General features: G+C 44.7%; 2 protein-coding genes across 5 annotated transcripts; one reads left to right on the top strand and one right to left on the bottom strand.

The window, feature by feature from the left end:
• The first annotated feature begins 14,314 nt into the window (after nt 1-14,314).
• HNRNPF (heterogeneous nuclear ribonucleoprotein F) lies at nt 14,315-33,574 on the top strand. Of its 4 annotated transcripts, XM_036264907.1 has the most exons (6): nt 14,316-14,358; nt 14,664-14,732; nt 25,849-26,013; nt 26,820-26,956; nt 28,201-28,259; nt 31,496-33,574. In XM_036264907.1, the coding sequence occupies exon 6, from the start codon at nt 31,547-31,549 to the stop codon at nt 32,789-32,791; it is 1,245 nt and encodes a 414-aa protein (XP_036120800.1). In that variant the 5' UTR covers nt 14,316-14,358; nt 14,664-14,732; nt 25,849-26,013; nt 26,820-26,956; nt 28,201-28,259; nt 31,496-31,546; the 3' UTR covers nt 32,792-33,574. The 4 variants fall into 4 exon arrangements, with proteins under 4 accessions (XP_036120801.1, XP_036120800.1, XP_036120803.1 ...); XM_036264908.1 differs by lacking the exon at nt 25,849-26,013 and having other exon boundaries at nt 14,315-14,358; XM_036264910.1 differs by lacking the exons at nt 14,664-14,732; nt 25,849-26,013 and having other exon boundaries at nt 14,339-14,358.
• Nucleotides 33,575-45,925: 12,351 nt separating this feature from the next.
• Nucleotides 45,926-48,161, bottom strand: FXYD4 (FXYD domain containing ion transport regulator 4). The gene is made up of 7 exons (XM_036264855.1): nt 48,122-48,161; nt 47,503-47,535; nt 47,369-47,392; nt 46,598-46,672; nt 46,457-46,493; nt 46,091-46,164; nt 45,926-45,945 (listed from the first exon to the last, which is right to left on the bottom strand). Exons 1-7 carry the CDS (start codon nt 48,159-48,161, stop codon nt 45,926-45,928), a joined length of 303 nt encoding a protein of 100 aa, XP_036120748.1.
• Nucleotides 48,162-71,082: the final 22,921 nt, after the last annotated feature.

The following is a 71,082-nucleotide window of genomic DNA, read 5'->3' as shown; positions in this document are numbered from 1 at the left end:
ATGTCAATTGGTTATGCGTATATGCATATAAGTCCTTTGGTTTATCTCTTTCCAACCCCTCTCCCCTCTTCCCTTTGAGGTTTGTCAGTCTAACAACCAATTTGTACTTCTTAATCCCTTGTTGATAGATATGTATTTATTGCCATTTTATTGTTCATATGTTTTTTTTTCTTTATTGATTTTTAGAGAGAGAGAAAAGGAGAGGGAGAGAGAGATAGAAACATCGAACAGAAAGAATATCGAATGGCCATTTCCTGCATGCCCGCCATTGGGGATCAGGCCCACAACCTGCGCATGTGCCCTGACCAGGAATGGAACCAGTGACCTCTTTTTTTTTTTTTTTTTTTATCTGAGGACATTTTTCCATTTTTTTATTCAGATAGAGTGGGAGGGAGAGAGAGAGAGAGAGACATCGACGTGAAAGGGACACATCGAGTGGCTGCCTTCCACATGACCCAAACAGGGCCGGGGACAAACTGCAACCAAGGTATATGCCCTTATTGGGAACCGAACCCGGGTCTCTCTGGACCACAGGCCGACATTCTAACCACTGAGCCAAACCGGCAAGGGCAATTGTTTGTTTTTTTTTTTTTCTTTATTGATCTCCAGAGAAGGAGAGACAGAAACATCAATGAGAGAGAACATTAATTGGCCGCCTCCAGCATGCCCCCCCAACTGGGATCTGGCCCACAATGTGGGCATGTGCCCTGACCAGGAGTCGAACCGGCGACCTTTTGGTGCATGGGTCAACACTCAGCCACTGAGCCACACTGGCTGGGCTGTTTGTATTTTTTATCTTCTTCTTCAAGAAGACAGTTCAGCATTTTATATAATACTGATTTGGTGGTGATGAACTCCTTTAGCTTTTTCTTGTCTGAAAAACTCTACAAAATATCCATCGATTCTAAATGACAGCTTTTCAGAATAGAATAATCTTGGTTGTAGGTCCTTGCTTTTCATCACTTTGAATATTTCTTGCCACTTCCTTCTGGCCTTCAACGTTTCTTTTGAGAAATTGGCTGACATTCTTATGGGAGCTCCCTTGTAGATAACTGCTTTTCTCTTCCTGCTTTTAAGATTCTCTTTGTCTTCAACCTTTTGCCTTTTGATGATGAGATGTCTTGATGTGGGCCTCTTTGGGTTCATCTTGTTGGGGACTCTCTGTGCTTCCTGGACTTGTCCGTTTCTTTCACCAAGTTAGGGAAGTTTCTGTCATTACTTTTTCCAAATAGATTTTCAATTTCTTGCTCCTTATACTATTCTCACTTTTTTTTAATTCTTTTTTTTCCTTTTGCTCTTCTGATTGGGTATTTTTTGTTTGTTTTGTGTGTTTTTGTTTTGTTTTGCTTCCTTATATTCCAAATCAATGGTTTGCTTCTTGGCTTCACCTATTCTACTATTGATTCTCCACCAGCACATCCATCTGGGAGAAAGCTGTCTCTTCAGCTTTTGCCCTGATGCTAAACAACTCAGTTCTTCCCGGTATGTCTTTGGTGCCTTTCAAGCTGCCTCCCCTATGCTGGAGTCTGGAGGGAGTGATTCTGAGTAAGTCTATGTGCAGGCCCTTTACGAGGAACTGCCTGGAACTCCAGAAGCCTCAGCCTCCCTCAGGCTCAATTCCTGCTGGTTTTTACAGCCTGAATATGGGGACTTTTCTTCCTGGCACAGGAACCCTGAGCTGGATGACCTAATGTGGGACAGGGACCCCTCACTCCTCAGGGAGGACCTTCACAGCCATGTTATGTTTCCTGATTTTTTTATCTGACACGTGTGGGTGTGAGACCAGCCCATCCACACCTCCACCCCTCCTACCAGTCTCCATTTGCCTTCTTTAATTTCATAGTTGTAGGACTTCCATTCAGCTCAATTTCAGGCAGTTCTGAATGATGACTGTTCTGTAGTTTAGTTGTAATTTTGATGTGGTTGTGGGAGGAGACGAGTACCGCATTTACCTATGCCATCATCTTGAACAGAAGTCCCATCCCTAATTTAGAAGATTCAGATTACAGCCACTCTGTTCCAGTCTCAGATCCTATTCCCTTGTCTACCTTAGATCAGTCAGGCAGAGACTTTCATATGCTAGGTCAGTGGTCTCAACCTGTGGGTCATGACCCCTTTGGGGGTTGAACCACCCTTTCACAGGGGTCGCCTAAGACCATCGGAAAACACATATTTCAGATGGTCTTAGGAACTGAGACACCACTCCTCTATTTGTCTCTAGGCGGGTCCACCCACATGCAGATACGCCCACATACAACATGAGGAACTGTATTAAAGGGTCACAGCATTAGGAAAGTTGAGAACCACTGTGCTAGATAGATAGGGACCACAGCCCTTGTCAGCAGGAAGCAGCTACTGAAGACAAACCTTCTTGCCTCATCACCTCTGAAAGATTTCAGGGATGGAAGTCTCTAAGAGAGGAATTAGGCAGGAGAGTAAGAAGCCAGGAAAATCACTTGGCAAGTGGAATGGGGAAATTGGGACAGATAGCTGATTCAAACTGGCCACATCCAGCATCCTGACTCCCCTGCATCCTTCTCCCTTGCATGACCACTCTCTTAAGCATTAAGCCCTCAGAACAATGAGGTTCTGATCAGCATCAAATAATCTTAGAAACAAAGTGTCAAGTCTGGTTATCACAGAGAAAGATTTTTGGTCAAACTAGAGATAACACCTAGGCCTCAGTTGTATTTCAGTTCTAAGCCCAGAAAAGCAGCAAAACCAGATGAATCCATGCCATAGCTGACATCAGGACCAGATGCAATTATTAATGACCCTCTACCCTAGTACTGACCTATTGCTAGAGACTAAACCCTGAAAGGATGTGCCAGGAAAGCTGATGAATATCCTATTGAGATCCTCCCCTAAAGTTCCTGCCTTTAGAAAACAGATAAAACCCCTTAGGGTAAAGGACCCAGTGCTCTCTCCCTGGAGCACACCCATACCTCCCTCCTACCCCTTCTTTCCTCAGGTGTGTATTTTTGCTTTTCTTTATCCTAAGATCTAAAGGTTCCCAGGAGACTTCCAACCTGGGGAGCAGCTCATCCTGGGCTAACCCCCTAAACCTGTCTCCCAGGGCCCTTCTTTTGCCTTTGTAATGTTTTCTGACTCCACATAGCCCAGCTGGCTCAATTCTTTTGCCTCTGTGATTTTCTTTCTAAAAGGCCAAGGCAGCTCTCTTAGCAGCTTGCTCGAATCTCCCTTTCAAGTGTACTTTCACTTGGCTTTCTAAATAAACTTCCCATTGTGTTAGAGTTCTTGGCTCTAAATTCTTTCTTTGCTGAACTCAAGAACCAAGGTTGCTGAACAAAGAGGCAACATTACCAATAATAGAAGGGATGATGGATGTAAAGTAGGGGACTGCAAGAGCAAGTTGGAACTCACAAGTCAAAGCTGGAGCTGAAATTCATCTCAGTTTTCCTTGCCTCTGATCTTGGTAGTATTGGTGTTTAGTAGAAGACCCACTCTTGCTGAGTTAAAACACACAATTGGCCCAAGAGTTGGGAAGTTCAAGGAAGATCCAGGTAATGGTGGAGCAGTTGAAAGGTTGGCCCCTGCCATTCCAAGGAAGATAAGGGATGGCAGGTTCCACTCCCAAAATCTCACACAAGAATCTCCTGTAGCCCCCTCCTAGCTGGAAACACACAGGTAAGGGAATTCTGTGCAATGTCCTTCAGCTTGGCCAAGCTTCCACAGCATGGAGCGGCCACCTCTGGTTCATTTATAGCACCCCATGTGGCCTGCCTCTGGGGAGTCCTGACAAGAGCAAGAGTTCAGAAAGTTTTATTGATTCCTGATTTGAGGCTGTTTGTGATACAGAAAAGTTTTGGTTTCTTCTTCCTTGTACAGCAGTAAGCCCTATCCTTTTGTTTTTGTTTATTTGATTTTTCTGTCTCTTTCAATGCCACCCACATAAACCAAACTACTTTTACTCAACTAATCTTTAACTTACAAACCTTTTTTTTTCTGTTGTAGGTCAGAAACTTTCAGAGTCAACATTATTAAGATAGAGATCTTAAATTTGTTCCACTTTTCCAGGACAAAACTTGGAGTTTATTTTTTCATAGTGCTCAAAATATAAATGTTAGCAGGACACATTGCTGCTTAATAAATCTCAAATGATGAAAAAAGAGATCTTCTGAGAGAAATTTAAATAATGAAAATGTAGCTACTATTTCAAACCATTATGATTTGATTGGTGAGAGAACCTGGCACTGGGGTGCTTACATCATCCTGATATTCCCCCTGAGAACAAGCCCCTGTTGGGGAGCAGCCTCTCCTGCCTTCATTACTTCATGGCAGTTTGTGTTTCCCAAGGGCAAGTGAGCAAGGAGGCCAGGTGGGCCAAGGATTCCTTAGCCTCACTCCACATGAGAAAGAAGTGGTAGGACAGAAGTGTGAGCCCAGGCCACCGTTCTAGTCCTCCCTCTGAGAACATGAACTGTAGCAAGCACCTGTACTGTGGCTTTTGCTAGAAGGAAAGGGTTAGACAGGCTTAGGATTAGCTAATTAGAATGATTTCAGTGGACTCTGGGGTACAGGGGATATTCTTGGTTGTCTAATTGACCCTAGGGTAATTGGAGTGGGTGTATGGTGACCCAGAGTGTGAGAGCATGATATGGGCATTGTTTTGTGGTATGGACTTAATCGGATGTTCAGGAAGTAGAAATGACCAGCTTCTAGCCAGAGCCTCAAAACTGGATCAAGATAGCACACATCTACCCACACAAACTATATTACAGTAAGCAATATTCTAATTAAAATTTTTTATGTAAATTGACCACACATTTTATTACTTCTCTGATCCCCCAATTTTTTTTTTAATTTTTTTTTCTTTATCGATTTGAGAGAGAGAGAGGAAGGGAGAGGGAGAGATAGAAACATCGATGAGAGAGTACATCGATTGGCCGCTTCCTGCATGCCCCCCCACTGGGGATCAGGCCCACATCTGGGCATGTGCCCTGACCAGGAATTGAATTGGTGACATCTTCGTGCATGGGTTGATGCTCAACTACTGAGCCACACTGGCCGGACTGAACCCAAAATTTCAGTACTCCTCACTGACTGTGTATTATCTTCAAATTTGTCCTCAAATTATGAAATATTTTATCACTTAAAAAATATATTACCATAGTTTCTTAAGCACTTGAAAAGCACTTCAGGTTTATCTGAAATTTTCTTGTCCAAAAACAATGAAAAAAAAACACAAAAACAGTCAACTCAAAATGTCAGTATGTGCCCTGGCTAGTGTGGCTCATTTGGTTGGCGCATCATCCCATACACCAAAAGATGGTGGTTTCAGCCCTGACCTGTTGCTCAGTGGTTAGAGCATCAACCCATGGACTGAAGGGTCATGGGTTTGATTCCTGGTCAAGGGCATGTACCTGGGTTGCAGGTTTGATCCCCAGCCCTGGTTGGGATATGTGCGGGAGGTAATAATCGATGTGTCTTTCTCACATCAATGTTTCTGTCTCTCCCGCTTTCTCTAAAACAACAACAAAATAATCAATAAAAACGTATTTAAAAAAAAATTTTTTAAAGTGATGGGTTCAATTTCCAGTCAGGTCACATACCCAGGTTGTGGGTTCAATCCTTGGTCAGGTGTATACAGGACACAAGCAATCAATGTTTCTCTCTCACATCAATGTTTCTCTCTCTCACTCCCCCTCTCTAAAATAACATCAATATCTCTTATGTTTGTACAATATCTGTAACTTTCTGTATGTTTTCAATATTCTATAACTATTTATTTATTTATTTTTATCCTCACCTGAGGACACTTCTTGATATTTTGTTCAGATAAGAGTGGGAAGGAGAGAGAGAAAGAGAAACATCAACGTGAAAGGGACACACTGAGTGGTCACCACCTGCACTACCCAACCAGGGCCGGAGACAAACCACATCGGAGGTATGCGCCCTCAGTGGGAACCGAACCCAGGTCTCTCTGGACCACAGGCTGACGCTCTGACCACTGAACCAAACCGGCCAGGACCCATAACTTTTTAAATGAAAGTTACTAAAAGAAAGAGGCAGAAAGAAGCTGCAAGCTGCATTGCACCCAACACACTTTTTTCTTCCAGTTTTGTAATTGACATATAACAGCATATCTTAATCCAAATGAAGTTTTCTGACTCTTCTGAGGCCCCACAGAAGTGAAGGCATCTACATACTTTTGGTAGGAAAAACTTATGATCAGGCTAATGCTGACAATTCACAATAGAGAGAGCTAGATTTTAGCTCACTAACATTTGAGCCAGGACTTGTTGCAGTCCTGATCTGCCGAGGAAATGGTCAAAGTAAGGGCAGACACGCAATATGGCTCAGTCTCCAACTGCAGTCTTTTGCTGGGCAAAGAAACCAATTCAAACAAGTAACCATTAAGCTCAGGGGGTGCCATAACCACTCTTTGCCTATTTAACACAAAGTGCTGTCTGAAAGTACTGTAAAGTCCCTGAAAGAATTGCAAACCAGGAGTCCAGCCTTATGTGGTGGTGACTTACTTCTTGAATAAGCATTAGTACTGCTTCAAAGTTGCATTTTTCTTTTTTTTTTTTTTTTTATCCTCACCCGAGGACATTTTTCCATTTTTTGTTCAGATAGAGTGGGAGGGAGAGAGAGGAAGAGAGAGGGAAACATCGATGTGAAAGAGACACATCGAGTGGCTGCCACCCGCAGGGCCGGGGACAAACTGCAACCGAGGTACGTGCTCTTAGCGGGAACCGAACCCGGGTCTCTCTGGACCGCAGGCCGACGCTCTAACCACTGAGCCAAACCAGCCAGGGCCAAAGTTGCATTTTTCTATAGTGATCAAGAAAAATTAACTAAATGAGTCTGTGACTGCTGAACTTGACTGCATCCCACCTGGGTTATCTTATCCTTCATATCTACCTACTAGAGCACGTGGCCTCAAGGAGAAACATTATATTTGGATAGGACCTATACTGTAGCTGGCAAGTTCAATTTGCTTTCTCACTTCATCATTTCCTTCTCTCAGATGGGAAAGAGAGGGGTTGTGCGTCAGCCTGAAATAACTTTCTCCCCCTGGGTTCAAGAGTGTAGTAGTTAAGTCCAGACCCTACAACCAGAATGTCTCAGCCCCACACCCAGACCTGTCACCTACAAGCTGAGTGACCCTAAGAAAGTTATCTTAATGATTCTGTACCTCAGTTTCCTTCCACTAAGTGTGATGATAGTAATAACATCTACTGCTGGTTTGCTATGTTTAAATGTGATTAAGGATTTCTGGTCAAGATGGTGGCGCTGGTAAACGTTGTATCGTGTCCTCCCACAACCACATCAAAGTTACAACTAAACTACAGAACAACCATCATTCAAAACCGCCTGAAATCGAGCTGAATGGAAGTCCTACAACTATGGAATTAAAGAAGCAGCCACATGGAGACTGGTAGGAGGGGTGGAGGCAGACGGGCTGGTCCCAAACCCTTGTGTGGCGGATAAATATCAGGAGGACACCTCAGCTGGGAAGGTCCTCCCTGAGGACTGAGGGGTCCCTGTCCCACACCAGGCGCCCCACTCAAGTTTCCAGTGCCAGTAAGACAAATCCCCATAACTTCTGGCTGGAAAAACCAGTGGGAACTGAGGCTCAGGGAGTTTGAGGTGGCTGGAGCCCCAGGCAGCACCTCTTAAAGGGCCTGCGCACGGACTTATCAGACTCGCTCCCTCTAAGCTTGGAGGGGAGGTAGCTCAAGGGGCACCAGAGACACAGGGAAGAACTGAGCTGTTTGGCATTGGAGTGAGGGCTGGAGAGGGGGCTTTCTCCAGGACAAATTTGCTGTCAGAGGCCTTTGTTCCATTGGTGAGCCCTTCTCTGGGGCGGCAGACAGCCACCATGTCTGGGATTCCAGCAACCTGGCTCAACTGTTTACCCGGCCCTGGTGATTTCCTGAGGCCCTGCCCGACCCAACTTTCAGGCCCACCCAAGCTGTTGCCAGTTGCTTAACCATAGGATTGGCTTGTCTTGAATCCTGCTTCAGGTTTTCCTAAATTCTTTCAAACAAGCAGCATCTGGTCTCAGATAGCCCCATACCTCTCATTAAGTAATACATAGAAACAAGCACAGAGAGGCAGTCAAAATGAGGAGACAAAGAAACAGGTACCAAATGAAAGAACAGAAAAATCTCCAGGAAAAGAACTAAGTGAAATGGAGATAAGCAACTTTACAGATGCAGAGTTCAAAATACTGCTTATAAGGATGTTCAATAAACTTAGTGAGAACCTCAGCAAACTTAGTGGGCGCCTCAAGAGCATAAAAAAGGACCAGTCAGAAATGAAGGAAGCACTAACTGAAATAAAGAATAATTTACACAGATTCAATAGCAGAGTAGGTAAAGCCAAGAAGCAAACCATCAATTTGGAATATAAGGAAGCGAAAAACACCCAATCAGAATAGAAAAAAGAATCCAAAATAATGAGGATAGTGTAAGGAGCCTCAAGCAAGCCAACATTCGCATCTTGGGGGTGTCAGAAGGAGAAGAGAGAGAACAAGAAATCGAAAACCTATTTGAAACAATAATGGCAGAAAACCTCCCTACCTTGGTGAAGAAAACAGACATACAAGTCCAGGAAGCACAGAGAGTCCCAAACAAGATGAACCTCAAGAGGCCCACACCAAGACACATCATCATCAAAATGCAAAAGGGTCAAGACAAAGAGACAATCTTTTTTTTTTTTTTGGTGGTACGTGCCCCTAGCAGGAACTGAACCCGCGACTCTCTAGTCCACAGGTCGACGCTCAACTGCTGAGCCAAACTGGCCAGGACTTTTTTTTTTATCCTCACCCGAGGACATTTTATCATTTTTTGTTCAGATAGAGTGGGAAGGAGAGAGAAACATCGACATGAAAGGGACACATGGAATGGTTGCCACCCACACGACCCCAACCAGGGCTGGGGACAAACTGCAACGGAGGCACGTGCCCTTAGCAGGAACCGAACCTAGGTCTCTCTGGACTACAGGTCAACACTCCAACCACTGAGCCAAACCGGCCAGGGCACAAAGAGAGAATCTTAAAAGCAGCAAGAGAAAAGCAGTTAGTTACCTACAAGGGAGTTCCAATAAGACTGTTAGCTGGCCCTGGCCGGTTTGGCTCAGCGGTTGGAGCGTCGGCCTGCGGTACAGAGAGACCCGGGTTCGGTTCCCGCTAAGGGCATGTACCTCGGTTGCAGTTTGTCCCCGGCCCTGGTTGGTCGTGTGGGTGGCAGCCACTCGATGTTTCTCTCTCTCTCTCCCTCTCTCTCCCTCCCGCTCTATCTGAACAAAAAATGGAAAAATGTCCTCGGGTGAGGATAAAAAAAAAAAAAAAAAAAAAAAAGACTGTTAGCTGATTTCAAAAGAAACTTTGCAGACCAGAAGGGAGTGGCAAGAAATATTCAGAGTGATGAAAAGCAAGAACCTACAACCAAGGTTATTCTATCCTGCAAAGCTGTCATTTAGAATCGATGGCCATATTAAGAGTTTCTCAGACAATAAAAAGTTAAAGGAGTTCATCACAACCAAATCGTTATTATATAATGATGAGATGATGAAGGGTCTTTTTGAAGAAAAAGATAAAATATATGAACAAACAAAATGGCAATGAATACATATCTATAGACAATGGAATCTACAAACAAAATGAACAGGCAGAATGGAAACATTCTCATAGATACAGAGAACATTTTGTTGGTTGCCAGATGGGAGGTGGGTTGGGGAAATGGGTGAAAAAGGTGAAGGGATTAAGAAGTACAAATTGGTTGCTAGACTGACAAACCTCAAAGGAAAGAGGGGTTTGGAGGGTAGGAAGAAATAAACCAAAGAACTTATATGCATAACCAGTGGACACAGATAGTGGTGTGGGAAAAGGCAGGAGGGTGGCGGGAGTAGGGAGGAGGGGGTCAATGGGGGAAAAATGAGGAACATCTGTAATACATTCAACAATAAAGATAAAAAATAAAATTTTAAAAAATGTGATTAAGTATTCACAATAGTGCAAAGCACAGTGAAGGTGCAATGCATTAGCTATTGTTATCATTGCTTTGTGACAGATACTGTGATTTTAATTAAGATCCTTCACTGAGCTATGGTGATCCTGCCTATTCACTGACACTCTCCTAGGGAACAGGTCAAAGCTTAATGTGTAAGGTGATCTCTCATGGATTATCAACTGGAAATAAAATTTTTTTTATTATTGATTTTTTTTTTAGGGAGAGGATGAGAGAGACAGAAACACCAATGAGAGAGAACATCAATTGGCTGCCTCCTGCATGCCCCCCCCCCCCCACTGGGGATTTTGCCCACAACCTTGGCATGTGCCCAGACCGGGAATCAAACTGGTGATTTCTTGGTAAATGGATCAATGCTCAACCTCTGAGCCACACTGGCCGGGCTCAACTGGCAATTTTTATTTATTTATTTTTTATCCTCACCCGAGGACATTTTTTCCATTTTTTGTTCAGATAGAGTGGGAGGGAGAGAGAAGGAGAGAAACATCGATGTGAAAGGGACATACCGAGTGGTTGCCACCCGCACCACCCAACCAAGGCTGGGGACAAACTGCAATCGAGGTACGCACCCTTAGTGGGAACCGAATCCGGGTCTCTCAGGACCACAGACCAAACCAGCCAGGGCTCAACTGGCAATTTTTAATGGAGCCTAGACAATACAAACCTCTGCATCATTTGTTAGGGACTAGTGGTTTCTAGAGAGGAACTTATTTTAAACTTAAAATATTTATTTTAAGGTATTAAACTTGTGGTAATCTAACGACATAAATAACAGGGACTAAACAGGCAGGTCAATTTGTAAGAGGATATATCTTGGGGTAATCTTCATTTGTTGTGAATTTGTTTCTAAACCATAGACTTTAAAGGTGCAACTCTGTGCAAGTACTCTCAAGAATACCAAAATGGCCCGGCTGCTGTGGCTCAGTGGTTGAGCACTGACCCATGCACCAAGAGATTACTGGTTCGATTCCTGGTTAGGGCACATGCCCAGGTTGTGGGCCAGATCCCCAGTGGAGGACATGTAGGAGGCGGCCAATAGATGTTCTCTCTAATCGATGTTTCTCTCTCTCTCCCTCTTCCTTCTTCTCTCTCTAAAATCAATAAAGAAATATTATTTTTTTAAAATCTCTTGTTAGATTTGACCTTAGAGGAAATACTTTTGTGCACAGAAGTGAAAAGAAAGGGTGGAGTCCGCTTTGGCCCCACAGCTGAAGTGGACCAAATGTGGGCAAACATTCTCCAGTTGGTGAGATGGGCCAGACATTTGTGGAAAGACCAGGAATCTGTGGCAACAGTGACTGCTTCCAGTGCTCACTGTGGGAGAGGACTTTTATGTGACTGTTGGCACTTACCTCTAAAAACACTACAGTGCAGCCCAAGTGCCCATCAGTAGATGAGTGGATAAAAAAGCTGTGGTACATTTAAACAATGGAGTACTACTGGGTCATAAAAAGGAAATCTTACCTTTTGCAACATCACGGATGGTCCTGAAGAGCATTATGCTAAATGAAGTAAGATATGATTGTGATTTCACTCATATGTGGAATCTAGTGAACAAAACAAACTAATAAACAAAACAAAAACAGAATCATACAGAGAACAGACTGACAACTGTCAGAGGGAAGGGGGCTTGTGGGGCTGGGTGAAAAGGTGATGCCCTGGCTGGTTTGGCTCAGCAGTTGGAGTGTTGGCCTGTGGACCAGAGAGACCTGGGTTCAGTTCCCACTAAGGGCACATGCCTTGGTTGCAGTTTGTCCCTGGCCCCAGTTGGGGTTATGGGGGTGGCAGCCACTTGATGTGTCTCTCTCACATTGATGTTTCTCTCTCTCTCTTCCCTCCTCTCTCCCTCCTGCTCTATCTGAAGATAAATGCAAAAATGTCCTAGGGTGAGGGGAAAAAAAAGAAAAAAAGGTGAAAGGATTAAAAAAAACAAACTCAGACACAGCAAACAGTATGGTGATTGCCAGAGTAAAAGGGGGGTGGAGGGAGGTGGCAGAGTGTATAGGGGGGATAAATTGTGATGAAAGGAGACTTGACTTGGTGAACACACAATATACAGTTGATATATTATAGAACTGTACACCTGAAACATATATAACTTTAGTAACTAATGTCACCCTAATAAATTCAAGAAATAAAAGAAAACACAACAACATCAGTATGAATACCTGGGATAACTCCCTAGGACTAGGGGACAATTCATAATGAGGCCAAGCCCCTAGACTTTCTTTCTTTCTTTCCAGTGTATTTATTATTTTTTAGTTATTTTTTTTGTGTGTGTGTGTGTTTTTTTTTTTTTTTTGGTGGTACGTGTCCCTAGCAGGAACCAAACCCGGGACTCTCTGGTCCGCAGGCTGATGCTCAACCGCTAAGCCAAACTGGCCAGGGCCTATTTTTTAATTATTTTTATTATTTTTGTTACAGATGTTCCTCTTTTTCCCCCATTGACACCCTCCTCCTCATCTCCCCACCCCCATCCCAAGGTTTGTTGTCTATGTCTATTGGTTATTCATACATGCATATAAGTTCTGTGGTCTATTTCCCCCCTCTTCTGAGGTTTGTCAGTCTGTACCCTACTTCTATGTCTCTGGGTCTATTTAGTTCATCAGTTTGTTTTGTTCATTATATTCCACAAATAAGTGAGATCATGTGATATTTGTCTTTCTCTGCTTGGCTTGTTTTGCTTAGGATAATACTCTCCAGGTCCCTCCAGGTCTTCTCAAAAGATAAGAGATCTTTCTTTCTTACAGCTGCATAGTATTCCATTGTGTATATGTATATGTATCACAGCTTTTTTATCCACTCATCTACTGATGGACACTTGGGCTGTTTCCAGATCTTAGTTATTGCAAATAGTGCCGCTATGAACAGAGGGGTACATAATATTCTTTCTGTTTGGTGTTTCAGGCTTCTTAGGGTATATTCCTAGAAGTGGGATCATTGGGTCAAATGGCAGTTCCATTTTTAATTTTTTGAGGTAACACCACAGTGTTTTCCACAGTGGCTGCACCAGTCTGCATTCCCACCAGCAGTGTCCTAGAGTCCCCTTTTCGCCACACCCTCGCCAGCACTTGTTGTTTGATGATTTGTTGATAACGGCCATTCTGACAGGTGTGAGGTGATACCTCATTATTCTTTTTTTTTTTTGGCAAGCAACAGCAAAGTTTATTTGAAAAATAGACAGCCTCCCCACAGAGGGAAGAGAACCTAAGTGGGTTGCCCCAAGGCCCTAGTCTTTCACTCAAAGACTAAGAATTACGGCATCATTGATGATGGAGAGCTGTCAAACTTGATGGGATCATAGAGCCCATTTGGCTCAGAGGACCTCCTAATGAACTAAATAAATTATCTTCTTGGACCTGGTTTCACAGTCCCTAAACTGGGAAGCATTACTATTTTTTGGTATAATTTTAATGTTTGCTTCAGATTAGCGACTTGCATTTTCTCTCCAGAAACAAGACTTTTCTACTGCTCTGACAGTCACTGTGGGGTTTCTTAAAAATATCTGATTTTTGTAGGACCCATTTTCTGTAATTTTTCCTTTATTTGTCACCTTGTACACTTTACTCTTCCAATATTTTCCTTCTTAGAAACTTTTGACAATTTGTGCTCCACTACTATCCATGTCCAATCATAATCTGACTCTATTCCAAGCACTCTCTTAGTTTAACTGGTGATTTTAAAATAAGTTTCTGCTTAACTTGGGATTTTATCATCTTTATGAAGTGTCCAAAAAATGGTAATAATGACTAATTCTAGAACATATGGAAATCTGCTCCTCTGCCTCGAGCAGGGTAGTCATTTCCAGGCAGCTTGTTAGCTCAGGTGCTCTTTTACAGAAAAGCCTTCATTTCCCCTGAGGCTTCTGAGTCACCTTCAGAGGCTTTGGGGATTGTTTAGCCCAAGTGATAATCACATAAGCAACTTAATTCCTCCCTAAATCCTCCCACCAGAGCTGCCTTCATCTGTCTCCGGTGTTCTCAGTTCCCTTTCCTCCTCCGCAGGAAACGGCTCTCATTTTCTTTTCTCACGCTGGTCTTCAACCCAGGCGTCCTTTGGGCTCACCGTTTGGGGGCTCTCCTAGTCAGTATCTCCAAGGACTCAGGAGCGCCCCGAAGACACTTGCCTCTCGGGCCGGCTCGCCCCGGCTCGCTAATCCCCTCAGCGCCCCGCCCCTCCGCAGGCCCCGCCTCCCGTCCCCCGCTGCCCAATCCCCGATTCCGCTTCGCGCGCGACATAATGGCGCCCTCGTGGTCTCGTTACAGACGCCCGCCGTGGAGGCCCCGCCCCACTGCGGTCTTTGCGTCCTTCCGGTTCCGTCGTCGAAGTAGGAGTGAGTCGCGTCCTCCTGGAAAAGGTGGGGTTCCTTGGGGAAACCGACCAGGGGTTGCGCCGGCAGTCAGGAGTGGGGTGGGGGCGTGGGTTCTCGGGCTGTTGTTCTTGGGTGTTGGGGCGCAGGGCCGAGCAGGGGTCTGGCGCGCCGAGCGCAGCACCGGAGCGTACGCACAACGGGCGCGGGTTGTGGACTCGGGCCTGTCGCGCTCCTGACCTCCTGGAAGCCCCGCCCAGGGCGCGCTGCCAGGGGTTTCCATGGTGATGGTAAACAAGCCTCAACTGCCTCAGCTACAACTGCCAAGTCCCCCGCGTTCCACCCTCCTCTAGGTGCTCAGAGGGACGACCGAGGTGCCGGATGTGAAGTAGAGCGGGAGCGAGGACGACTCGGAGCCCGAGGTGAGGGGCGGGACGGGCGGAAGGTCCGAGGCCGCACACCCGGGACCGACCTGGGATAGGGCCCTCTGGGATGTGGGGGTGGCGCGACTGAGATTTGGGGTCGAGAGGCAGGATCTGAGGTCAAGGGCCGCACACCCGGGTACCGACCAGGGCCTAGGCCTCCTGCTGGTGGGAACCAAGGGGCTGAGATTCGGGGTCTTTGTAGGCGGGGGTCTGAGATCAAGGTACCCACTTGGGACTGAGCCCACTAGGGTGGTGGTGGCGGGGGTGGGGGCCTTGAGATTTGGGTTTGTGGGAGGTGGGCCTTATACTCGAGGACTAGAGTCTGGGATGAGGTTTGAGGTCCGGAGAGGCAGGGCCTCGCGCGGACCCCAGGAGGCGCAGAGCCCGAGCACCCCTGGCAGGAGTAGGGTGAGGGCGCCGGGTGACCGTCGGAGAGGGCGCTTATTTAAAAATGAAAGCGGTACTTCCACGTGGCTGGAAGCGCTGGGGAGGTGCCCGAGAGGGGTTGGGACAGACTCCTCCCCCTCCCTCGTTCCCGCCCGTCGGGCTCCACTTTCGGTCTTTGCGGCCTTTCTTCCTCTTTGTGCGGCGTGTGCGTCCCGAGCGCTGTCTGCCAGCCCGGACAGGTATTGTGTCTGCATTTTGGCTGACTCTGGTTCTCATTATCTTTCCCTGGTGGCCATACTTTGTCTGAGCAAGCTTGTTTGATCGGCCGTTTCTTTTTCCTTGCCTTTTACTTCTTTGCATCTTTGAATATATTTGCTGATTCTTGACTGCGCCTGAGAAACTTCTGGACGCTCTCGGCGCTCGCATTGCCCTCTGCCTCCTGTGCCCGGCGTGGTTCACTGAAGGTGGCATCAGTGGCCTGGGTGACGCCGGCCAATTCGCGGGGTCCCCACCCTGGTTTCTTTATAGAAACGGTTGGGCGGTCACAAGCCCAGCAGAGACAGAGACCCCCCCCCTTCCCCGGGCACCTGCGAGAGTGCCGCCCGGCGTCCGGTCGGTCCCGTCTCACGCAGGACGCCCTTCGCAGCAGTTTTCTTTTCTTGAAGGCCCGAGGACAAATGGACATGCTTCCCTCTCCTTTTCACAACTGTTCGCGGCGTGCCCTGGCCTCTTGCCTGTCACTGCAGGCCGAGTGCACAGCGGGAGAGGAGCCCGCGAGCGGCGTGCGCGCTGGGGAGGGCGGTGCGGGGCTTCCTGGAACCGCGCGGGTGGGCCCGGGTGGGGGTGGCGGGCGCAAGCGCCTGGGGGCACGGGCGGCCTTGGCGTGTCCCGAACCGAGTGGAGCTGGGAGAATTTTGAAAGTGCAAATAATCTTTTAATTCAAAACGTTATCGAAACTACCGAACTTAATGTAATTCTATTACTTTTTGTCACGTTTTAAAAAGTTAGTAACTGTTCGTTTCTGAACTCCCAGTAATGAAAATATCTTGGGTCTTCCGATTACGTAAACAAAAAGTTGTGTTAGGATCTATCAGTGAAAATTGGTGCTCTCAGTGGTACTTCCTAGACAAGATTTTTTTCATTTAAAAATAAGTGAATGTTGGGAGAGATTGCTCTATCATTAATGTTAGGCGAGTCCATCCTTTGCTTTGGGAATCTCGTGTTCCTGTATGCATATCTGTAGATTGATTATGTTTGTTATTTACATATTATGGTCTCCTTTTTATTTTATTTTTTGTTACTTTTTTAACTGACTAGTGGCTGGTTTTCACTTGTCTTGTTACAAAGCTCCCATTAAACAAAATATTGAAGTAAACATGTGAATTGACTTAAAGGGAAAAAAAAGATTAATGAAATAGAAGAGTTAGTCCTTGTTTATGGCCAAAACTGAAGGAGAGGTCCCTGGAGGGGCTGCAGAAGGGGGCGGTGGCTTCCACAGAGGTAACTTCCTGCCAACTTCCCTTCAGTCTTTGCTCTGGCACTCTTGTAAAATCACATTAATTGATCTTAACTGTGATGCACAGAGTTAGGTGTTTTACATTTTCTAATCACATGTTCATGATCAGGCTGTAAGGGGTGTATGAGGGCGGGTATTGCTATTTATCCCATTTTACAGGTGAGGAAATGGAAACCAGTAGACAAGAAGTCATTTGCCCAGTGACACAGCTGGGACAGAGTTAGATCTTTCTGACAAGAGACAGCCATCTGCTGCCAGGGCCTCTGCCCCCATCTGGTTATCCTGAACCCAGGATACTTGTGGAAGACAAAAGGCAGGGCAGAGGGAGAACCAAGATCAGCTTAAGACCAGCCTGCCTTATTTTATAGTACATCCCAGACATAAGATTTTTATCCATATTTCAGCTTGTATTTCTAAGGACCTTTAAAATATAACCGCAACACTCTCACACCTAAAGAATAATTTCTTGATCTGAACAAATGTCCAGTGTTCAGATGTACCTAATTGTTTAATAAATATTTTTATACAGTTGGTGGGTTTGAATTGGAATCCAAATAAAGTTGTACCTTATATTTGGTAGATTATCTCTCTCTCTTTTTTAAATCCTCACACGAGGATATATTTTCATTGATTTTAGAGAGGGGGAAGGAGGGAGGGAGAGAGACATCAATGTAAGAGCAAAACATCAATCGGCTGCCTCCTGCATGTCCCCTACCAGGGATTGAACCTGCAACCCAGGCAAAAAAGGGAATCAAACCAGCAACCTTTAGCTCCAACTAAACCAACTAACTGAGCCACACTGTCCAAGGCTGTATCTCTTAAATTATGCTTTAATCCAGAGCAGTGCTGTCCAATAGAAATAAAATGCAAGTCACATGTAATAATTTAGTTTAGCCTAATATATATCCAAAATATCATTTCATCAATTACATTTTAAAATATTTTTCATGCTTTTTTCAAACTAAGCTTTCAAAATCCAGTGTGTGCATTATTTACAGCACATCTCAATTTATACCAGCCAAGTTTCAAGTGTGATGAGTGACTGCCTTATTAGTGATGATCTAGATATAGGTTGTTCTCCATTCTTAAAAGATTATTCTTTGTTAAACAAATCAGGTTGTGTGTCATATAGAGTTCTTCCTCACACTTTGGGTTTTTCTGACTGCATTCCTGTGGTGGTGCTTGAATTTCTGTACTCTGCATTTTCTATAAAATGGTATTTACTTCTGAGAGCTGTTTTGATTCAGTTGAGATATCTTTGTGGATAGAATACTTCATTTGAGGTGCTGTGTACTTCTGCCAGAGGGCACACCTATCTGTCGGTGATGTTAGCAGCTGTCAATGATCGCTCCCTAGACCCACTGTTTTGTTAATATTTCCAAATTAGTTGATATTTTAAGCATTCCTTCCCATTTATTAGCAGGAATAATACTTCTACAGGAAGTAAATTTCTGTATTAATCATTTGATTACTCTTAAGATGTACTCTGTAAAGGGCTGGTTACTTTCTCCTTTTTTTTAGGTTTTTTTAAATTTATTGATTTTAGGGGGGTAGAGAGAGAAAAACATTGATTTATTCTACTTTTTCATGCATTCATTGGTTGATTCTTGTATGTGCCCTGACCAGGGATCAAGCCACAACCTTGGAGTAGTGGGAGGACACTCTAACCAACTGGTATACCCAGCCAGGGCAGAGCAGGTTACATTTTTTAATTTCTTCCTAATGTTGATTATCAATATCCAGCGTAATAAACTGAATCCTTAGCATGTACCAAAGACAGTGTTTCTGGCACCATCATTAATCTGTGGGTTTTAACATATAGCATATGTTTTAATCCACGGTAGGTTTTATTCTTTTTGCTCAAATTATCTTAATTTTTGGCCAGTGGGAGCCCTTCAAATTGGCTCTTGGCTTCCTTGATTTAAGGTATAACAGATACTTAATTAAGCAGATCCACCAGTTTATCAACTGGACCTCTAGTGAGGGGTAATTGGGTTGTTTCTAGTCTTTCTGTTAGAAATAGTGCTGCAGTGAATAGCTTTTGCAGGTGTCTTTCCCTTTTTTGACCATAGGGGTTGAACCATTTAATATTTACACAAACTGTATTTGAGAGTGCCTGTTTATTTACAGCTTAGCCAAGGAAATGTGTTAGCAAACTACTGTATTATTGCCAGTATGATAGGCCTTTTAAATGTCATTTTATTTAAAATTTTAGTTTATCTTATGGGTGAAGTTGAGCATCATCTTTTCATGTTTAAGCCCTTTTTGTGTGTTTGGATTGTCGGACATTTTGTGTCTTTTTAGAAGCTCTTTGTTAATAACACAGGAAATAAATTGCAAATATCATCCCCATTTTATCATTGGTATTTTTGCTTAACTTACAGAGAAATGTATCTATTTTCTTTTTAGTATTTAGAATATTTCTTTCTTTTTTGGCACATGCCCCTAGCGGGAACCGAACCAGGGATTCTGGTCCACAGGCCAACGTTCCAACTGCTGAGCCAAACCGGCCAGGGCTTTAGGATATTTCTTAGCACTTATCAAAAAAACATGATAAATTCTTAGTTAACTCATTTTGCCTTTATTAATATGTCAGTGACAAATTTCAGTTATTATTAACTTTGACATGAACTACAATTACATTTCTGGAATAAACCCAACTTGGTCATGATGTATTGCTTTGTGTATTGCTGGATTTGATTGGTTAATATTTATTTAGGATTTTTTTTTTTCCTTCTGACTTCATGAATGAAATTAGCCTGTGTAACTTGATAAACTAAATCTAAAAGTCTTGGAAATGGAAAATCAGTTCCAGGTTGATTATAGATCAAAATGTGAAAATGCAGATGCAAACAGAGCTTTGTAAGTTAAAAAGAAATGTGGCCTCTGGCTAGGAAAAAGTTTTCTTAAACAGGACCTAGAAAGTGATAATTAAGGGGTGGTAGGAGCCCTGGCCAGGTAGCTCAGTTGGTTATAGTCCCCATATGCCAAGGTTTGGGGTTCCATCCCCAGTCCGGGCACATACAAGAATCAATCAGTGAATGCATAAATAAGTGGAACAACAAATTAATGTTTCTCTCTCTTTCAAATCAATAGATTGAAAAAAAAATTTTTTTTAAGGAGGGGTGTGGGAATGAGAGACAAGAATGAAAAATTCCAAACTCCTTTTAGGTTTTCCTAACAGTATATATAAATTTTTCAAAAATCCTCACCTAATATGAATATTACAAATTCTTATCACGCTCTTATTTCGATGTAGTAGATTTTAATATATTTTGATTAACTTAATATACCCAAAATAATATTTCAACATGTAACCAATGTTTTAAAATTGATTTTACATTGTTTTAACCTTTGTACTTCAGTGTGCATTTTATATGTGGCTAATGGCTATCATATTTTTATTCTTTGTACCTAACTTGTTCTTTTTCCAAAGCAGGTTTTTTTCTAGACTTTAAATGTAGGGGTTTTACCAACATGTGCCTTTAAAATGTCTTTTGGGAACTACACAGTTTATTTTTAATTGATTTTGAGAGGGAAAAATGGAGAGATTGATTTGTTGTTCCACTTATTCATACATTCATTGATTGCTTCTTGTATGTGCTCCCACTGGGAATCAAACCTGCAACCTTGGCATGTGGGGATGATGCTCTAACCAACTGGGCTCCTTGGCCAGGGCCTACAGTTTATCCTAAGCTAGAAAAATTTCCTTCTATGCTCTAGCTGTTCTCTTGCCTCCATTTGTGTCTTTTTTTCCTGGAATTTCTGTTATTCATGTTATTTTTCCTGTTTCATGTTATATCTTATGTCCTCCAACTTTCATATCTTTTCCCTCGTACTGTTTCTATTTTCTTTGTTTAGAGATTTTTTTTTTTAATTGCCCTTGACCAGGAATCGAACCAGCAACCCTCCTGGTGCATGGGATAACATCTAGACAGTTGAGCCACACCAGCCAGGGAAAGATATGTCTTCATTTGGTTTTCTATGCCACTATCCTTTTTTCTTTTTTTTTTTATCCTCATCCGAGGACATTTTTCCATCCCCTGTTCAGGTAGAGTGGGAGGGAGAGGAACAGAGAGAGAGAGAGAGAGAGAAACATCGACGTGAAAGGGACACATCGAGTGGCTGCCACCTGCACTACCAACCAGGGCCAGGGACAAACTGCAACCGATGTATGCGCCCTTAGTGGGAACCGAACCCGGGTCTCTCTGGACCACAGGCCAACGCTCTAATCGCTGAGCCAAACCGCCAAGGGCTCCCTGCTACTATCCTTTCAGTTCATTACTAACTTTTAACTTTGAAGCTCAAGTTTTAGTCCTGGATAGTTTAATTCTGTTATTGAGTATATTAAAGTGCTCATTGTTTTTCTGTTAAAATATTTATGGTTTTCCCCAGCACTTTCTTGTTCTTTGGAAACTGTTGTTCTAAGCTGTTTTCCTACGTGTGGTCTTTTCTCCCCGTGCTGGAAGCCCCTCAAGTACATTGTCATGTTCCTTCCCTCTTCCTGGTTCTGTTCTCCACTCTCCCAGGATAGTGTGCTGTGGTCCCTGAACGTCCAAAACGGAGCACAAGGTGCTACAGCACTCTCCACTACTGTGGCAGCTGCATGGGACCTGACAAGGTGTCAACTCTCCACTGAGTTCCATGAAGCTCTAGGCCCTCTGAAGGGCACTTCCGTGAGGAGGCTTTGGGCATATTGTACTGCAGAGGTCTCTCTGGAGACCATAAATGTTAACCACAGCCCTCCTGAGGCTTTTAGCCCAGCTCCAGAATCTGGCCACCCCAGGGCTGCTTGCTTCAGGAGAGAGGGCTACAGGAAAGTTGAGGGGTGGTGGGTAAATTGGGATATTATCTTCTTAGCAATATCTTGTACTTTCTTTAGCAAAATTACACACACACACACACCCCACCCACCCACCCACACCCATTTCTTAGCTAGGGTAGAGTCATATTTCTTACTATGCAGGAGAGCACTAACAATTAATATGGGTGATGAAATTCCCCCCTCAACTGAGGACAGATTTTATCTTTAGCAAGGGAAGTCAGTGTTCCTTTTTATTGATTTGAGAGGGAGGGAGGGACATCGATGTCAGGGAGAAGCATCCATGGCTAGTCTCCTGTGTACACTCTGACATGTACCTTGACTGGGAATTGAACCTGTGACCTTTCGGTGTGCTGGATGATGCTCCAGCCAACTGAGCCACAGCTGGGCAGCAGTGTTTCCTTTTATGAAGAACACCTAGTATGTATTTTTTTTTCTCTGTTGTAACTTCAGAGCCACCTGCAAAATAAAATCAATAAAGATCAATGATTTTAACCCATGCGCTCCAAGAGGTGTGCCATAAGAATTTTTAAAACATGCAATACCTGACCATATTTAGTCAGAGGCACTGACCTCTTTTCCCTTAGATTGTCAAATAAAAAATGTCAGCAGCCTATACAACAATAGCTGTCCAGTGTGAACGAATCAAAATTATACCTATTTTTAAAATTGTTTGCGTGCCATGAGATGAAAAAGTTTGAAAATCACTGATATAGATCAATGTACAAAATACTTGAACTGTAGCTAGTCGAAATTGATATGGGTTGTAAGTGTAAATACAGGGCTTAAGACTTAGTATGAGCCCTGGCCGGTTTGCTCAGCGGTTAGAGCCTCGGCCTGCAGTCCAGAGAGACCCGGGTTCGGTTCCCGCTAAGGGCATGTACTGTGGTTGCAGTTTGTACCCGGCCCTGGTTGGGTCATACAGGTGGCAGCCACTCGGTGTGTCCCTTTCACGCCCATGTGTCTCTCTCTCTCTCTCCCTCTCTCTCTCCCTCTCCCCCTCCCTCTCCCCCTCCCCCTCCCTCCCTCCCTCCCTCTTTCTCCCTCCCATTCTGTCTGAATAAAAAATGAAAAAATGTCCTCGGGTGAGGATTTAAAAAAAAAGGCTTAGTATGAAAAAAGTAAAATATCTCTAATTTTCTTATATTGATTGTTTAAACAATACATTTAGGTTATATAAAGTTAAAAGTTTTGAAAATTAAAAATATAGAGATCAGTGGTTGCTTGTTCTGTTTAATAAAACTGTATCCCTTATGTTAATTTCAATGCAAGCATCATAGATATAATTTATCTGACATAGCATTATACTATTTTTGCCTTTTAGTTAACACAGCTTTTGAGAAATGAACACTGAGGAAAAACAAATGTTATTACCTAAGTGAGCTAAAGGGCCTAATAGTTAAATAGGAAACAACTTTCCTGTTGCTTACAGATCATGACATACCCCTTTGATGGGTAAAAATGTAGTAATATCAATAAACACTTAAAATATTAATAATGTATTTCATGATCTGTGCATGAGCCCTTTGGAAATTTACATATCCAAGTGTGTCATTGCATTTTTTTAAGAAGTTGGTCTAGACCTGCATCATATTCTCTAGTTCTGACAGCAAGAAATATTTAAAAGCCACTAAATTGGTACTTGATAAAATTCCTGGGTTGGAAGAGACTTTTGAGGTTTCCAATGTAATTTCTAGCAGAGCAGGAAAACATAACAGATAGGGTCTGGGTCCTGCTCATGTACTATACCATGAGATGGAATTGTTTCTTAGAACTAATCTGCTCAAGTGGAAAACACATGAACGGCAGAAAAATGGTATCTAAAATTCTCTCGTGGGTTTAATAAGAACTGAATATAAAGGTTAAAAGCATTTACCACAAAATAAAAATATCCTGGCAAAGAGTTGCATTTTAAAATTAAAATTTTTCCTGGCCAGTGTGGCTCAGTGTTTGAGCGTTGGACCCATGTACGCTGAGAGGTTGCCGGTTTGATTCCTGGTCAGGGCACATGCCCAGGTTGTGGGCTAAATCCCCAATAGGGGGACGTACAGGAAGCAGCCAATCCATGTTTCTCTCTCTCTTTCCCTTCCTCTCTCTCTAAAGTCAATAGAGAAAAATAAATAATTATCAGTCATTTGAACAGACATCAGGGAAAATAAGTAGGGTAATATATAAAATAATAATATGGTCTGACTTCTACTTTGAAACCTTAGCTATTGGGGCGGGCGGGGGGTTGGGAGGGGGTGTGGAATGGAGTTTCACATTCCTACCTCTGCATTGCTTCTGGTCTGTTTAAATGTCACTTCTTCAGAACCCCAATGTAAGTTAGTCGACTCTCACTTTCTAGTTTTTGGTCATTTCACAATTTATTGTCAGACATTTATTTCTTTGTTTTCTGTTTCTCACTTTCCATGGATGGCTAGATTTTGAATCTTATCACCCAGCTTCAATAATTACCAATTATGGATAGTCTTTCTCTACATTCCCCATCTACAGTACTTCACTCAGATAGTTTTGAAGCAGATCCCTGCTATCACACTATTTCATCCACAAATACTTCAAAGTGAATTTATAAAAATTAACTCCTTTATTTTTACTGTTCACTGTTCTGTGAACTTGTAAGTGCACAGTATTTCTGGGTTAATGGATGGCTCTAGTTTGGTTAATTTTATCTTCTGCACATCACTCAAACCTTTTCACATTTTTCAATTTCCACCACAATGTTTCTGTTGCAGGGTACCATCAATTCTTCCTAAAAAGTCCAAATACTGAACCAGACCTTCAGGGCTACGGAGGATCTCACTCTGCTTTCCTTCGTAGCTGAGCTTGTTGCAGGCGTTTTCAAGTGCCTTCTGTCTTAGCATAGTCCCTGGTGTATTCTGTACTTGTTGTTCCTTCACTGGCAGAAACCATTATCATGACTGATCAATTATTAACACTTGCCTTGCTGGTGTCACCAACCAGTTAAGCTAAGAAGACTCATCATGTAAAACGACTTGACTGCAACAAATACATTCAAATAAAATAAGTGAGCAGGGTTTAGATATTTTAATGGGTTCCAGTGGAATGAATTCAGAGAAGAAAATTTAGAAGTCCTTTCTATTATATATTCAGGAGTTCCTATCATATCAAAGTTAATTCTATGTATATCTCAACTCTATTGACTGGTTTTCCAGTTTACTGGAAAACCTCAAATAAAATATGGATATTATAAAACAAAACAAAGTAAGAGGAAATACAAGCCAGTCATAATTTACCAAGTATATACTTTGAAGAGGGCAGTCACAGTACCCCTTCCTGTGGAGATATTCTTTCCACAAATTTTTTCAGAATATTGTTTTACTTATCTAGAATGTGAGTTTTCAGTGTCTTTCTCACCTTCCATGGGATGGCTCGACTTTGAATCCTATCACCCAGCTTCAACAATTACCAATTATGGACAGTTATTCTTTACATCCCCCATCTACTTAGATAGTTTTAGGGCAAATCCCAGCCACCACACCCTTTCAACCACAAATACTTCAAAATGAAGCATTTCTAAACACTCCTTTGTTTTAAAATTAAACTACAATTCTATCATATCTAAAATAAATATAATATTTTGAATCAAGATCCAAATATATCCCATGCATTGTGAATCCTTGATAGATCTCTTAAATTTTTTAAAAATAAATACCTTCTTTGTTTTTTCAGTTGGAGCTAATTTGCTGAAGTGTTGGCTCATTTTCCTTTTTAGAGTTTCCTATAGTCTGACTTTGCAGACCACATCACCAAATAAATACTCGCCTAGTATCTTCCTCCTTCCCTATAAGTCCTGTAATTTGATAGTTATTTCTCGAAAGTAGATTCTTTAGATTTTTAATCAGATGTATGTCAAAATAAAGACCTTTTTAGACTTTTTAAAAAATGACTTGTTATAGTTTGTAATTCCTGATATAATTGTCACTGTCCCATTACTGCAATTGCCTTGTAATTGTTTTCCAGTGCGTTCATTTGAATAGGATTTAAAGATTCATAAAGTGTAATTGCTTGTTAAGTACATAAAGAATTGCATATTTAAAAATTAGTCTTTCAAAAACTATGCAAACTATTTAGGTGAGTCTGCTCAAATCTACAAAAAAGGTGCCGTAGGTACTGTATATCCATTAGCTCCCACTCTAAATTCTTCCTGCCTTCAGAGACGGTTTATTTTTATTATTTCTAATTTTACGGTGTCTCCTTCCACGTAACCTTGCCGCCCTGCCCTCCCCTCTGCTGGTACTCTGGACTTTTCCCCACACTGGCAGCTTTACTGAGAACTCAGAACAGTCTTCCTCGTTGCTTTTCTTTCCTCCTCCTCCCACTTCCTGCCTTGGCCAACCGCGCGGGCCGCGGGGCCGCACCTGCAGGACGCGTTTCCATTGGTGACATCTTGGCGGGCCCGTCGGTGGCACTTCCTCCTTTACACCCCGTGACCCACGTCCGGCTCGCCTCCCTCCCAGTCACGCGGCCTCTGCCTCCGGGACGCAGCCCCGCGCGCCGGCCTTCCGGACTCCGGACCCAGGCCAGTCGTGGTGAGCCGCCGCGAGCGGACGACCCCCGCCCGCCACTCCCCACCCCTGCGGTTGAGGCAGCTCTTTCCTACCTCCGACCCCCCAACTCTTCTCTTTCGCGGCCCCAGGAACTTTACCCCCACCCCCACCCCGCTCCAGGAAGTTCTCCGGCTCGGGAGCTCCGCCCCGGCCGCCGGCTCGCTGCGTGTCCGGGGAACTGTTAGCGGCCTCCCTAGGAAGCCCCCCTTATTCGGGAGCTCCGCCCCCTCCCCCTCCTCCACGAGGCCCGGGCTGCCTGGCGGGAGAAAACTCTTCCGCCACCTCACCAGCCCGAGAACTTCCTCCTGGCATTCCCGTAAGCCCTCGGGCCCGGGGCTCCCCTCCCACCGCCGGGCCCAGGAAGCCTTAGGCCTGTGCCCTCTTACCCCACCCCACCCCCGCGCGTCCCGATCAACAGCTCTCCGCCCGCTCCCCCCCCTTCCGTAGCTCGCCCCCCCTTCCGTAGCTCGCTCCCCCCCTTCCGTAGCTCGCTCCCCCTTCCGTAGCTCGCTCCGCCCCGGAAGCGGCCGTTGACCCCGCCCAGGTTCTGGATGGGTCGCCCTGGGGTCCGGCTTGACTCCCAGTGTGCCGAACGAGGCAGTCCGGGCACCAGGTGGAGGCGGGGCGTGCTCCTGTCCCTTGTTCCGGTGCCCCGTGGGCCCCAGGAGCTCTACGTCCGGGACCGCGGCTACGCTTCCCGCCGAAATCGCTCCGACGCGCCCCTGGCGGCTGGCTGCGCTCCAGCCTCGCGCTAACTTGTGCTCACAACCGGGCGGTTTCAATTTCAGGTTAATAACAGAAGGCGATGCACCTGGAGTTTCCCCAGAGCCCTCTCCGTTTTTAAGCGTCGGGTGGAATTGGGATCCTTGGGCTGTAAACCGCGCTCGCTTGATGAAAATAGAAATCGGCCCTGCTCCCCACAGCGGTAAGTCTTATAGCAAAAAATTGTCAACCATGTGACCCGAGACGACGTCTTCCGCGGGCTGAGATTTAGAAATAGAACTTTGTGAGTAATTAAGACGTACAGGGCAACCTGGATGTTCGTGCTGCCAGCTGCGGGTTAAAATTCTTTTAGAAATGAGGGCAGAAATGCTCTTCGTGTCTCACTGGAACACGACTGTGAAGGAGGAGGGCCGAGTTACTGTCCCTGAACCTTCGAGAAGATGGGAGGTGCGGTTTAAGCCGCCCTGTTTACTGCCAGATAAACCTAATCAGCCCTGGCCCGGGAGGGCGCACCCATTTTATCTTGATTGGAGCTGCTTGAACCCGAATTAAATCCCGTCTAACCAGTAGAGTGATGAGAAGCACATTCGGGAGAGCCTCGCGGGAGTTCAGGCAGCCTGTTAGAAATGCAGAATCTCGGGCCCAGATACAGCGGTTTAAACTGTAACAGTTTGCGTTTACACAGGGGTTTTCTCCCAAATACTGTCTCATGTATAACCACAGGAGGCTAGTAAGATAGGGCAAATGGAGAATATTAAGATAACGTGCTCAGCAAAATTAACTTGACTTTTCCCAGTCCTTTGTTTTACAAAACTAACGTCGTAGCTTGGTGTTCAGACTTACTCCCTGTACTTGAACACGTAATCTAGGCCTTATCACGTGGCTCTGGGCGATAGTAGTAATGATGTTTTTCCTGTTGAAAGCAAATTTCAACATGTCCTCCCCTTATGTTTCCTCGGTTAATTAAAAGGTTGTCAGGTAAAGTTACCGAGTAAAACTGGGAAAGTCTTGAGTTTCTCCACCATGCCACCCAGGAATGTTTGTAAATTACAAAACCCTGTTGAACGTTTTATAGCAAACTTTCTCTGTACTGCATCCCAGTGAGATAGGCTGCCCCTTACCTTCCTGCGGCACCTCCCGCCCCCTTGTATTTAAATTTTCTTAACTAGGATTCGAGTTTTCTGTATAGAAACTTGGGAACTGAGTTGTCTCCTCCTGGGAAGTGGGAGTTTCCTTAATCTTATCCTGCATTACCCCATGGAAAGGTAAATCCCTTCAATGGTCGAGGGCGGACCAGATGTGTACTTGAATTAGGGCAGCCCCTGTCCCTGCTTTCTTGGAGGAAGGAAGGCAACTCCCAGCCCAGCGACCACCTCTGGTTGATCTGGTGAGTGCTTGGGTACTGAGGCAAGGTGGCTATATTGCTTTCTTTTTTTTTTTTTTTAGGACAGTTGGTACCTCCCAGAAGTGTCTCCGACTGTTGGCATCTCCCCTTGTTCTTTAAGGTGAGCTATTTTAAGAAAATAGTTTCTCAATTTATACTTCTATTCAAGCAGAAAAGTCTTAGTAATGTGAAATTAAATTTTTTTCCCTAAGTACTGTAACTCTGCAAAGAATCTAAATGTAGAGGATTCTGAAAGCAAAAGTGAAAGTATCTTAGTTTTTTGTGGGTGTTTAATTGCATAATCAATTCTTATGAAATGCCTGTTCTTTTATGATTCCTGCATGTCTTTCTCAGCCTAACTGGGCTGCCATATTCTAGACTGAAATGTTGACCCTCCCCCACGTGGTCATCAGTTAATCCCTTGCTAATCTTCTGCCTGCTGTGCCAGCGGATGGGGCAACCGAACTGACAGTCTGTCCCTCAGGCTTCCAGTGCAGTTTTAAAGACTTTTTAAACAAATACAGCAAGCATACTATGTGAGTATAGAATCATAAAATTTAGTTTGTAGCAGTGAGCTCTTTTGGAATGGTGGCATATTTGAGCTGAGGCTTTAAGGATTAGTAGGATTTAGCGAGACAGAAGGTTGGGTGGAATATATTCGGAGAGAATTACCACGTGTGTGAAATCCAAGGGAGCAAAAAGCCTGGCACATTTCAGACATAGAAATAAACAGGAGAGTTTTAAATGGTGGGTTTATATAAGCCAGATAGTGTGTTGCGGGACAAAGTTACAAGGCCTTGGAACCCCTTAGCCCTGTGGTTTGTGTTCCAATGTTAGTGGAAAGCCACCGAGGACTTGGAATGGGAGAGTGACATCAAGTCACCTTAACAGAACTTCAGTTGCAAGCAGATTGGGTTTCCGTAAAGGCTAGCCATTATTCTTAGAGAAGTTTAAGAACCAGATCCAAGTGTCCTGGAATGGGCTGTTGGTATAAGGATTAGAAATATGAGGACAGTGCAAAAAGGAAATGACAATTTGATCATTGAGATCACAAAGGAATTATTGAGCTCATTTTTTGCCATGCAATCTGCTGGGACTGAAGATAGAACTATAAGAAGCCTTTATCATAGAAATCAAATCAAGAGTTACTGATAGGGCTTAGGGGTGTGGTTAGAGTGGAGAATGGGATCACCTGAGAGTAATGATGGATTTGAGGCAGAAGGCCTCAACTTTATTATATTGACTATTTAAATTATGATGAGTCAAAATATAATTTGTCCATAATTTGTTTTCCCTGATATTAGTACAGATAAATATTTGATAAATTTATTACCAATGTACTTTTAATTATCTTAATTACCTAATCATGTTTTAACTACTTTTATAAGAAAATTAATTTAGGAATTCTTTTTATATACTTGTCCATATTTTGTTCTACCCCATTCCATCAGGGATGCTTTTGTGATTCATTTGAGCTAAGGCTCTATTTTGTTTTTTCTACTAATATGCCCACATTTCTTGAAAAGGCATTTCTCTCACCATTGATTTTAATGGCTGCATCTATACTTGATGAGAAATGACATTTTCATGAAACATTTAATTTCCATATCCTTACATGTAATGATTTGAGTATTGATCACTAAAAATACATTTTTTGTTCTATCAATATTTTTGTGTCTCATGCATAATTTCTATCTGATGGTTTGATTCCTACTCTTTAGAAGAATGCCCTTCCAGTTGGATTTGACCTTTACTCTGTTTCAGCTTGCTCTCTGGGTGCCAGATGCTACATGTACTTGATGGCAACCTATGAGAAGGGCACGTCTCACTCCTCTTGTCTATGGTGTTTGGTTTTTTTCCCTCCTGGTCCTTCAACAAAACACAGCAGTAAATGTGTATTGTGTAATGTTGATACTTTTTAAAAATTAATTTTAGAGAGGGAAGGGAGAGAGAAAAACATTGATTTGTTGTTGCAGTTATTTATGCATTCATTATTGGTTGATTCTTGTATGTGCCCTGACTGGGGATCAAACCCACAACCTTGACATATTGGTACAATGCTCTAACCAACTGAGCTACCTGGCCAGGGTGATACTTTTATTTATATATGAACCTGAGAAGCTTATTTGATTTCTATATTTGAGGTGCACATAACTAATATTCTGTTGATGGGCTTGTCTGGATATTACTTCACCTTGCTATCTCACATGTGACTCATTTTGACTTGACAATCTAGAAAAAAAATGGTCCTTAGACTCTGGAAGCCATTGCTGTCCTGTGTCCTTGCAGCATTGTTTATAAAAAGAAAACTGATTCTCAGTGTCAAGTAAAATGTTATTCTATATTGTGGTTTAAACTAGTCTGTGTTCATCACTTGTTTTTACTTCTGTAGTGTCAAAAAATGTCATACAGGAGCTCTTACAAATGAACTAACAAATTGCGTCATGACAAATACCTGATATATTAAATATATAACAAGAAAATGCCCTTGTCTGATCTGACTGATAATTAGATTACTTTATGTTCGATGCACCAGGTTACATTATCCTCCTGCCTTTTACTTTAATGATGCAATAATACACCTTATCTGTTTCCTTCTATTCTGGGTTCTCTTTTTCTGAATGTTGCTTCAATTGATTCTGTTGTCTTTCCTTCTAGAACTTATAATAATTGATTGTTAGAATTTATAGAATTTGACATAATGATTGAAGCTTCTAGATCACTACTTTATTTTTCAAATTTTACTATAAATTCAAATTAATTTTTTAAAAGACTGATTTACATGCGCGTGCCCTCCACCCCCATTTGTCCTTTCTTGGATTGGTAACATGTACATTTTTTTTTTTTTTTGAAAGCTCTGGGGTTGAGCCCTGGCCAATTTGGCTCAGCTGTTGAGCGGCAACCTGCGGACCAGAGTCCCAGGTTTAGTTCCCACAAGGGGCACATACCACACACACACACAAAAAAGCCCTGACTGGTTTGGCTCAGCGGTTAGAGCGTCGGCCTGTGGTCCAGAGAGACCCAGGTTCAGTTCTCGCTAAGGGCATGTACCTCGGTTGCAGTTTGTCCCCGGCCCTGGTTGGGTGTGCGGGTGTCAGCCACTCGATGTGTCCCTTTCACGTTGATGTTTCTCTCTCCTCCTCTCTCCCTCCTGCTCTATCTGAACAAAAAATGAAGAAATGTCCTCGAGTGAGGATTAAAAAAAAAAGCTCTGGGATTGAATCTCAACTCAAATGTATTTGGTGTATTTCAACTTCTCTTGTCCTTTGTCTCTGTAAAGGGGAGAAAACTGTATTTATGCATGTTCTTGTTATACATATGAAAGGGAAAATTACATAGTTTTTGCTTTCTTTTCAGCCACAAAAAGCAGCAGCTAAGCTTGTTTGAAGCTTGCCCTGTCAAGTGTCCATGATGCTGGGCCCTGAAGGAGGTGAAGGCTTTGTGGTCAAGCTCCGTGGCCTGCCCTGGTCCTGCTCTATTGAGGATGTGCAGAATTTCCTCTCCGGCTGCATAATTCATGATGGGGCTGCAGGCATTCATTTCATCTACACTAGAGAAGGCAGGCAGAGTGGTGAGGCTTTTGTTGAACTTGAATCAGAAGATGATGTGAAAATGGCCCTTAAAAAAGACAGGGAAAGCATGGGACACCGGTACATTGAGGTGTTCAAGTCCCACAGAACCGAGATGGATTGGGTGTTGAAGCACAGTGGTCCAAACAGTGCTGACACTGCTAATGATGGCTTCGTGCGGCTTCGAGGACTCCCATTTGGATGCACCAAGGAGGAAATTGTTCAGTTCTTCTCAGGGTTGGAAATTGTGCCAAATGGGATCACATTGCCTGTGGACCCCGAGGGCAAGATTACAGGGGAAGCCTTTGTGCAGTTTGCCTCCCAGGAGTTAGCTGAGAAGGCTCTAGGGAAGCACAAGGAGAGAATAGGGCACAGGTATATCGAAGTGTTCAAGAGCAGTCAGGAAGAAGTTAGGACATACTCGGATCCCCCTCTGAAGTTCATGTCCGTACAGCGGCCAGGGCCCTATGATCGCCCAGGCACAGCCAGGAGGTATATTGGCATTGTCAAGCAGGCAGGCTTGGATAGGATGAGGTCTGGTGCTTATAGTGCAGGCTATGGGGGCTATGAGGAGTACAGTGGCCTCAGTGATGGCTATGGTTTTAGCGCAGACCTATTTGGAAGAGACCTCAGTTACTGTCTCTCTGGAGTGTATGACCACAGATATGGAGATGGCGAGTTCACTGTCCAGAGCACCACTGGACACTGTGTCCACATGAGGGGGCTGCCGTATAAAGCCACAGAGAACGACATTTACAACTTCTTCTCTCCTCTCAATCCTGTAAGAGTCCATATTGAGATTGGCCCTGATGGAAGAGTGACGGGCGAAGCTGATGTTGAGTTTGCTACTCATGAAGAAGCTGTGGCAGCCATGTCCAAAGACAGGGCCAACATGCAACATAGATACATAGAACTTTTCTTGAATTCCACCACAGGGGCTAGCAATGGGGCATATAGCAGCCAGATGATGCAAGGCATGGGGGTGTCAGCCCAGTCCACTTACAGTGGCCTTGAGAGCCCATCTGTGAGTGGGTGTTACGGAGCTAGCTACAGTGGCCAGAACAGCATGGCTGGATATGACTAATTTTGTAGAGCATTTGAGTTAATAAATTTTCATAGGCAGCCAACAAGCAGTTATTACTCTAGAAGAAGCTGTGGGGACCCATTCTACACCATGAGTTTGTGAAATCTGGATTAAAAAGTTACCTCTTCAGTGTTTTCTCATGCAAATTTTCTTCTGGCACGTGATATTGAGTAAACTAAAACTGTTTTCAGCTTTTTTCCAATATTTTGGCAGTGTGCTTCAGGAGGTTATGTTATCTGACTTCAAGCAGTAGTTTTAAGTACATCAAATGTGGATCTTTTACACCATATCACCATGAACACATTGGGGAGATGTGATTTTTGGGAAACTCAAGGTGCTAGATCCCTAATTCAAAGAAGAACATTTCTCATGTTTGTTCATTCTAGTTTATTTTCATTTAAAATCTTTTAGGTTAAGTTTAAGCTTTTTAAAAGTTAGTTTTGAAAATTGAGACACATTACTAATACTGTAGGAATTGGTGAGGCCTTGACTTAAAGCTTTCTTTACTGTGATTTCCTTTTGGGTGTATTTTGCTAAGTGAAATTTGTTAAAATTTTTGTTAACTAAACTTTTTTCTTAAAATAAAGACTTTTTCACAATGACTGGCATAGACTATCTACTCACCAAAAAGTAGCAAAACGACGACTGGGTGGTTGAAGAGAATTCATTTAAGTACTGTATTTCAGTGTGAATTTAAAAACAGTTTAGCGCATTCAATCTTACTTTCCTTATCTTTTTATAATTAGGCTAAATTAAAAGTCAGCTTTTAGAACTATTAACTATAATATATGGGTGGCAGAAGTGGTGGCTAGAAACACACCCCAGAAAGCAGGAAAATAGCAGCACACAGTCTCAGCCTCTCGTGCTCTGTACCTTAGCTCTGCTGGCCTCTCACTTTATGCTGGAGTCACATCCATTTCAAGTCATGTTTCAGGTTTTTAAAATATAAAGTGATTAAATATTCTGTTTTTTCATATTTAATGGTTATTTCCATAGGATGCACTCCAGGGTTAGCAATTATGGATTATTGCAGGATACATGCAATCTCAAGCTTTTAGGCCTATCTCCAAAATTGTTAGAAAATTGTCAGCCTAGCAGTGTAAAGTGGCATCCAAATTCCAGGCAGCTCTGCACATAGCATATTACCATCACACTTTAATTGTATTTATTTAGAGAGGAGGGGAACACTGCTTTGTTCCACCCCTCCCCTTCAACCCCACCGCCAAATCCTCACCCAAGGGTATTTTTTTCAGACAGAGTGGGAGGGAGGGGGAGAGAAACATGGATTGGTTGTCTTCTGCACAACCCCAACCAAGGCCAGGGATCAAATTGAAACCCAGGTACATGTCCATGACTAGAATCAAATTTGAGACTCTGGTCCACGGGCTTATGCTGTAACTGCTGAGCCAAACTGGCAGGGCAGTTTGTTACACTTACTTATGCATCATTGATTCTTGTATGTGCCCTGACGATATCGAGCCCGCCACCTTGGCATATGGAGACATTGCTAACCAACTGAGCAACCAGCCAGGGTGCATAGAGTTTATTTTTAAAAGAAAACAAACTTGGCTTGATACCTGCTATTGGTAGTTTTCCCAAGTTTATTTTCTCATTTGTCTTCAATGACCGCATGACAGGTCACATTTCCTAGTTTCACCACTTCAAGGATCATCCTGGTATCTTGATTTCAGAGAATATTTTACAGAGAAAATGTTCTGTTGGTTAAACTTCCAAGAATTTATTAAACATAAGTCTATATAGGTAAACTGGGGCTTCTTAGTTGGGTTTCACAGGCCCACATTCGGTCCTTCCCACTAGTATTTTGCTGACAGGGCCACAGCAGGTACCACATCACAGATGGAACTAGGAAGATCCAGAGAAGACTGGGGAATAGAATTCTAGAGAGGCAGAGACCATGCCCATTCCATGGACCCACCGTGCTCCAAGTTTCAGGCAACAGCCCACCATAGGGAAGCAAAGATCAGGCCTGTGAGGAAGACCCAGAGAAACCTGACAGCACTTGGGAGCATATGAAACCTTTGGCAGACTAGGATGCTGTAAGACCAAGATTGGCTAGGGTAGTAAAGTTTCAAGAAGTATAGTCACCTGTAAACACGCTAAATTGAGGGTCCAGCTACAAAATCCAGTAATGAGATGGGAGTATGGAGGGAATGTGCTAGAAGACCTAGCCCAAGGTAATCCTGAGCTCTGGGCCAACAGCAATGGCCCCTCCCTCTTACCAGGAGAAAGACTATCCAGAAGTCTCTCCTGATGTAGGTGGTTTATAAACTGATTTCTGCCCCCTTAAAGTCTCTTTCCAGAATAGGTTGGTAAATGAAATCGGATTGCCACCTGTTTCTCTATGGCCCACGAACTGGGTAAATTTGTTGGCAGGGAACCACAATTAAGAAAAGTATACTCCCTCCCCCAAAGTATTACTAGGCCGGCAGTATAAAATATTGTACTTATGTTTTGTCAAAAAATTGAAAGTCACATTTGCCCTGGCCTGCCTGCAAAATCTAAAATATTTAGCTCCTTAAAAGTTTGCTGACATTTTCTAGAAAAATGGTATCAGGACAGCATGGTACAGAAGGGAGAGTCAGTCACCACTACAGAAGGAAGCAAATATTTTACCAGAAAAGCTGCTTGGTATATGTGTGGACAAGACAGCACACAAGGGGGATCTTGATGCTGGACCAGAGGGTTTACTATAAAACAGTTAATGGGGAGCATCTCCTGTGATTTGGGATTTTAAATGAGCAATCTGTTGGAGTTGACCCTTGAAGCTTGGAGACATTGTCTATGGGAGGAAGAGATGCTGGTTGAAAAGGGATCAGAGGACCCAGGTGGGTATACTAGGAAAGATTTGGTATAAAGGTACAGAAAAAAGGCAAAAAAATGTTCCCTGGAAGGGCCCAAGGACACAATCACTGAATTGACATGGAATTTCCTGGTAACAGGCACCAACATTTTGAGAAGCTTGATGCAGCTTTCCTCAGCCTGGACTGGCAGTAGGAGAAGGGACAGGGTTCCAGAAGAGCAGAGGCCAGGGGAAGGCAATCATCAGATGTGAGGTTAGCATAATTGCCATACGGGGCAGCAAAGCCTGAAAAGGCAGTAAGTGGCCTTTGACCCTGCCGAATCTGTGGCAAAGGCTAATAGACCTCTGTGGTCCAGGGACCACATTCAGGCACAGCTATGAGGTCTAGCACCTTTTGCTCTTACTCTGGTTCTATGGACCAGAAAGCTTAGATGTCAAAGTTTAGATGTTCCTAGTATTTCCAGAACAGGGTCAGATCTCAGACCCAGAGACCAATTGAAGTGAAGGCCTGGCAGCATTGTAACAATTGTGTGGAGGAAGGAAATGACCTTGAGTGCTATTGGATATGGGGTCTGAGGTGATACCAGGGGACCCAAAATGCCATCACAGCCCCTCTTAGACTGAGCACAGGGAGGCCAGATGACATGGATTCCTGGGCCATACTCATCTCACTGTGGATCGAACAGGTTTGCAGACCCCTGAGGTTGATCTCTCCAACTGAATGAGTGAGAAGTAGGACCCTAAGCAACTAGAGCTCTCACACTGGGTCCCTGGCTTAAGGAAAGCCATACTGTAGGGAAGGCCAAAGGGAATTTCAAATGGTGCTCCTTATCCAAAACTGAGTAAGGAGAGGCTCTGCAATGTGTGTCTAAGTCCAAGGTTAGGGCTACGTTCAGACTAAAAAACTGAGCCCTGGCCGGTTTGGCTCAGCGGTTGCAGCGTCAGCCTGCGGACCAGAGAGTCCTGGGTTCAGTTCCCGTTAGGGGCACGTACCCCAAAAAAACAAAAACAAAAGACTAAAATGCCGAGCATAGGCCATTTTAATTTGCCTGCCTGGTCCCAGTAAACAACAAATGGATTCTGGCAGATAATAGACAACCAAGAACTTAACCAAATAGTTGCCACAGTCGACTCAGTGCTTAATGTGGTGTCTGCCAGTATAGATTAACAACTTGGGACACTTGGGAAGCCCTTGACCTGATAATTATCTTTTCTTCAATCAGCATCAAGCAGATTAAAAATCATTTTACCATCTCATAGCATGGCCATTAGAACACATTCCCTGTCTTTCTCCCAAGCTGTGGTAACTCCTGATCTCTGTTATAGTAGTGTCTAAAGAGACATTGATCACTGCACCATGATCAGCTATATTGACGACATGCTCATGGGACTTGGCGAGGAGGAAACAGGTCCTCTAGATGCCCTAGAAAGACACGGGTGCTAGAGGGAGGAAGAATTTGGGGCACTGCCACATCAGGGAAGTTTTTAGAATTTAATAGTCTTGGACAGGGATCTGCAAACTAGGTAGAGTCCATGGGCCAAATCTGGCCCACTGCCTGTTTTTGTAAATAATATTTTGTTGGTACACAGCCATGCCCACTTATTTATGTCTTGTCTAGGACTGATCTTGTGCTGCACTAGCAGAGGTGAATTTTATCAGAGACCACATGGCCCACAAAGCGTAACACATCCTAACGTATTTACTGTTTGAGCCTTTATAGGAAATGACTGCCTACTTCTGGCCTTGGGCAGAACTGAAACATTTCCTCCACTGTAAAGGCCAAGATGTTGGTTGGATCACTAAGAAAGAGACGTAATTTTTGGTAGGACATTTTGGATTTTGGAGAAAGTTTATTTTCTTTAATCCTCACCCTAGGATATGTTTATTGATTTTTATAGAGCAAGGAATGAGGAGAGAGAGAGGGAGACATGGATGTGAGAAACATCAATGTATGTCCTGACTGGGAATCAAACCCACAACCTTTTTGCATACAGGACAATACTCCAACCAACTGAACCACCTGGCCAGGGCTGGAGAAAGCTTATTGTATACTTGAAAATACTGCTCCTACTCATTAGGAGACCAGAGGCTGCTGGGGTTCTAGAAGCTGCCCTGCCATCTGCTACAAAGAATAGAACAGGCCCCCGTCCTCGACGTATCTGTTCATAAATGGTTCTGTGTGGTGTCTCTGACAAGTCTCAATAATCAGGCACAGCTTAGACCCTGAGTGTTGTGAATCGGTGCATGTCTTCTGCAGCAGGGAACTGTTTACTGTGCTGAGCCCGCTCTGCCCTGAGATCACGCTCGCACTCTGGACGTGGGCACATGCATCCATCTAAATTTCATCAATTTATTTCTAGGTACTTAATTTTTTAAAGTATTTCATTGGCTGAGAGTTTGTTGCTAGGACTAGAAATACTAGGATTAAAAAAATAAGGAAATGTTAAAAAAACAATAAGAATAATAAGGAAATAGTATGGATTTTTGTATTGAGCTTTGTGATCCTGCTAAATTCACTTTATCTGTGCTAACTTAAATGTGGATTCTTTGGATTTTCTACATACAAAATCATGCCACTGGCAAATACTATTTTATTCATTTATTTCTAACCTTATGTACTTTGTTTTTTTCTTGCCTTATTGCTTTCTCTTAGATAAGTTTATTTTTTATATTAGAACATGTGATACTGAAAAAAAGTGTGATGCTGAACTAAGTTGGGGTCACAGGGTATTTTTAGTCCCAATTTCAGAGAGAAAACTTAATATTTCTCCATTAAAATACCGATTGTTTTTTGGTTACATACCCCTTATTCGTTGGATTTCCATTTCTGGTTTAGTATAAGGTTTTTTATCTTTAATCATTAATAAGTTTTGAATTTTATTTAATTCATTTTTTCTAATATGACCTTGATATTACTATCTATTTTCCAATTCACTCATTCTCTTCAGCTAAGTCTAATTTGTTGTTAAACATCAGTTGTTAAACTAAAAGTTGTTCTTGCAAAAAAAAAAAAAAAAGAACTTTTAGCCTTGGTCAGTGTGGCTCAGTTGGTTGAGCAACGGATGGCCCGTGCAACAGGAGGTTCCCAGTTTGATTCCGGGTCAGAGCACATGCCCAAGTTGTGGCTCAATCCCCAGTAGGGGGCATGTAGGAGGCAGCCAATCAATGTTTCTCTCTCATGTGGATGTTTCTCCTCCTTTTTTCCTCTCTAAAATTAAAAAAAAATATTTTTTAAAAAGAACTTTTATTCCCAAATTTTTATTTAACTTTTTTTTTTTTTTAACATAATGTAAAAAAAATGTTCTCATAGTTCTGGTGACAAGAAGTTAAAATTGAGGCATTGGTAAAGCCATTCTACCCTCTGAAGTCTCCAAGAAAGACCTCTTCCTTACCTACCCCTAGCTTTGGTGGTGGCCAGCAATCCTTGATGTTGCATCATTTCTATCTACCTCTACTGTCACATGGCCTTCTACCTGTATCCAAATTTCTCCCTTTTTATAAGGACACCAGTCATTAATTAGAGTCCACCCTAATCCAGTATCACCTCATCTGAAAGAATTATATCTGCAACGACCCTATTTCCAAATAAGGTCCCAGTCCCAGGAACTGGGAGTTAGGACTTGACCATACCTTTCTGGAGGACACACTTTGACTCACAACACATAGGTTCAATTTTCTTTTGAAAATCTACAAACATCATTTCATTCCTTGAACATATCAATCACAGTTCACATCTTGGCCTATTTTTTTTTTTTTTTTATCCTCACCAGAGGACATTTTTCCATTTTTTGTTCAGGTAGAGTGGGAGAGAGAGAGAGGGAAACATCGATGTGAAAGGGACACATCGAGTGGCTGCCACCCGCACAACCGACCAGGGCCGGGGACAAACTGCAACCGAAGTACGCGCCCTTAGCGGGAACCGAACCCGGGTCTCTCAGGACCGCAGGCCGACGCTCTAACCCCTGAGCAAAACCGGCCAGGGCACATCTTGGCCTATTCATTCCAATTATCTGTATCTTGTTTCTCTGTGTTTATGTTGCCTGTCTAGTACTAGTTTGTCCTTTATCCAGGATATTTTTGATAGAGTACCAGGTTTTGTGTACATAAATTGTAGGTATAGAATAACTGTAAGCCCTGGCCAGTTTGGCTCAGCGGTTAGAGCGTCGGTCGGCCTGTGGTCAAGAGAGGCCGGATTCGGTTCCCGCTAAGGGCATGTACCTCGGTTGCAGTTTGTCCCTGGCCCTGGTTGGGTTGTGTGGGTGGCAACCACTCAATGTGTCCCTTTCACGTTGATGTTTCTCCCCCCCAGCCCCCAATCTATCTGAACAAAAAATGGAAAAATGTTCTCGGGTGAGGATAAAGAAAAAAAAAGAATAACTATAAGATCCATGAGCTATTATCATGGAAAGAATGCAATCAGATTTTTTTTTTTAATTTTCCTAAGAACACAAGAAGTTCAAAATGGCCAATATGTATTCATTCAGTGAAATTCATCAACTAGCAATCAGAACAGCCAAATCTGGGTGCCAAAACCCAGAAAATTCTGCAGGTGCCAATTTGAATTAAGTTAAGGTAGGAGTGGGAGACCATAACAAATCTGTGAAATAAAAATATTACATGAATTAGGGCAAAGTACAAAGAGTAGAGGCAGCAAACAGATGAGAAGGATGACTGTTGGTACGCTTTGTAGAGTGGCCCTGGAGGCCTCCTGAAGGCCTAGAGGAAGGGAATTGGTGATGCAGGAATGCTGGGGAATTGGAACAAGGTCCAGCAGAGGGAGGGAAGTGCAGTGCCCTAAGGTTAAGGCTGCAGCCTGTGGTGTGTTTAGACAATCCCTGGGAGACACAGTGAGTATGGGAGAGCACAGGTGAAGATGGAACACTGATGCTCAGACATCAGGCCTGGGGTCAGACTGTAGGGTCAATAGGCCATGTTAAGGGGATTTTTCTGTAAGGTAAGTGGGGGAATTTTGGGTGCATTTTGAGCAGAGTTGATCTAACTTTAAGAATATTCCTCTGGCCCAGCTGGTGTGGCTCCATGGACTAAGCATCATCCCATGGACTGAGAGGTCCTGGTTCAATTCCCAGTCAGGGCACAGGCCTGGGTTGCGGACTCAATCCCCAGTAGGGAGCTTGCAGGAGGCAGCCGATCAATGTTTCTCTCTCACATATATGTTTCTCTTTCTCTAAAAATAAATAAATAAATAAATACAAACATATTTAAAAATTAAAAAAAGAATATTCCTCAGGTTCTGGCAAGTTGCTCAGTGGTTAGAGCATTGGCACACAGACCAAAGAGTCACAGGTTCAATTCCCGTCAAGGGCACATAGGTCGACTGAGGTTCGACCCCTGGCTCTGGTTGTGTCGTGCGGGAGGCAACCAATCAATGTGTCTCTCTCACATGGGTGTTTCTTTCTCTCTCCCCCTTCCACTCAATCTGAAAAAAAAAAAAAAAAAAAAAAAAATCAATGGAAAAAATATCCTCAGGTGAGGATTTAAAAAAACCCACAATATTCCTCTGATGGTGGGATTGAGACTTGAGTAATAAATCCCTCTACAGAGCTAAGCACAGTACCTAACCAGTGATTAACCCAGATGGTTCTGATCAAATGCCCTTGTGTTAGCTGTTAGCCCTAATTCTTACCTTGGGTTTTTACAGTATTTGATAGAAAAGCTGAGGGTAAGATGCTGGTACCTTCTAGGATACAAATATTATAGTACTTTCAAGCCATTACAGTCTTAGAATAAACCTTGTAGCTTTTTTTAAAGTTCGTAGGCCTTTATTTTATGTTTTTGTTGTTGTTGTTGGTACATGCCCCTAGCGGGAACCAAACCCGGGACTCTCTGGTTCGCAGGCTGATGCTCCAACCACTGAGCCAAACCGGCTAGGGCTGTAGGCTTTTATTTTAAAAGCACTCTCTGGGACTACCACTCAGCAATACAAAGCAGTGATGACCTACTGATTTGTGTTAAGAACCTGTATCTATTAGTATTATTATGTTTTAAAGCAGTGATGTTTATTTATTTATTTTAATCCTCACCTGAGGATACTTTTTTACATTAATCTTCAGATAGAGCTGGAGGGAGAGAGGGAGGAAGAGGGACAGAGAGAGAAACATCAATGTGAGAGAGACACATCAACTGCTTGCCACCCGCACAACCCCAACTGTGCTGGGGAGGAACCATAATGTAGGTACGTGCCCTTGGCTGGAATCGAACCCGGAACTCTTTGGTCTGTGGGCGATGCTCTTACCACTGAGCCATACCGGCCAGGGCCTGGCTGTATCTATTATATCAAACTATAAAAAAAAAAATGTTGTTTTTTATTGATTTTAATGAGAGAGAAAGGGAGAGGGAGAGAGAGAGAAACATCGATGAAAGAGAACATCAATTGGCCGCCTCCTGCATGCCCCTGACTGGGGATCAGGCCCACAACCTGGGCATGTGCCCTGACTGGGAATCAAACCAGTGACCTCTTGGCGCATGGGCTGATGCTCAACCACTGAGCCACATGGGCCAGACCTTATTATATCAAACTTTTAATCTTGATGATTTCTGGGTGCTGGGTTAGAAATTTGTTTGCTTTCTAAGTGAGATATCTGTTTAATGTTCAAGTTTTATATACTATGCATGAAAAATGTTTGCAATCAGAAAAAATAAGATTGTTTAAATAAAAAGGGGAAAGGGAGGAGGCACAGTCAGTGGGTTCGCTTTCAGATAATGACGAATTCCAGAAAGGCAGTGTAGCCCAGTCCTTCAGAAACATGACTCAGCCCTGGCCAGTTTGGCTCAGCGGTTAGAGTGTCGGCCTGCAGTACAGAGAGACCCGGGTTCGGTTCCAACTAGGGGCATGTATCTCGGTTGCAGTTTGTCCCTGGCCCTGGTTGGATCGTCCAGGTGGCAGCCACTTGATGTGTCCCTTTCACATTGGTGTTTTTTTTTCTCTCTCTCTCCCTCCCACTCTATCTGAGCAAAAAATGGAAAAATGTCCTCGCTGAGGATTAAAAAAAAGAAAGAAAGAAAGAAACATGATTCAGAAGCAAGACAGGCGGTGAGAACCTCTGAGAGCATGGGTCTGCTCTTAGCACAGAAGGGATCATGCAAGTCCCCATCTCATGTGTTGCTGGGGAAATTGAGTTAACATATGTAAAATATTTATAACAGTGACTATCACATACTAAATATTCAATAAGTGGAAATTACCCTTTGCTTTCTCTGGTCCTTTCTTGGGTTGCCCCTCATCTGGAAGATGACAAGAGGAGGGAATTGCAACTAAAGGCACCACACCCTCCTAGGAGAAATAGGCCCAAGGAATGCGTCTCTGGGGCACAGTAAGTGCACACAGGAAGCCTGGGCAGAGACTCCTTATATCCTAGGGCAACCTTTCCCACACCCTCCTCCAGGGAAGGAAAAAGGAGAGCTTGTTTCCCTTGGGACTCAGCTGCCCAAGTCCAGGGCTCAGCCACCAACCTCACGGATAACACGATCCATCCTGCATTGGCCCGCCGTCCGTCGACAGTCCCGACTCCCACCCAGGATTAACCCAGCGGCCCAGAGCCCTCCAAGAGCCCCTGCCCAGGACTGGGCCGGCTGGAATCAGCCTAAACCCCCAGGCGCTAGCCTGTTACTGGATAAAGGCTCGCTGACGCTACGCAGTGGGCCCTCGGGTGCAGGCGGGAGGTGGGGCTCACCCAAAATGGTTGCTCGCGGGACTCGAGGGGACCAGGACCGGCAAAACTGGAACGAAGCCGCTCTTGGCAGGCTGCCGGCAGAGCAGGGCGGGCGTGTGCGCACGTGTGCGGCCCTCCGCCGGTGCAGCCGGACGAGCACGTGAAGACGACGGCGGAAGGCTCTCCCTGAGCCCGAGTCAAAGTGACTTAGGTCCCCAGGACAGGATCGGGTTTCTTTATTACCGAAAGGATTTCAAACCGCTGAGCTTGACACAACATGAGACGGTGGGGACCCAGCTTTCTCCCGAAGAGGCAGTTGCCGGGCCCTCAGAAGGGGCCTTGTGCCAAGATCGTTTCGTGCTGCCACTCTGACCCTACCGACGGCACAGGCTGCTCTCTTAGGCGGAGCTCATTTTACTTTCTCACTCACAGCAGCATCCTCCCTGTCCAAGGAGGAAAGGCGCACGCACCACCCCCTAGGGACGGCTCTGTGTCGGCTGGTCCGCTTGCACCCTCTTCTGGGAATCTGCTCCTGGTGCACCCTCATTCTCCCGCCCTGCAGCTCTGGTCCCTCCACCGCGCCCCAGCTCAGCAGGGGGCAGTGGTGCTCCCTGCAGCGGCCACATTGCTCCCGCCCCCTCTTCCAGTCATGCTGACTTTCCTGTAGTCTTCAAAAAGCAGGAAGGCCAGTGTCCCTTGGGGTCGCTTACATGCACTGTTCCTCTGCAGAAAAGATGTTTGCCTGGCTGGCTCTTCTCACCCTTCACAGTTGAGGAGCCACCTCAGATATCACCTCTTGGCCTGACCATATCACCCACAGCTGCTCATGCACCCACCCACTCCTCTTCATTTCTGGGTGTGCATCCGATCTGGCTTAGAAAACTGGGGCCTTGGAGAATCTGTCTGGCGGATAAATGGGTTTGGCACAGTCGCCCACCCCCTGGCTCCCCGCTGGTACTGCATCACTCCCCTTGGACTGTGGCTGCACTTTTCAGCCAGGTGTCTCAAGTTTCATTCGGATTCATGCAGTTCCTACCGCAGCTCCAGACTAACATGAGAAACCTCCCCTTACATGTCCTACTTGAAGGGCCCTCAGCAGATCTAAGAACCTCATTTTTGGACCTCCGGGCCTGGGGATGCACTACAGAGCAGGAGACAGGGTCCTCAGTCTCCACTCTCCCCTCCACTGGCCTCCTAATCCCAGCCCACAGGTCAGGGGACCTGAAGTCTGGGACACATTCTTTCCAGAGGATCTGGCACCACTCTGAGAAATGGAGGAAGGGTTTGGAGCAGTACACCATTAGAGAGCTGGCTTGAAGCAATATCCAAAGGAGCTGCCCTATCAAGCCAGACCCAGACTATGAGCCACTGCCTGGCAGGGACAGGGCAGGTCTCTGCTGCCCCGACCTGGCCCTGCCCCAGGGTCTCAGCTGGGGGCATGGGCTGGACTGAATGCACCTCATACCCTTGGCTGAGGAGGCTGGCAAGAGCGGTGAAGCTGCAGGATGGACCAGCTGCTGAGGTGGGAAAGGTAGCCTTCCCCAGTCCCACCCCATGCAAGCAGAGACCTTTGAAGTGAGGTGTTCCAGGAGTGGATTTTGGACATACTGTTAGATAGGACAAGTTTCTAAAAGTCTGGGTGCTTCTTACTAAATGCTATTCTTGCTAAATGCTAAACTTTGCAGAAGCAGCTGTATGCAGGATGAGCTTGATTGGAACTCAATTGGTTAAGGGTAGCCAACTGCAAAGAAGTCAACATGTAATTGACCAAATAGGGTATATAAGCAATAGCTAAGCTCCCTTCAGAGACAGAGCTTTGGATGTGAATCCCTGGTCTCTTTTACTTGCTGCAAGCAAATAAAACTACCTAATGATAACCACGTGTCATTCTTGAATAGAGCACCCCAAGTGTTGAACCCTCCTTGAATTCGGTAACAACAGTGAGGGACCTAGATTTGCATGAATGTATTTTGGTTCTAAAATGCACTATGTGGGGCTCTTTCGGAGGAAGCTCATTGCGGGGTCTCGGGATATTACTGGGGAAGGAGGTCCATGGGTTGGTCTGAACATTACCTAGGGTTTTACTGGAGTGGGTCAGTGAAGGAATTGCTGCATTTCTTGGGCTGTGTGAGCAATAGAGAGCGTTCATTGAGTTGAGGTGGAGGGAAAGCCACCGGGGATAGTTCTAGGTTACAGGATGTCATGGGTACCTGGATCATTGGGACTTCTAGAGTCTCTAGGCAAGGTGTGGAAATTGTAAGGTCCTTTGATATAATGCTGTGGTGTCTCAGGTGGTGCATGAGGCAGGGGGGCAGGAGACTCTCTCAAAGTAGGGGGCATGCTGGGAGTAGGCCTTAGGACAGACATGTGGTCACAGGAAGCACTAGCAGTCACGCCCCACTCCCAGCACCTTAGCTACTGAGTGCCTGGGTTTTCCTGAGCAAGATGTCAGAGTTCCTACCTAGCCTGCCCAGCGCCACAGAAGGTCACAAGACTAGGGGAGAAGTGAGACCAGTTTAATTTAGAAATAAACTTTGGACAGTCTCCTGATCTGAAGAGAGTCTAAGGGTGACCCTTAGAGAGAAAGGGTGGAGGGAACAGCATGGAGCTGGCACTGGCAGTGCACCAGGCTGGTCCTGTGCTCAGCAGGTACTGGCAGAGCCTGTGGAGAAAATGGAAGTCAGTTCTTTAAAACATGGTCACGACACAGACACCCCCAGGCAAACCCAAGGCTGGGCTGGCTCAGGGCAGTCCTGCCTTACCCACAGCGTATCATTTTTTAACTCAAATTATACAGCCACCCTTACTGAATGCCTGGAAGCTCTCAAAGAAGCCCATCTCACCTGAAGTGACGAGTGGAACATCTTTCTCAGGTAAGGGGCTAAGAAAGAAACACATCAGATTAGCATTCTTGGACCTTCTATCCTTCTCCACCAAGACTCCTGGTGCCCCCTCCCCAGAGGGTTCCCAACTTCCCCCTTGCTGTTCTTCCACTGTTATTTTAAATACCAGTGGTCAGGGCTTTTCCTGATTTGGGACTCCTTCAGGGTTGATTTTCTGTGAATAATCCCACTGCAAGCCCAGGGAACAGCCAAGAAACTGTCTTCTTTCTCCAAGTTTTACCCCAAATAATCTGCTCTCCTGAAGTACACACAATAAGGGCCCTATCTCACCTCCGCTTCCGATTGTGCTTGCATTTGCATTTGCCACCTGTGAGAAGAGGAGACATCAAGGCAAAGAGCCTGGGGGCCCTAGGCCACCCCTCTTCTCACAAGTCCTCCCTCATCCCCCTTCCCGCCAGCCCCACAGCTCACTTAAGGCGAACAAGAGTCCAGCGACGCACAGGAGCCCGGCGCAGACCATGCCGCCCAGCTGCAGGCCTTCCCAGTCTGGGGGAGAGCATGAGCTGCCGCCCACCTGGCTCCCCTTAGCCCTCCTTCCAGGTGCTCGTGAGCACCTGCTTGTGCAGTTGCACTTACATCCCAGGCAAAGAGGAACACAAGCCAGTAAATAAATACACACTGTACTATCTGGTGGGAGCAAGTGCTAGGAAGAGAAAAATATGCAGATGAGCACAGAAAAAGGGGGGGATTTAAAGGAAGATCAAGGAAGGTTTTTCTGACAGGTGACATTAGATGTGAGTGAGGGGGAAGCCCAAGGGGCATGTGGGGCCTTGGAGGACAGTGCAGACCTGCTTGTGGGGCTGTAGGGCAGCTAGGAACCGGGTGCTGAGGAAAGGAAGTACGAGTGAGGGGGAGGAAGAAGATCAGTGTGAGATTCCTAGTGACCCAGCAGCCCACTGCCTCCAGCCGCGTCCCCAGAAGTCTTCCTAATTATGAAGGTGTCTTCCTTCCTTTCTGGAAGGAGTTTCTTTCAAAGACCAGGTTGCATGTTGGCCTTATGTTCTTTTAATTGACCACACTGGCTCTTTAATCTCCAGTCCCAGAGCCATCCTGCCCCTCCTTCCTCACCCCCTCAAGCCACACTATGTCTACATTGGGCCCCACATCACCCCTCACCAACCTCTAGCAAAGAGGTCCAGGATAGGCAAGGAAAGGGGTTGGGTAAGGGCTATCTCTTCTTACCATAGTTGAAAGAACTATTTGGATCTGTAGGAAAGAAAAAAATAAATAAGGACCCAAACTAGGAGGCAGGATGGGGGTTCTTAGAGACGGAAAATGTGGGACAGCAGGAACAGTTTGTCTGGGGCCTCACTCACCAACCAGGTCATTGGCTTCTAAGGCAGGCAGGCCTGGGTGGGAGAAGCAGAGGGATTGAGAGATCATTCATGACACTAGTCTGAACATGAGTCAGCAGGCAGACCGCAGCCCAAAGGGCAAGGACAACCAGCTTCACTGGGAGGCACACTGGGGCCAGTTCCCTTCCTCACGCCTTCCTCAGCCCCAAATAGTGCTGCTGAGATTATTTTCCATCCCTTAGCCTTTGGCCACTCACTCACAGCCCTTGCTACTATTTCTTGGGCTTCCTGTTATTCTTTCTTATACTCAAAATGGGATGGTGTATTTGTATCTCTTTACCCTCTCCTGAGACACTATTCAGACCCTAGCTAACCTCTTCTTCCTGAAGAAATCAGGGGTGTTTTTCTTTTAGGGCCAACAGATGGTTACAGTTTTCCCGAGTTAAATTGAACAGGATAATTTTTGCAATATCCACTTCTTCGCTGTTCTATTTCCTGTGCTATCGCTTACCTTTAAATCAACAGTGTAAATGAAAGCACATTTATTCGACATCAAGCCCTCTTTGAGAGATGCTGCCCTGGTCCTCACTGCCTTAGTGGGCATGTGAGTGGCAGCAGGGTCACCTTTAGGAGAACTCACCTGCCAGTGCAAAGAGAAAGCCCCAGGTCACTCCGTTCATGTCACAGCTGCAGGACAGGGCTGTAGGGGTGGGGGTCAGGCTGAAGTCAGGCAGCTGACCTGCCTGGAGGGAAAGCAAGGGCACCAAACCCAAGGGTGCATTTGCTCATGAGGCAGTCTTGGGAAAGTTACTAACTTCTGTTTCCTCATTAAAGATGATAGTAGTAGTGTCCTGTGGAGTTATATGGATTGATTACTACTATTTAAGTGCTCAGAACAGTGCCTTTGTGTAGTAAGTGCCTATAGGTTGTGGGGCATGTACCTTGGTTGCAGTTGTCCTGGGCCCTGGTTGGGGTCATGCGGGGGGCATGATGCGTCTCTCTCACATTGATGTTTCTCTCTCTCCCTCCCACTCTATCTAAAGATAAATAGAAAGATATCCTCAGGTGAGGGTTAAAAAAAAAAGTCTGTGTCAGATGCCTGACCCAAGGTCAGGTGAGCAGGGCTGTTGTTCCAATGCAGGGGTTTTTAAATTTAATTTTAATTCTTTTCTTTTATTTGTTATTAATTAATTAATTTTTGTTACAGAAGTTTCTCCTTTTTTCCCCATTTAATTCTTTTTTTAATTACAGTTTACAATTAATATCATTTTGTATTCGTTTCGAGTGTGTAACTCAGGCTTTGAAGCCTGCCTTTCTAACCCCACACAAAGGGCAAGGTTGTCAGGCCTTAGGCTATTGTTCTCAAAGGTCTGGGCCTGGGGCACTAACAGGATGAATTCCAAGATAGCTCCACAAAGGGCGGCACTGGGCCCGAGCCAGCGGAGGAGCCAGCAGCTTCGCAGGGAAGTGGGAGGACAGCTAGCAGCAGATGGAGAGCCTCCCACCCCGGCCCAGGCAGGGAGCCTGCTCCAGGCAGCCCCAAATTCCACTCAGAGTACAGATGGCTAATGGCAGGAAACTGCTTGGTGGATGGGACATAACTCCTTTCTTCTTTCTCCTTAGGGTGAGAACTAGTTCCTGGGGTGGCTGACCCCTGGAGATTAAGGCCCTTCCCAGCTTTCTGCATATTGTTAGCTGCAGGGTGGCATAGGGATGGTCAGTGTTCCATCCTGAAGCCACTGTGATTATTTGCTGAGCCCAGCTGGAGAGAGGTCTAATCCACTCTCAGCCACTTAAACAGTTGTGTGACTCAGCAGGTTACTTAACCTCTCTATGCTTCTTTGTCCTGTAAAATTAGGATAATTATAATAGTAAACTCATAAGGTTATGGCTGAATTAAATAAATTCATCTGTCCAGACTCAGAACAGTGCCTAGCACACATTAAATACTAAAACGTGTTACAATAATAAATACATAAATACCTAGGTCCTATTGCCATAGAAGGGAGGGCCTCTTAAATTGCTGCTTCTAAAGGTAGAGGTTTGTTGCCTGGCTGGTGTGGCTCAGTGGATTGAGCATCGTCCCATGGACTGAGAGGTCCTAATTTGATTCCCTGTCATGGTGCATGCCTGGGTTTGTGGCTTGATCCCCAATGGGGGGTGTGCAGGAGGCAGACAATTGATGTTTCTCTCTCACATCAATGTTTCTATTTCTTCCTTCTTCTCTCTCTAAAAAAAAAATCAATAAGAAGCCCGTGGCCTCAGTAGTTGAGCATCAACCAATGCACCAAGAGGCCCATGCACCAAGAGGTCACTGGTTCGATTCCCAGTCAGGACACATGCCCAAGGTGTGGGGCAAATCCCCAGTGGGGGGCATGCAGCAGGCGGCCAATTGATGTTCTCTGTCATCGATGTTTCTGTCCCTCTCTTCCTCTCCTTTCCTTTTTCTCTAAAATCAATAAAGGAAAAATAAATTTTTAAAAAATCAATAAAAATATATTTTAAAGGTAGGGGTTTGTCCTCTTTTTTTATCCTCACCTAAGGATATTTTTTCCATTGACTTTTAGAGAGAGTGGAAGGGAGGGAGGAAAGGGGAGAGAAAGACCACACTGGGGATCAAACCTGCAACCCAGGTATGTGCCATTGACTGGGAATCTCTGGCCATGCTCTAACTATTAGGCTACACTGGCCAGAGCATGAGCTCTTTGAGCAGTCTCTGAAGCTGGCCCTCTTTTATTTATTTTTATTTTTTATTTTATTTTTATTTTTTGTCTTTATTGATTTTAGAGAGAGGAAGTGAGAAGGAGAGAAATAGAAACATCAATGAGAAAGATCGATTGGCCACCTCCTGCATGCTCCCCACTGGGGATTTGGCCCACAACCTGGGCATGTGTCCTGACTGGGAATCAAACCGGCGACCTCTTGGTGCAGTGTCAATGCTCAACCACTGAGCCACACCAGCCAGACAGTTGGCCCTCTTTTAGACTAGTCTGCCTCTCTACTCCTTTTATGACCCTGAAATTCCTGGATCGTGAGGGTTGCAACTCCATTTTACATATTGTTTAGCCAAGGTTGGCTCCTGTTTCCTCTAGCCCCCAACCCACCATCCATATTACAGTGGTCAGAGTAGACACCCTCCAATCCTTGACCTCCCAAATACACACCTCGTTACTGAGAATAGCCAGGCACCACCACCCCTTCCTCAGACTGGTGCTCTGAGCCACCCTCTGCCCCCACTACTCCCCCTGAGAGCCCGAAGTCCTAGCAGTTGCCCACTCACCCGAGAGCCTTTTCTCCTGAGCTCGCCTGAGAGCAGGGTGCACAGAGCAGGTCTGAGGAGGCTGCTGGGCTGTGTTCAGCTGAGTGGGTTCCACCTCTTTAAACTCAACAGCCTCGCCCAGGGCAACAATACCTTCAGACAGGAGGGAACTGGTCAGACTCTAAGACTCCTGCAGCTCTCTCTCCCAGGCTTTTTTTTTTTTTTTTTTTTAATCCTCACCCAAGGAAGGATATTTTTACATTTATCTTCAGACAGAATAGGATGGAGAGAGAAAAACATTGATGTGAGAGACCCATCAATTGGTTGCCACCTACATGACCCCAACTGGGGCCGGGGATGAACTGCAACTGAGGTTCGTGCCCTTGGTCTGCCGGCTGACGACGCTCTAACCGCTGAGCCAAACAGGCCAGGGCCCAGGTTTGCCTTTAAGGAGATGGCTAGCCCTGCCGCACCCAGTGCAGAGCGGAGCTCCTGGGGCCCCAGTGCCAGCTCAGATGCTGAGGTGATGGTGGGGGAGAGGGATGGGCAGAACCGCAGACCATTCTCTAAAGCAGAAGGGGATTTTCAGCTTCTTCTGCTAGCCTAGATCCTAAAAGAGGGGCCCTGGGGTATGCCAGCAGAGGGGGGTTCCAGGACTTCTTGAGTTGACATGGAGTCAGGGCCTGGCCTTGAAACTCCATTTGCTCAGAGGTCCCATTGCTTTCCTTTGACTGGGTGTTCATTGAAGGGGAGGGCTGGGGCAGATGGGCACCCCTCTGACCAGGCCCTGACATCTACTGAACCCAGGGAGACTGACTGCTGGAGTTCAGAAAGCATCCAGCCCCAGCCCTGGCTTCTCCCCTACCTCCTGCAGGGTGGGCAGAGGGGGACCACCAGCTCCAGGATAAGGAGTGGGCAGCCTTCCTCTGCAGACCCCATGCCTGCCTCATGTGCTGCTGGCCAGCTCTTCCTTTGCCTCTCATTCCACTACATACCTTTAGCCTGTGCCCTTGGCCCTGGATGACCCCAGGCTTCTCTATTCTGCAGCCCCTCCTTCCCCAATTTCTCTCTGTTCACTGCTTTTCCCATTGTGTGGTGACCAACTGAAGGCAGGGAAGTTGCCTCCCTTATGCCCAGTTATGGACACCAATCCAATTAATTGATTGGATTATTGTTGGAAGAGGTGATCAAGAGGATGTGACTGCTGGTTGACCCTTGAGCTGGATCCAGGCAATCAAAGGCTTTTCATCCCCTGTTCTTGAAATGTATGCTCTTCTACTGGCCTTTCAGTGGAAACTATTCCAAGGACATAGCCTTGTATATTTTGTACTGAGCTCAGCCTATCTATAACCAATGTTGTGGCTGGACCAGCCCTTGTGGTTCTTATGATTACAAGATGCCCTTCAGCAATAACCTCTTGGGGTTCATTTTGTTTGGGACTTTCTGTCCTTCCTGGACTTGTATGTCCGTTTCCTTCACCAAGTTAGGGAAGTTGTCTGCCATTATTTCAAATAGGCTTTCGATTTCTTGTTCTCTCTCTTCTCCTGGCACCCCTAAGATGCGAATGTTGGTATGCTTGAAGTTGTCCCAGAGGCTCCTTACACTATCCTCATTTTTTTGGATTATTTTTTCTTTTTGCTGTTCTGATTGGGTGTATTTTGCCTCTTTATATTCCAAATCAATGTTTGCTTCTTGGCTTTACCCACTCTGCTATTGAATCTGTGTAAATTATTCTGTATTTCAGTTAGTGCCTCCTTCATTTCTGAGTGTGCATCCTTCATTTCTGACTGGTCCTTTTTTATGCTCTTGAGGCCCTCACTAGGTTCACTGAGGTTCTCACTAAGTTCATTGAGCATCCTTATAAGCAGTGTTTTGAACTCTGCATCTGTTAGGTTGCTTATCTCCATTTCGCTTAATTCTTTTTCTGGAGTTTTGTTCTGTTCTTTTATTTGGAACCTGTTTCTTTGTCTGCTCACTTTGGCTGCCTCCCTGTGCTTGTTTCTATGTATTACTTAACAAAAGGTATGGGGCTCGCTGAGACCAGATGCTGCTTGTTTGAAAGAATTTAGGAAAAACCTGAAGCAGGATCCAAGACAGGCCATTTCTGTGGTAACGCAACTCAACTCTAAACAGCTTCCTGAAAGTTGGGTGGGGCAGGGCCTCAGGGAATCACTAGGGCGGGGCAAATAGTGTGAGCCATGTTGCTGGAGTCCCAGATATGCCGCCCCAGGGAAGGGCTCACCAAAGGAACAAAGGCCTCTGATAGCACACCTGTCCAGGAGAAAGCCACCTCTCCAGCCCTCGCCCCAATTCCAAACAACTCAGTTCTTTGCCATATGTCTCTGGTGCCTTTCAAGCTGCCGCCTTCATGCTGGAGCCTGGAGGGTACAAGTCCCAGTAAGTTCGTGTGCTGGCCCTTTAAAAGGAGCTGCCTGGGGCTCCTGCAGCCTCAGCTTCCCTGAGCTCAGTTCCTGTTGGTTTTTCCAGCCATAAGTTATGGGGACTTCTCTTCCTGGCACTGGAACCCTGAGCGGGCGCCTGGTGTGGGTGGGTCGGGGACACCTCAGTCCTCAGGGAGGACCTTCCCAGCTGAGGTGTCCTTCTAATTTTTTCTGCCTCACGTGAGTGTGGGACCAGCCTGCCCGCATCTCCGTCCCTCCTACCAGTCTGGATGTGGCTTCTTCTTTAATCTCGTAGTTGTAGGACTTCCATTCAGCTTGATTTCAGACGGTTTTGAATGATGGTTGTGTTGTAGTTTACTTGTAACTTTGATGTGATTGTGGGAGTATGCGATACCGCGTTTACCTACCCGCCATCCTGACTGAAAGTTTTATTGGTGAATTTAAAATATTAGAGCAGGAATTTAAAATCTGGGAAGAGAAAGAAAAACAAAAATCCCTAATTGAAATCAAATGTCTAAAGCAAAGCAGTTTCAGTGAGGTGAGATGACCTGGCTCTTTATCAGTGTGACTAGCAGTGGGATACAGCCTGCTTGGGAATGGATTCCATCATACCCAGACAATCAAAGCTTTTCAGATACTTACATTGCAAAAAATAAAATCACTGTCAGGGCCAACACCAAACCTTGAGAGAGTAAGGTGTTGATGAGACCATTGAACCTAGTTAAGGCCTCTATATAAATTTCTAAGATTCTGGAGGGCAGATGTGGATATTTGCTCCTCTTGTGGTTGCCCATGACAAGCCTTGTCAGTATGTTCCCTTCCTTATTAAACCTGCCACCTACCTATCTGAAGTGGTCTGCCTCTTTCTTTAGTCTCTTCCTGCCCTCCGTGTAGGGGGCCAGTTTGCAAATGAATGATTATTGAGTCAGTGAGGACAAGAAGCCATCAGATACTCCTAGTGCTAGGGGATAGGGGACAGACAGGCCACGGCCTTGAAAGGCAGGGCAGGTAGGATTCGGGTGAATGGGAAGGGGGAGGGCATTCCTAGTAGGAACATGTTGTATTTCCTCATGAAAATTTTCCATGGTGCTCCGTTTTTAAGATTCAGCTTCTGCAGTTTGACTAGAGGTTCTGAGGCCAGAAAGAGCTGGATTTGAAGCTCAGCTCTGCCACCTGCTTTCTGGGTGATCTCATGTAACTTCATCATTCTAAACTTCATTTAGTTCCCTCTTCCATAAAATGGAGTAATGACAGGTTTTACGTTTGAGGTTTGGGGTGGAGGTGCTGCAGGGGATTGGGGCCACCCCATGGTCAGCCCTCAGTACGTACTTGCAGAATGAATGCCTCTCAGGCCTGGTGTGTGGAAAGTTTGTTAACCTCAAGATTCTGAAGAAACATTAATAGCCACATACTTTGGAGTCAAATGCAGGCTCTGTTAGTTACTTGCTATGTGCACTTGAGCAACTGACTTACCTGTTTACTTATCTATAAAGTGAGAACCATGACTTAGCCTACTTTGAATGTTTATGGTATGATCACATCTGATTATGCTGCTCAGTTCACAGGAGCTGTTATTGTAGTGGGCAATGGCCCTGATATACACACGGTGAGATCTGCAGCATAAGAGAAAGGGAGTCATCATTAGAAAGACCCCCATGGGAAACCTGCATTCCAGAGAAGAGAAAGGTCTTGCTCAAGGTCACACTGTAGGGAACTCAGACAAAATTTCTAAACTACTCAGCTGAGTCCTTCTGCCCTATCAGGCTACAGTGGGAAATAAGCATCAAGAAAGCAGGCATTTGTAGGAAGGGGACCCTTTGAGTCCCAAGTACCATTTTAGCTTTGGAAGTTCTCATGAAGAATGAAAAGGACTTCAGACCCACTTCTCCAGAGGGACTAGTCCTTTTGCTCTACAGCTTTTGCCCTTTTCAGGGATTCACCAGCTACCATCCCCATTACCACCAGGGATCATCTCCTTTAACAAGTAGAAAGGAAACTTCACCTGAGCCAGGTAGTATTGACACTGGCCCAAGGTAGAGACAGGTGGAGGCTGGGGCAGAGACAGGAAGAGGGAGTCAGCTACCTGTAACTTCTGCAAGCACAACGGTAGGTGGTCATCTCATCTCTTGTCAAAGTTGGGCTGTAGGTGTAGGTGCACCATGGTGAAGTCCTGCATCTGTCCCCAAGGCTGTCTACACACCCAGCGGGCAACAATGCACAAGGGAAGTGGTGTAAAGTCAGTTCCCAGGTTTTGAATTTGTCTTCTTAGATATTAAACCCAGTACTTGTAAGTGGTCACAAAACTCGGTGTAGAAAGCCTTAGAAGCTTTATATATTAAGAAGTATTCACTAAACTGTCCTTTTATTCATTAGGAGTGTTTAGAATGAACAACTGCTCTCTCAAGATTTGATTCCTGCCCAGCCCGTGTGGTTCAGAGGTTGAACATCAACCCATGCACCAAAAGGTCCTTGGTTTGATTCCTGGTCAGGGCGCATGCCCAGGTTGTAGGCCAAATCCCCAGTGGGGGACAGGCAGGAGGTAGCCAATCGACGTTCTCTCTCATCGATGTTTCTCTCTCTCTTTCCCTCTTCCTTCCCCTCTCTCTCTAAAAAAGAAAAACGTGATTGCTGATGGGCTGGAATGGCAGTGAAGGAAGTCACATTCAAGGAGGGCTGCCCAATGGCCTTGCTTCTTGGATATGCATTTCTCATCCGAATCCTTGAAGCCATACATTTGGGTCTGATATCTTTTTTTAAGTTACAAGAACTTTGTGTTCTCATATCTTTATTTTTAAGTTAATTACTTTTTTTTATTACAGATGTCTCTCCTTTCCTCCCCCCATTGACCACTGCCCCGCCCGCTCCTGCCTTCACCACAGTATTGCCTGTGTCCAGACATATATGGCTTGGATTAAGGAATGGAGAAGGGTGAGTCACGCTTAAAACATACCTTCTCCCCCAAGTGTGAGATCAGGGAACTTTTAAGGGGTTTAGGGTAGGTAGGTGGGATCTGAGTGTAGTGAATTTCTAGAAAAGGGGTGGGAGTTCAGGGAAGAGTTGGGGTATGCCTAGTCCTAAGGGCTCCCTGGGTGTGATTTTTAGTATGTTAAGGAGGTAGTGCAGGGAGAGGATGGTTCAGCTTTGATCCAAAGAGGGCTGGTTCTGCCCTTGAGCTCTCTGCTCCACCTCCCCGTAGGTGCTGTGGCTAACCAGTAGCGGTGCGCCGTAGTTCCTATAAGCAAGCATAGCTTGTGACGTAGGGTGGGCATTTAGGAGCAGTTGGGTCTCAGTCCCCACTATGTGCTCTGTGCGTCTACTGGTCTTGGCCCGCAGATTTGGGGCTCACTCCCTTTGAGGACGGTGTGGGGAGGGAGGCAGCCTGTCGGCTCGCTTGCCTACCTGTATGAGACAGGGTGGAGGGGCTGGGGACGAGGGGCCAAGGGCTCACTCTCCCCGAACTCGGCCTTGCCTGACCTCCCGGCTGGGGAGGCTGCGGGAGGGGCCCGGGATACTGGGGTGCCTGTGGCAGCCACTCTACTCGGGAATCTGGAGTGAAGACCCGGCTCCCTTTGGCTAACTGTGGCCTCCAGGAACAACCGCTTCCGCCTCCAGGAGGCTCCTTCCGAAAAGCCACTCACGACCCACCCCCTCCACCTCGCGAGGAGTGGAGAAACAGCCAATCAGAACAAGGCCGTGGTGGCTTCCAGCCAATCAACACCTAGGGACGGCCGTTGAGGCGGGCGTGGCGAAGCGGCTTGGACTCAGGCAGCGTGGGCGGAGCTCTCCACCCGGAGCCATCCCGTCCCTCTCCGCGCGAGTTGGCGCCAGAGCGCGGCGTGCTGCCTCCGCACTGCGCTTGCGCAGTGGTTCCTCTGTGGGCCTCTCCGCCTGTAACCGTCAGGTTTCTGGTCAGTTCCTCGTCGGGTCTTTGTCAGGACATTCTTCCGTTCGCTGCACTGATGGTCACGGTCTTCTGGAGGCCGTGGTCTTCACCTTCCAAGCTAGGAGGTATAGCTGGGGGAGGGGCAGCCCCGCTGGCGCGCCCAGAACCGGCCTGGGCGGCGTGGGCGGGGGCGCAGCCTGCCCCCCCCCCCAGGGCTTCCGGCAGGGGGAGACATTGTTAGGTTTGCACGTGAGGACGACCTGACCTTCGTAGGAGGAGGGTGATGACCTGTGCAAGAGAGGAGCGGGAGGGGTTCAGATCTGAGATACCGGCGACGTCTCTTCAACCCCTTTTCTTTGCGCTTTTTAGCTGGGTAGTGCCTCCCTCCGCCCCCAGGGCCAGCCCCCCCTTTACTGCAGGCTCCGGGCCCGCCGCGTGGAATCGAAGTGCCGCTTGGACACACCTCCCCTTCGCGTCCCACGGGCACGTCACAGTCAACAACTTCTAAAATAAACCTTTCCATGTCTCACCCTCCCACTACCCCCAACCTGTCTCTATTACATAGTTTCCTCATTTTAGGTCACTCCCTTATCCACCCGGTCACTCAGGCCACCGCTAAGCGCGTCACTTGGGAGATTATCTATTGCTATGCCTCCCCCAGAGTTTAGGACCCCTCCCGAGGGCAGTGGTACCCTCACTGGGTGACAGCAGCTTGGCTCACAGCAGCAGCCTTTGTGGTCCCTGGGTGCTCTTTTCCAGGACTTTCCACGTGTTGACTAATGTCATCCTCACAACCTTTAAGAGAAGACTTGCATCATCCAATTTCAGAATGAGGATATGAGGGAGAGAGGTTAAGTGAAGTACTGGACTCCTGGGCTACAAGTGGCTGCCTGGCTTCAGAGCGCTCTTCCCTGCCCCTACCCTTACACGGCTGGCTCTGAACCACCACCCACTCCCGCTTTAAAGTGTACATGTGGATTCTCTGTCTCTCTCTCAAATTGTGCATATGGTTTCTTTTCCTCCCTTCCCTTCCCCCCCTTCCCTTTCCCTTCCCCTTCCCTTCCCCTTCCCTTCCCCTTCCCCTTCCCTTCCCTTCCCCTTCCCCTTCCCTTCCCTTCCCTTCCCCTTCCCTTCCCCTTCCCCTTCCCTTCCCCTTCCCTTCCCCTTCCCTTCCCCTTCCCTTCCCCTCCCCTCCCCTTCCCTTTATTGGAGTGACATTAGTTAATAAGATTAATAGGTTTTAGGTGTACAATTCTGTAATATGTCAACATAGCAAACATTCAAACCTATGAATTTGGTGAGTTTATTTGAGCCAAAACTGTTGACAATTGTCATGAAGCAAAATCTCAGTGGATAGAGTTAATGCCCCAGAGAAGGGCATTTTTGCACCGTATTTTATACATTACAACCAAAAAAGGAAGACATAAGTGGGTTATGTGAAATCTACTGGTGGTAGATTAGGGATGTGGGAGAACGAAAATAGAGAGAAAGCTCGGGGATTGGATGAAAAGTAAAGTGAAAGGCATGTACATCTTTTACATAGGTGAGTACAGGATAGTTAATAACCAACAGTAACAGTGGTCTCTGCAGAGCGGTGCCTGTGCTTCGAGCGGTCTGGAAAAGGAAAATTACTTTGGCATTTCAAAGATATGTTATTATGGTGCAAAAAGACCATAGGTAGACTCAGTTAAGGTAAAGATCGACTTTTGTCAGGGAAGATGCGGGCCTATAAAAGCAGTTTATAACTACCCGTCATAAACTGCTTTTAGTTAAAAAGTTTTAATTTCAAATCATCCTTTGTGGTTTTCAAGGCCATCACACAGGCCTCCCTGAGTTTGTCAGGTTAGCATGTAGCCCCTTTTTGCCCACAAATACATCATCTGCATATTGTATTGTGTGTTCACCACCCCTTTAATGTGATTTAAAAGCAGCTTTATTGAGATATAATTCACCTACCATACAGTTACCCAGTTGTGTACAATTCAGTGGTTTTGAGATATTACATGTCAATAAGTGTACGTTTTATTTTTACTAGGATGCCAATTGTTGAAAAATTGGTATGGCTATACATGTATTATGTGTACCATGCTTTTTAAATTTAATGGATTATAATTTGATTTTATGACTTTAAAAATATTTTCATTCTAATATAGTTACTTAATATTTATGATTCAACACTGATTTTTAATTTTTATTTATATATTAATATTGATTGATTGATTGAACACTGATTTACTAATTCTATATTTTGAGTCTCATTACAGTTCTGGCACTTTTCCAGGAACTGGGGCTTCTGAACAGGTCAGTGCAAAGCTTCTGCTTCAAATGACAGACATAGTGGGGACAACGAGTAGGAAAAAGTAAAAGATGGGAAAATATTTCAAGTATTGATTGACCCCTGTAGTGAAGACACATAAAACAGCTGAGATGTATATGGGGTAGAGAGACAACTTTTCTAGATTGGGATATCAGAGTTGGGCAGTGATAGAAACAGGTTTAAGACATTTGTATGCCATAGTCATATTATTTCCCTTTGCATTTCCTTTTCTGGTTAAACTCAGCCAATGAAGTAAAATATATATCCAGATATTAGAGTATAATTTATGAAAAGAGTTTTTTTTTTTTTTTATCCTCACCCGAGGACATTTTTCCTTTCTTTGTACAGATAGAGTGGGAGGGAGAGAGAGGAAGAGAGAGAGAGGGAAACATTGATGTGAAAGGGACACATCCAGTGGCTGCCACTCGCACGACCAACCAGGGCCGGGGACAAACTGCAACCGAGGTACATGCCCTTAGCGGGAACCGAACCCGGGTCTCTCCGGACCGCAGGTGGACACTCCAACCGCTGAGCCAAACCGGCCAGGGCGAAAAGAGTTTCTTATCTAGAATCAGTGGCTCTCACCCCAAGAAATGTCTCTCTATGTTGTTTATCTACATCTTTTTAAAAAGTCTACATCTTTTTTTTTTTAATCTGCACCAAGGATATTTTTTCCATTGATTTTTAGAGAGAGTGGGAAGGAGGAAGGGAGAGGGGAGAGAGAGAGAGAAACAGCGATGTGAAAGAGACACATCTGTTGGTTGCCTCCTGTATGTGCCCCCACAGGCCAGGGAATCAACCTGCAACCCAGGTACATGCCCTTGACCTGAATCAAACCCGAGACCCTTCAGTGCGCATGCCGATGCTCTAGCCACTGAGCCATGCAGGCCAGGGCTGTCTACATCTTTATATAAGTTAGTTATAATAAGATTAAGTGTCTGATAAGGAGAATTACGTACCTATTTGGTAGTAATAGAATAAAGGAATGTTTTTCCTGGCACTGAATGTTGAAGTTGAAAGATGAAAACAGTGGCTCCAGAGACCTAAGACACTGATTGGAAAGGATCTACATTTAAGCTGGTCTTAGTTCTGTTTGTTAGCATTGACTGTGACTATGAATGTCAATAGTTTCTAGAAGCTTGTCAGTAAATAAAGAATACATTAAATGGATTTAAAAGCAATACAAGCTTGACAAAGTCTTTGTTATCTTTGGCTGCAGTAGCTAATTAAAAACCCCTGCAGTAATTTGTTATGCAGTTTTACCAATAAAGGGGCTAGTGTAGTGTTCTACTCCAATCAGACTACAAAGAGAATAACAAGCCCTGGTGGGTGTGGCTCAGTTGGTTGAGAGTTGTCTCATGCTCCAAGAGGTTGCGTGTTCAATTCTCCATCAGGGCACATGCCTGGGTTGCCAGTTCCATCCCCAGTAGGGGGTGTGCAACAGATCGATATTTCTCTCTCCCTCTCCCTAAAAAAGTGAATAAAAATATGTATATTTATGCCTGGCTGGTGTGGCTCAGTGGTTGAGCATCAGCTCATGCAGCCAGAGGTCGCCAGTTTGATTCCTGGTCAGGGCACATGCCCAGGTTGTGGGCCAAATCCCCAGTGGGGGACATGCAGGAGGTGGCCAATCAATGTTCTCTCTCATCATTGTTTCTATCTGTCCCTCTCCCTTTCTCTCTAAAATTAATAAAGAAAAACAAAAACATCCTACAGTTTGATGTATAAAGTCTTGAGAGCTATTACTTGCCTTCAAGTTTTTAACACACTAGTAAAATATTCATATCTTAACTTCTGATTATCAACATTGGAATTTTCCACTGTGAGGGTCTAAGACCATCCCCTCCACCACACAGCACTTGGAGAAACAGTTTTGCCAATAGGGAGAGTGGAACTTACAATATTACACTTTTTCATTTTGGTGACTAAGACCTTCTAGCTCCTAGGCATGGACAGAGTGGGTGCATGGGTCTCAGTTCCATTTCTAAATTGGAAGACAATCAGCATGGCTTCAGAAAACTGAAGGTGTACAAACATGGTACCCAGCAGCAGTAGCCCAGGTGAGTTCTTCAAAGCACAGTAGCACCTGCCCCAGAAGAGGGGCTCATGCTGGAAGTGGGAGCTTAAGCTGGTCCAGTGCTGGAAGTTTTCTATGAAAGAACACAAAATTATGAACATAACTTGTTTGTGTCTTTTTTTTTAATCTGAAGGAAAACATGTTCAGGGATTCTAAACACTAAAGATACATTTTTGGCTTAGACTGGTGTTCAGTCTGGTGCCAAACTTCCAATACATTCAAATCCACATAAGAATTTTATTTCCAGAGGCTATCCTAATAGAGTAATCCTTCAACTGTCTAAAAAGTTGCTGTTTCAAACAGCTATATTACTTGATTTAAATAATGTTAAAATAAAATAAAAAAAACCCCACATTTGTGTCAAAGTTCTTCTTTTTAAACAAATTTTATTTTTATGAGGAAGGTCTGTTGCTAGCAGCCTATCATCATCTCAGATTTATAGCCTCCAGTATCAGTTTTATGTTAACAGCACCAGCCAGGCATGACAATGAACAGTTTAAGAGGAGAGACTCTCATCTTCATAATTAAAAAAAAGTCCTAAGCCTGTATGTAATAGTGAGTGATACTAGACACTAATTCTGAGGCCACCTGTCACTTCTTGAGCCAAATTATGCTGAGATAGAGTTGAATCATATACGAGCATTTAGTCCAATAATGCTTGCAGTATGGGGAGAGCAGCAGGCCATCCCCAACATTCTGCTCTGACCCCACACCCCCTCACCCGTGGGCTAATTATATGTGGGTGAGGGAGAAAGCTACAGGTGCAGCTGCGAGCTATAAATGTAACAGGGAAAGAGGGAGTAGGGTGCTCAAAGTCCTGAAGGTGGCTAATCTATGATGTTACAAATAGCCCAGCCCTTTCCTGGGACTAGAGAATGATAAGAGTTACTGAGACAAATTCCTGGAGGGCATGGGTGTCCAGGCACAGCAACCAAGCCAAAGCATGTGTCCTGTCCTTGGTCTGTTCTCAAAATGTATTTCTTTTCTGAGTAATGGACCCATCTGAGCTCTGAGGAGTCTTGTCTTTTTATAGCCCTGTTTGTTTGTTTTTTTCATCCTCACCCAAGGACATTTTTGCCTTTATCTTCAGATAATGCTGGAGCGAGAGAGGTAGGAAGAGAGAAACATCGATGTGAGAGAAGACACATGGAGTGGCTGCCACCCACACGACCCCAACGGGGGCCGGGGACAAACTGCAATGGAGGTACATGCCCTTGGCGGAAAGGAACCCAGGACTCTGGTCCGTGGGCCAACGCTCTAACCACTGAGCCAATCCGTCCAGGGCTACAGCCCTGTTTCTTTTCTTGCAGCATATCCTCTAATTTCCCAGGGTCTATAAGAAAACCTCTTATCCATAGTTAGTAAGGTGACTAATTATTAAACAACTGTGGTGCTATTCTTATTATTTGCCCTTCCCCCTATCAGTAGCAGCTCAGATGAAGGGAGGTGCCATGCGAGATCACAAACCTTGGTTTTGGGAGGGCTCCTCAAGTCCTCCTTCGATCCTATTCCAAGGTCCAAGAGAAGAGAAGATCGGTGAAGTTTGTATTTCAGCTCCATTTCCAGAGGAACTCAAGAGGCAGCTTTTGTCTGCTGTCAAAGCTAAAGTAATGTCTTCACCTGCTAGGGAGATTTTAGCTTTCTTTGGGGGGCAGGGAGGTTACAAAGACCAATTGTATTTGCTCCACTTATGGCAGCTCAGTTTCTTTAACTCACGAAAACAAAAGGTCTAAGGTATGAACATTAGTGCAAGATTTATTTAACCACCAATGGCACGGAACTCTGAAAGCTCCATCGTTGTTCAGCCTGCACCATCTCGCACTCCTCCCTGAACGTGGCCTGGGCGGGGAGAAGCACCACGCGGCTGGTGGTGTAAATGCTGTATGGTGGAGGAAGGAGGGGGTGGGGGGTGGGGGGTCCTGAGTGTCCACCCTGAGGGCATAATGGGTGGCCAGGAATTAGTCGCAGGCTGGGGGCTTTGTGGGTCTCAGGCTCTGCTTGGCTGCCCTTTGCTAAAGTCTATTTAGAATGACAAGCAAAACAATTGCAAATTTTAAAATGCTGACAAACATAAAATTTAAAAACGTTTTAAAATTAATTTTCTGTCAATTACTATATACTATACTATATTGGTGTGGACGAAAAAGGAGTGCTGTAATAAATAAATTCCTGCCCAGCTGAAATGGGTTGACATCAACCCATGCACCAAGAGGTTGCTGGTTTGATTCCTGGTCAGGGCACATGCCCAGGTTGTGGGCCTGATCCCCAGTGGAGGGCATGCAGGAGGCGGCCAGTCAATGTTCTCTCTCATCCATGTTTCTTTCTCTCTCTTCCTCTTCCTTCTCTCACTCTCTAAAAATCAATAAAGAAAATAATATAATAATAATAATAACTTCCTAACTGGGCTGGTGGTGGTGGAATAGTACTTATTTACTAAAAGTTTTTTTTTCCACTGAAAGTTTTTAAGCAAGCCCTGTCCATTGTTCTAGTTCATTTAAGTTAACACACCTCTGAAATACCTTTTTTCAGACCCCTCCTTGGAAACAGAGAGCATATAATGTTAATTATCCTGTAATCCTGACCCCCACTTAGCTTTCTCCCACTTTTCTGTAATTCTTCTTGCCTTCCCTCCTCAATTCCAAATGCATAAAAGAAACTGCAAATTGTTACACTCTGGAGCATTCCAAATCTTGCTCCATGCATGTGTAGCCAGTTTTGGCTCAAATAAACTCTTACAAAAATTCTTTAAAGGTTTGGATGTTCTTATCCCAATACTGGTAACATTAATTGCATAATTACAGCCAGTGCTTTATAGAATCATGATTAAAAAAAAACTCATCTTTATTGTTGAATGTATTACAGATGTCCCCATTTTTTCCCCATTGACCCCCTCTCCCCCAATCCTGTCCCCCTTTAGCCTTCCCCACACTGTGGTCGGTGTCCATTGGTTATGCATATATGCATAAAAGTTCTTTGGTTTATCTCATTCCGCCCTCCTTTCTCCCTTCCCTTTGAGGTTCATCAGTCTAACAACCAATTTGTACTTCTTTTTTTCTTTTTAATTTATTTTTATTACAAATGTTTCTCTTTTTTCCTCCACTGACACCCTCTTTCCTGTCCCTCCCCACCCTGTCCCTAGCTTTGTTGTTCATGTCTATTGGTTCAATTTGTACTTCTTAATTCCTTCATCTTTTTCACCCATCTCACCAGCCACTACCCATTTGGCAAGCAACAAAAAGTTCTCAGTATCCGTGAGTCTGTTTCTGTTCTGCTTGCTCATTTTATTTGTAGATTCAATTGTTGATAGATATGTATTAATTGCCATTTTATTGTTCATATTTTTGTTCTCCTTAAAAAAGACCTTTCAGCATTTCATATAATACTGGTTAGGTGATAAACTCCTTTAGCTTTTTCTTGTCTGGGAAATTCTTTATATGTCCATCGATTCTAAATTATAGCTTTGCAGGATAGAGTAGTCTTGGTTGTAGGTCGTTGCTTTTTATCACCTTGAATATCTCTTGCCACTCCTTTCTGGCCTGCAAATCAGCTGACAATATTATAGGAGCTTCTTTATATGGTAGCGAACTGCTTTTTTCTTGCTGCTTTTTAAAAAATCCTCACTTGAGGACATTTTTGCATTTATCTTCAGATAGAGTGGGAGGGGGAGAGGGGGAAAGAGAGAGAGAGAGAGAAACATCGATGTGAGAGAGATGCATCAACTAGTTGCCACCCACACAACCCCAACCAGGGCCAGTGACAGCTGAGGTATGTGCCCTTAGCGGGAACCGAACCCATGTCTGGTCCACGGGCTGACACTCCAACCTGGCCAGGGCTTTCTTGCTGCTTATAAGATTCTCTCTTTCACTCTGGCTGGATTGGCTCAGCAGTTGGAGCATCGGCCTGCGAACCAGAGAGTCCCTGGTTCTGTTCCCACTAGGAGCACGTACCAAAAAAAAAAAAAAAAGATTATCTTTGTATTTAACCTTTGGCATTTTGATGATGATGTGTCTTGGTTTGGTCCTCTTTGGGGTCATCTTGTTTGGGACTCTCTATGCTTCCTGGACTTGTATGTCTGTTTCCTTCACCAAGTTAGGAAAGTTTTCCGTCAGTATTGTTTCAAATAGGTTTTCAATTTCTTGTTCTCGCTCTTCTCCTTCTGGTACCCCTATGATGCAAAATGTTGGCATGCTGCAAGTTGTCCCAGAGGCTCCTTACACTATCCTTAGTTTTTTGTATTCTTTTTTCTTTTTGCTGTTCTGATTGGGTGTTTTTTGCTTCCTTATTTTAAAAATCAGTGATTTTCTTCTTGGCTTTACCGACTCTACTATTGATTTCCTGTAAATTATTATTTATTTCAGTTAGTGCATCCTTCATTTCTGACTGGCCCTTTTTTATGTTGTTGATGTTCTCACTAAGTTTCTTGGAGGTCTCCTTAAGTTCCTTGAAGGTCTCACTAAGTTCCTTGAATGTCTCACCAAGTTCCTTGAGCAACCTTATAATCTGTGCTTTAAACTCTGCATCTGGCCGGCCCTAGTTGGTCGTGCGGGTGGCAGCCACTCGATGTGTCCCTTTCACGTCAATGTTTCTCTCTCTCTCTCTCCCTCCCTCCCTCCCTCCCTCCCTCCCTCCCACTCCATCTGAACAAAAAATGGAAAAATGTCCTCAGTGAGGATAAAAAAATAAACTTTGCATCTGATTGATTGCTTATCTCCATTTTGCTTAATACTTTTCCTGGCGTTTTGTTCTTTTCTTTCATTAGGGACATGTTTCTTTGTCCCCTCATTTTGGCTGCTTCCCTGTGATTGTTTCTATGTATTAGGTAGAGTTGCTATATCTCCTAGGGTGGCCTCTTGTTGCAGGTGTCCTGTAGGACCCAGTGGCACAGTCTCCCTGATCACTCCAGTGGGGCCCTCGAGGTGCACCCCTAGTGTAGAGTGTACACCCTTCTGTTATAATTGAGTCTTGATTGCTGTTGGCATATCAATAGGAGGGATTTACTCAGGCTGATCAGCTGCAAGGACTGGCTGTCCCCCCTGACCACTGGTCTCTGACACCCTTGGAGGATTCGCTGTGTAGGGGCCCACCACACAGAGCAAGATTTACTTCAATAGGGCTCCAGTACCCACTGAGTCCACCTACTGAGTGTGTCACTTGTGGAGGTGGTTGGGTGGTGGTATTTTTATATGGTCTGAAGCTGTCCACTGAGTGTGCTGGCTCTGAGGCAGAGTCAGCCACTGCCTGTGTTCTATCCGGGGCCATCCAGCTTAAGCTACAAAGTTATCTGCCAATGGCTGCTGCTTGTGCTGGGCTTGGAGGTACCCAGGAAAAGCCAAGTTGCAAACCAAGGCTGGTTGCTTCTAGTGCCAGGCCTGGGGCCACTTAACGAGAGGTATGGGGCTCACTGAGACCAGATGCTGCTTGTTTGAGAGATTTTAGGAAACTCTGAAGCAGGATCCAAGACAGGCCAATCATATGGTAAAGCCTTTGGAAACAGCTTGGGTGGACCCAAATGTTGGGTGGGACAGGGCCTCAGGGCAAACAATGTGAGACAAGGTGCTGGAGTCCCAGATATGGTGACTGTCTGCTGCCCCAGGAAAGGGCTCACCAAAGGAACATCAGCCTCCGCCAGCAAGTCTGTCCAGGAGAAAGCCTTCTCTCCAGCCCTTGTCCTGAGGCCAAACAGCTCAGTTCTTCCCTGTATGTCTTTGGCACCCCTCAAGCTGCCTCCCCTCCAGGCTTAGAGGGAGCAAGTCTGAGTAAGTCTGTGTGGGGCCCTTTAAGAGGAAATGTTTGGGGCTCCAGCAGCCACAGCCTCCCTCAGCCTCAGTTCCCGGTGGTTTTACAGCCATAAGTTATGGGGACTTCTCTTTCTGGCACTGAAACCCTAAGCTGGGTGCCTGGTGTGGGATGGGGACCCCTTAATCCTCAGGGAGGACCTTTCCAGATGAGGTGTCCTCCTGATTTTTACCCACCACAAGTGTGTTTGGGACCAACCCGTCCATGTCTCTGCCCCTCCTACCAGTCTTGATGTGGCCTCTTCTTTAATCTCATAGTTGTAGGACTTCCATTCAGCTCAATGTCAGGTGGTTCTGAGTGTGGTTGTTCTGTAGTTTAGTTGTAATTTTGATGCGGTTGTGGAAGGAAGGGATACTGCGTTTAAGTCTCTATATAATCATGATTTAGAATATTTAAATTAAGAGCCCAGCTGGTGTGGCTCAGGTCGCTGGTTTGATTTCCCGTCAAGGCACATGCCCAGGTTGTAGGCCTGATCCCCATGGGGGCATGCATGTTCTCTCTCATCAATATTTCCATCTCTCTCTGCCTCTCCCTTCCTCTTCTCAAAAAAATCAATAAAATAATTTTTAAGAAATATTTAAATTAGGTTATATCAAAATTAGAATAATTCATGATAAAGAATGGAAGATAACTCAGTCTTCTAGCCGGATTGACCCACTCTTTAAAAAAATTTTCAGGCCCTGGCTGGTTTGGTTCAGTGGTTAGAGTTTCGGCCAGAGTCCTGGGCTCGGTTTCCCTAAGGGCATATACCTCGGTTGCAGTTTGTCCCCGGTCCTGGTTGGGGTCATGTGGGTGGCAACCACTTGATGTGTCTCTCACATTGATGTTTCTCTCTCTCTTTTTCTCCCTCTCTCCCTCCTGCTCTATCTGAAGATAAATGCAAAAATGTCCTTGGGTGAGGATTAAAAAAAAAAATTTAAAGAAAAGAAGAAAAAGGTTTTGCAGTTAGTTGGAACATCATCTCATATACCAAAACGTTGAGGGTTTGATTCCTGGTTAGGGCACATACCTAGGTTTGGGGTTTGATCCCCCGTTGCGGTGCATGTGGGAAACAACTGATCAGTGTTTCTCTCTCACATGGATGTTTCTGTCAATGATGTTTTTCTCTCTCTCTCTCTAAAAATCAATAAAAACATGCCTGGATGAGAATTTTTAAAAAAATTTAAAAAATTACTGATACTTTTAAAAACTTGTTTTCACCTTAAATAAATAAATAAATAAATAAATGCTTTCAGTTTCATAATTTATTATTGTTAATGTGTTGTAAAAGTTTTGGGTGTTGTCAAATCTGGGGAAACCTCTGTTGAGTGTCTTCCATATCTGAGCAGCAGGATTTCAGGATGCTTCACATTTTCCCTGTGCAGTGCCCAGTCTTAAATATTCTTTAAATTAAAGATGCCCTTTAACCACATTGGTGACACCAAACATCCAGAGGTTGTGGAAGGGGTCCTAGGAGTGTGTATTATTTATTTATTTAAAAAATTTTTTAAATTTATTTTTGTTACAGATGTTTCTCCTTTTTCCCCCATTGACACCCTCCTCCCGATCTCCCTCCCCCCCCATCCCCAGCATTGTTGTCTATGGCCATTGGTTACACATACATGCATATAAATTCTGTGGTTTATCTCACCCCCCACTTCTGAGGTCTGTCAGTCTGTACCCTACTTCTATGTCTCTGGGTCTATTTAGTTCATCAGTTTGTTTTGTTCATTATATTCCACAAATAAGTGAGATCATGTGATATTTGTCTTACAATATTATTGACTATATTTTCTATGCTGTACTTTACATTCCTATTATGATTCTGTAATTACCATTTTGTGCTTTTTATTTTATTTTATTTTTTAATCCTCATTAGAGGACATTTTTCCATTCTTTGTTCAGATAGAGCAGAGGGAGAGAGTGGAAGAGAGAGAGAGAAAAACATCGATGTGAAACGGACACATCGAGTGGTCACCACTCGCACAACCCAACCAGGGCCAGGGACAAACTGCAACCGAGGTACATGCCCTTAGCGGGAACCAAACCCGGGTCTCTTCGGACCACAGGCCAACGCTCTAACCACTGAGCCAAACCAGCCAGGGCCAATTTGTGCTTCTTAATACCTTCACCTTTTCTACTCAAACCCCCTCTCCTCTGGAAACTATCAAAATGTTCTCTGTATCTATATCTGTTTCTGTTTTGTTTGTTCATTTTGTTCTTTAGATTCCACATATAAATGAAGTCATATGATATTTATCTTTCTCTGCCTGACTTCATTCACTCACCACAATATCCGCTAGGTCCGTCCATGTTGTCGCAAATGGCAATATATCTTTTTTTTTTCACATAAAAGTTTTTAGTTTTCTAATCTTCTCATGAAAAAGCTGCACAATCACCACAGATAAAGTCACAAAAAAATCTTTATTCCTTCTATTGTCCAATCTTGGGCTCACTTTCTGCAGCACCATCACTGGCCTTTGCAGTCCCCTGACTTTCTTCATTCTGCTCCTATGTTCCTTTCTCTGTTTTCTCGAGGTCTTCCTCTTCTCATATGAGCCACATCATGCAAGTCTATGTCTGGATTTATTTTTCTTTGTGTAATCCAAGGAATCATAAATGATGCCAAAGCCAGTTGTCTTACCACCACCAAAATAGGTTGTGAATCTGAACACAAAGATGACATCTGGTGTTGTCTTATATATTTTGGCTAGTTTTCCCTGAATTTCTGTCTTGGGTACTGTTGCCTTCTCAGGGTGAAGGGTGTCAATATTCATTTGTTTCCGCTGAAGTAGTCTGTTGGTCATGGATAGTTACTGTGTCATTCATGATGGTGGACAACCTTCAAGTAGCCAGGGAGGAAAAGAGCAAGATTCATTCATTTTTATGGCTAACATTCCATTGTGTGTGTGTGTGTGTGTGTGTGTGTGTGTGTGTATCTTCTTTATCCATTGTCCTTTAAATTTTGTTTTTAATTTTTCGATTTTAGAGGGAGACATTGATTTATTGTTTCACTTATTGATGCATTCATTGGTTAAATCTTATATGTGCTCTGACTGGGGACTGAACCTACAACCTTGGTTATCAGGATGATGCTCTAAACAACTGAACCAACTGGCCAGGGCTTATTCATTTGTTCTTTAATGGACACTTAGGTTACTTTCATATCTTGGCTATTGTAAATAATGCTTCAATGAACATATGGATACATATGTCTTTTCAATTTAGTGTATAGGTATTATTACCCCTGCTTTTGTTTCCATTTTCATGAAATATCTTCTTCCATCTCTTTAATATCACTCTGTGTGGGTCTTTTAATCTGAAGTGAGTATCTTGTAGATAGCTATGAGTATTTTTTTAAAAATATGTTTTGTTTTGTTTTTATCCTCACCCGAAGACATTTTTTCCATTTTTTGTTCAGATAGAGTGGGAGGGAAGGGGAGAGAGAGAGAGAAACATTGATGTGAAAGGGACAAATTGAGTGGCTGCCAACTGCACGACCCAACCAGGGCCAGGGACAAACTACAACCAAGATACATGCCCTTAGCGGGAACCGAACCTGGGTCTCTCTGGCCGACGCTCTAACCGCTGAGCCAAACTGGCCAGGGCTAAAAAATATGTTTTTATTGATATTTTAGAGACAGAGGAAGAGAGAGAGGTAGAAACATCGATGTGAGAAATATTGATTGGCTGTCTCTTGCACGTCCCTACTGGGGATCAAGCTCACAACCCAGGCATGTACCCTGACCAGGAATTGAACCAGGACCTCTCAGTCCATGGGACGATGCTCAATCCACTGAGCCACACCAGTTGGGCTGGATCTTATTTTCTTATCCATTTAGCCACACTGTGTCTTTGTTTTCTCATTTAATCATTTTTTATTTTTCA

This window comes from Molossus molossus, unplaced genomic scaffold (genome assembly GCF_014108415.1).
Source record: "Molossus molossus isolate mMolMol1 unplaced genomic scaffold, mMolMol1.p scaffold_m16_p_17, whole genome shotgun sequence".
In the NCBI taxonomy this organism is placed as follows: Eukaryota; Metazoa; Chordata; class Mammalia; order Chiroptera; family Molossidae; genus Molossus; species Molossus molossus.
The sequence above is the reverse complement of the archived record's forward strand: the minus strand, read 5'-3'. Positions and strand labels throughout refer to the sequence as shown.

What these genes read in the sequence shown, in the direction of transcription:
- FXYD4 (XM_036264855.1), bottom strand. Translation starts at nt 48,161, where the DNA reads ATGAACGGAGTGACCTGGGGCTTTCTCTTTGCACTGGCAG. An exon ending in AAATAGTTCTTTCAACTATG is followed by an intron (nt 46,673 to 47,368) that starts GTAAGAAGAGAT and finishes GCTCTCCCCCAG; the next exon opens with ACTGGGAAGGCCTGCAGCTG. An exon ending in TGAGAGCTTCCAGGCATTCA is followed by an intron (nt 45,946 to 46,090) that starts GTAAGGGTGGCT and finishes TTTTCTCCACAG; the next exon opens with GCTCTGCCAGTACCTGCTGA.
- HNRNPF (XM_036264908.1), top strand. Translation starts at nt 31,547, where the DNA reads ATGATGCTGGGCCCTGAAGGAGGTGAAGGCTTTGTGGTCAAGCTCCGT.